Below are 71,205 nucleotides of genomic sequence, written 5' to 3' on the forward strand. Positions count from 1 at the left end.
TTTTAATTTTTGAGGCTTTAAATATTGTTAACTAACAGTAGTCAGTGAGTGTTGCCTTTTCTTTTTTTTTTCCAGAATTTTTCTGGCATTCTTTTTCTTTCTCTCTCTTTCTGTCCTTTTTTGTTTGTTTTTGGGAGTGGGGAACCTCAGGAGACCTCATGGGATTTATGCTCTTGTAGGGAAAAGAAAATCAATAATTATACATCATTTGGTAGTCGCTAAGAAAACAAATAAAGCAGGTAAAAGAGCAGAAGGCAACTAAGGGGTAATATTTAGATGGGCTGCCAGGGAAGCCCCTAGATGAGGGGGAGATATCCGAGTGAAGGAAGGGAGACCACGTGGCTACCTGGGGGAAGACATGCCTGGCAGGACCAAGGGCAAATGCAGAGGCCTGAGGCAGGCGCACGCCTGGCATGCTGAAAAACAGCAAGGCGGCCAGTGCAGCTGGAAGGGAGTGATCAGAGCGGAGAGTGGGAGGCAGTGAGGTAGATCATGCAGGGCCTCGTAGGTCACAGCAAGGACACTGGCTTTTCCTCTGACACCAGGAGCCATGGGGGGGCGGGGGTTGAGCAAAAGAGTGACATGTTCTGACCTCCGTTTTAACAGGATCACTCAGGCTACTGCGTGGAGCACAGACTGCTGGGGTGAGGGCAGTGGCAGGGAGGGCAATAGGATTTGGGATGGGTGAATAAATTGTAACTTGCTTTCCTTGTCCGTTTTTCCCCACCAAACTGTGAGCTTTGCAAGGACAGGCCCTGAGCTTATTCAGCTCCACGAGCCAAGTGCCAGGCTCAAAGTAGGCGCGGATAAACACTGTGTGAGGAAGAAGGGTGGGAGGACAGAGGAGGAGACAGAAGGAGGCAGGAGAGGCAGAACCCCCTGGGAAATGGCTCTGCAAAGGCCACAGAAAGAAGAGGAAGCAGACAAGATGACAGCCTGTTCCCCAGCAGGAACCAAGGCCAGAAGGGCTGAAGCTGGGGAGCTGGGCCCCCAACCCAATGCCTGCCCAACCCCGGATCTGTGGCCCCCATCAATAATCAGGTTATGTGCAGTTTATGCTGGAGTTCTGCCAACAAAGAGACCCTGGCCGGAGGGTGGGGTGGAGATCTGTTCCTCAAGGTGAAGGTGCAAAGGTGAGGTGGCCTGGCAGAGAGGAGAGCAGTTTTCCTGAATCCTTGCACACAGAGACCCTGAGAAAGGATAATTCGCCCCCTTTATAGACGGTAAGTTGAGGCTTCATGAAAGAAACAGACCTAAGGTGATACAGCAAATAGGTGGCCCGGCCTAGTTTCAGGGGCTTGGCCTCTCCAAAACCCCTCCTTAGCCACTGCCTAATTTGGTCTGGGTCCCCCTGCAGTTTTAGGGAGTGACCAAGTACAGATGGAAGGGGTGACTCCTGTTATTCAGCCAGCTCTTAGCTGCTGCCAAAGCACAGCTGGTGAGTCCTCACTGTGGGCGGGACCCAGCCTGGGGAACAAAAGCCATAGGACACTTCAGGACCTCATGAGGCTTAAGAAAGAATTGGCCTGGAAGTAGGGCAAGTAGACAAGAGGCACCAAACTGAGGGGCAGAGGAAAGAGGTCAGGCTTTGAAGTTAGACCTGGCTTTGCCACTATCTTGCTGTGTTATCTTAGGTAACTAGCACCTCAGTTTGTGCATCTGTAAAATGGGAAGAGCAACTCCTGTTTTATAGGGCTGGCATGGGGGTTGAATGGGGCAACAGAAGTCCAGTCTGAAAGTGCTTCGTTCTTAGCCTCCCCACTCCCAGACTGGGGACCTGCTATCCCTGTATTCAGCAGATGCTGGTTGGCTGCTCCTGGGCAAAAGGGAAATGGGCTGTGATGGTGTCTCAAGTCCCAGGCCTACAAATAGATCCAGGCTGTGGGGGATCTGGCCAGTGCTGACACCTAGGGGCTCTTTCAGGGCCAGGTGAGCCTGCACATGCCCTCAGGACAGTTGAGTAGGCCCTGGCTCTGCACCAAGTACCTCAGGCAAGGTAATCACTCTCTCTGGGCCTCAGCTCCCGGGAATCTCTTGGGCAATGGTTGGGGGTGGGCAGGAATCAGAGGTCTTCTAATTGCAAATGGAGTGGGCTGCTTCAAGAGTAGTGAGCTCCCTGCTTCTGGAGGTATGTAAGCAGGGACTGGACAAGCACTGGGTAGAGATTCACTCGCTCATTAATTCAATAAACTCCTATTGAGATTCTATTTTGGGCCAGGGCCTGTGGCCATCGTTGTCATTAGGAGATATAGTGACAAAGCATCTTTACCCTCCTGTAACTTACATTTTTTTTTTTTTTTTTTCAGACAGAGTTTCCCTCTTGTTGCCCAGGCTAAAGTGCAAAGGCACGATCTTGGCTCACTGCAACCTCTGCCTCCCGGGTTCAAGCGATTCTCCTGCCTCCGCCTCCCAAGTAGCTGGGATTACAGGGATACGCCACCACGCCCGGCTAATTTTGTAGTTTTAGTAGAGACGGAGTTTCTCCATGTTGATCAGGCTGGTCTTGAACTCCTGACCTCAGGTGATCCGCCCACCTCAGCTTCCCAAAGTGCTGGGATTACAGGTGTGAGCCACAGCACTCAGCCCTTTTTTTTTGAGATGGAGTATCACTCTGTCGCCCAGGCTGGGGTGCAGTGGTGCAATCTCAGCTCACTGCAACCTCCGCCTCCCATGTTCAAGAGATTCTCCCTCCCTCAGCCTCCCGAGTAGCTAGGATTACAGGCACCCACCACCATGCCTGGCTAAATTTTGTATTTTTTTAGTAGTGATGGGGTTTTGCCACATTGGCCAGGCTGGTCTTAAACACCTGACCTCAGGTGATCCACCCACCTTGGCCTCCCAAAGTGCTGGGATTACAGGCGTGAGCCACCACACTCAAGTTTTTTTCTTTTCTTTTTTTAAAGACAGGGTCTTGCTCTGTTGCCCAGGCTGGAGTGCAAATGGCTTGATCTTGGCTTAACTGCAGCCTCAACCTCTTATGCACAAGTGATTCTCCTGCCTCAGCCTCCCGATTAGCTGGGACTACAGGTGCATGCCAGTATGCCCAGCTAATTTAAAAAAATTTTTAGTAGAGGCCAGGCATGGTGGCTCATGCCTGTAGTCCCAGCACTTTGGGAGGCTGAGGTGGGTGGATCACCTGAGGTCAGGAGTTCAAGACCAGCCTGACTAACATGGAGAAACCCCGTCTCTACTAAAAAAAAAAAAAAAAATACAAAATTAGCCAGGCGTGATGGTGCATGCCTGTAATCCCAGCTACTTGGAGGCTGAGGCAGAAGAATTGCTTGAACCCGGGAGGCGGAGGTTGCAGTGAGACGAGACCGCGCCATTGCACTCCAGGCTGGGCAACAAGAGTGAAATTCCATCTCAAAAAAAAAAATTTTGGCCGGGCGCGGTGGCTCAAGCCTGTAATCCCAGCACTTTGGGAGGCCGAGACGGGCGGATCACGAGGTCAGGAGATCGAGACCATCCTGGCTAACACGGTGAAACCCCGTCTCTACTGAAAATTACAAAAAACTAGCCGGGCGAGGCGGCGGGCGCCTGTAGTCCCAGCTGCTCGGGAGGCTGAGGCAGGAGAATGGCGTGAACCCGGGAGGCGGAGCTTGCAGTGAGCCGAGATCCGGCCACTGCACTCCAGCCTGGGTGACAGAGCAAGACTCCGTCTCAAAAAAAAAAAAAAAAAAAAATTTTTTTTTTAGTAGAGATGAGGTCTTGCTATGTTGTCCATGGTGGTCTTGAACTCCTCGCCTCAGCAATCATCTCACCTTGGCCTCCCAAAATGCTGGGATTACAGGTGTGAGCCACCACTGCCAACCCATAACTTACATTCTAATGGGGAGACATTAAATACTGCCAAGAGGCCGGGCACGGTGGCTCAAGCCTGTAATCCCAGCACTTTGGGAGGCCGAGACGGGCGGATCACGAGGTCAGGAGATCGAGACCATCCTGGCTAACACAGTGAAACCCCGTCTCTACTAAAAAAAGTACAAAAAACTAGCCGGGCGAGGTGGCGGGCGCCTGTAGTCCCAGCTACTTGGGAGGCTGAGGCAGGAGAATGGCGTAAACCCAGGAGGCGGAGCTTGCAGTGAGCTGAGATCCGGCCACTGCACTCCAGCCTGGGCCACAGAGCGAGACTCCGTCTCAAAAAAAAAAAATAAAAATAAAAATAAATAAATAAATAGTGCCAAGTGTGTGCTCCATATTGCAAGGGCTGCTCATGAAACTCCAACCTCCAACCCCTAGAGAAACTGACTTCTAAACTGATTTTTTTTTTTTTTTTTTTTGATATGGAGTCTCGCTCTGTCACTCAGGCTAGAGTGCAGTAGTGCAATCTCGGCTCACTGCAACCTCTGCCTCCTGGGTTCCAGCGACTCTCCTGCCTCAGCCTCTTGAGTGGCTGGAACTACAGGTGCATGCCACCATGCCCGGCTAATTTTTGTATTTTTAGTACAGATGGGGTTTTGCCATGTTGGCCAGACTGGTCTTGAACTCCTGACCTCAGGTAATCCGCCCGATTTGGCTTCCCAAAGTGCTGGGATTACAGGCGTGAGCCACCACGCCTGGCCCTAAACTGAGATTTGAAGGACAAATACCAGTTAAGTAGGGAAGGGATGAGTGTTTAGGTCTGAGAGAACAACAGGTGCAAAGGCTCAGAGGCAAGAGAGACATGTATTTTCAAGGAGCTGAAAGTTCAACATGGTCAGAGGGAAGGAGGCAAGAAGGGGAGTGGCTGCGCTGAGTGAGGTCAGCAGTCACTCACCAGTCCTCAAGTGAACTGAGACCCACCTTAGGGGTCAGGATCCACCCTCTTCCATGATGGTCAGGGATGAGGAGTTAGCCAGGTAAAATTTGTGAGGGGATGACTCAGGGAAGAAGTGATCCCAGCAGAGGTCTGTGTCACTGGGAGAGAGGAAAGACAGCTGAAAGTTGAGTCTGGCTAGAGCCTGGCTGGGGGCTTGGCTGAGAAGAGAGACCTTGGTATTGCGGCCTGTGGGCCTTGCCAAGTGGCCTGAGGGCCATACAGAGCCACTGATGGTTTTGTGCAGGGGAGTGACTCAACCTTGGTAGGAACATGCAGGAAGGTTGTCCTGGGATGCCCTTTAAGGTCTCAGCAGACTGAAACTTCACAGAGCCTCTGGGGAGCCCAGCCATCTTAGGCACAACCTCATTCGAGCCATCAGGGAGGATAAGAACACTCACTTGTCAGAGGAACTTTAGAGAAGTGAAGAGACAGGTTAGAGGGCCCTGAGCTGGGAGGTGGGGAGCATGGGGAAAGAAGAGGGTGAGGGCTCAGAAAGGCAAGAGCCTGGACACCAGGAGGCGGTGCCTGCTCTTAGCTGGCCACTGACTCCATGATTCAAGAAGGCCCGTCCCCCAGGACCCTGGAGCTGGAAAGACAATGGATTCATCCTAGGATGGGGGAAGCCTCGCCCCCTAAGGTTAAGTGAAATTGCTGTAAGACACAGAGCACATCAGTGGCAGGATTAGGAAGAAACTAGTAACCCTGGAGCACCTAGCACTAGCACCCCTAGTGCAGGGTACTTCCTACCGCGCATCATCTAACGCAGGTGTCGCTTCATTTTACAGATAAGCGGACTAATGTCCAGGAGGCATGGACTCCTGTTCTGGGTTACACAGAGTTAGGGCCAAGAAACCAGGTCTGCAGGCGCCTAGTTTCCCGCAGTTCCTCTGGGTCTGAGTTTGGGGTGGTGGGGAAGAGGCGAGCGTGTCAAGGAGGGTGCGGGGGAGGGTGGGGCTGTGTTTCTGGGACTTTCCTCGCTGAGGTCAGAGGCCCCGAAATAGACGCGCTGCAGCGAGCGCCCGGAGGCCCGGTCACACCCTGTGCCCGGCCCGCCGCGGGGAGCGGTCCAGCCGCAGCTCACTAGCCCTTCGCCGTCCCACTGCCCCCCGGAACCGCGCGAGCCTCGCGAACCGCTCGGCGCCCGGTCTCCACCTCGCCGGTTTCATGAACGTGACCCGGACGACCCTGACGCGCTGAAGCCCGCGTGGCCGCCCCACCGCGCCACCGCCGTCTGCGCGGAGGCTGGGCCTCCCCCTGCGCCAGCCGCTGCCACCATCTCGACTCCGACGGCTGCGGCAGTGGGTGTAGCCACCGCGCTTGCCAATCAGGAAGTCAGGGCCGGCTCCGGACGCGCCCCTCTGTGACGTCACTCAGCCAGCCCCGGATGCCCCGCCCAGTGGCCTTGCCTGGGAAATGCGACGGGGTACCAGTGGGTGCTGGCCCTCAAAGGGTGAAAATAACTCCCATGTGAATTGCGCGCATTATAACTGCTCTAAGAAACGCAGCCAGGACATTTTGAAATGTATTTATTCAATCACTCCTCTTCCAGCCATTTATCCGTCTGTCTGTATGTATGTCTATCGACTCAGCCAAAGTAATTGGGCGCCTCCTGTGTGCCGGGCGCTGTACTGGGCTCTGGCTATAAAGAAAGATGAACCCTCTGCTTGTCCTCAGGGAGCTCATAATCTAGGGTGGAAGCCTGATGGTAACAAATGCTCATGACATCGTTTTTATTGCAGTCATGATTAATTCTGGGACGGCGAGATACAGGCTGCTACAATAACCAGGTGTCTAATTTGGATTGGGGCTCAGGTCCCTGGAGAAGTTACATCGAGCCGACTCCTGAAGCAACAAGTGTTCCAGGCAGAGGGAAGAGCTTGTGCAAAGGCAATGAGGCTAGCAGGCTGGAAAATAAGGGAAAGGAAACGGAGTGAGATGAAGCTCTGGAGGTTTAAGGGAGCGAATTATTTAAGACGTTGGAGGCCATAGTAAGGAAATAGAATTTTCTTCTAAGTGCTATGGGCAGTCACTGGATACTTAGTGTTTTAAAATCTCCCTACCTCTGTGTGGAGAATAGACAGGAGTGGACATGGGAGTAAGAGTGGACACAGGGACACCTAGGAGGTGCCCTCCAGCATGGAAGGTAGTAAGCTAGATGAGAGGGAGGCTACCATTGGTGGGACATGAACAGACTCAATAAATAATTAGGAGATACAATCCTCAGGCAGGTGGGTTGATGGATTGAAAATGGGGGTGGGTGAGGCAGAGGGTGTTAAGATTAAGTCATTTATTCATTGAACAATTATTTATTGAGCCCCTCTGGATGCCAGGCACTGTTCTACAGAGGCAGACTCTGGGTTCGAATCCTTGTCCTGTCACTTGCTAGCTGCTTGCCTTAGGGAACTTATTTAACCTCTCTGTACCTTGATCTCTTCATCTGTAAAATGCAGGTCCTAAGGACACCTGAGAGAATTATTGCAACGATGAAAAGAGTTAATATATGTAAACCTTTGGACTTGGGTGTTTGGAGTTGGGCTCTGAGCTGAGGACTTGGACTTGGGTACTTGGGGTTGGGTACTTGGGCCTACTAGTTCTTGGAGTCACCAAGTCTCTATGTCTTTACTGGCTTTATACAGAAAATTAAAAGGGTGACATGCTAGAGCAAGCTGTTCCCACACCGTGAGTGAGACACAGGTATCAGTACAATTTTAAGCTCTCAGGTGATTCCGAGGGGCAGACAAGTTGGCAATTACTGTGGTAGAGAGAAACAAGGAGGCAATTTTAAAGTAGGTGGTCAGGGAGGGCTTCTCTGAGGAAGTGACATTTGAGTGAAAACCAAAGAGTGCAGAAGGAGCCATCATTGAAAAGTTAGGGGGAAAGGCCTTTGGGAAGGTGTCTGGCCTAGGCACCTGCATGCCTGGAGGTGCCTTTGACCCAAGTGTGAAAGATTGAAGGAGAAATGGGCTTAGTTTGGTGGATTCCAAGGATGAGTGATCATGGCTGAGTGAAGACCCCCACCCCTTCTGCAGATCAGAACCTGGAGCAGCTAAACCACGCTGTGCCCTGGTAGCTGTGGGTGCTGGGAGGCAAGCTCTACTGGTTCCTCAAGAATTTGTGGTCAGGCTGAGGCAGGCGGATCACCTAAAGTCAGGAGTTCAAGACCAGCCTGGCCAACATGGCAAAACCCCGTCGCTACTAAACATACAAAAATTATCCAGGCATGGTGGCGCATACCCAGCTACTCAGGAGGCTGAGGCGGAAGACTCACTTCAACCCGGGAGGTGGAGGTTGCAGTGAGCCGAGATCACGCCATTGCACCATTGCACTCCAGCCTGGGTGACAGTGAGACTCCATCTAAAAAACAAACAAACAAAAAAACAAAATAAAAACAACAAAAAAAACTAGCTGGATGTGGTGGTCCATGCCTGTGGTCCCAATTGGGAGGCTAAGGTGGGAGGATCACTTGAGCCCAGGAGGTCAAGGCTGCAGTGAGCCATGATTGCACCACTGCACTCCAGCCTGGGTGACAGAGCAACACCCTGTCTCAAAAAAAAAAAAAAAAAAATTTCTCCCGTGGGGCCACGCCATTTGTTCACACAGATAATGAACCACTGGGCCCCTGCCAGCTTCTGACTTGGCACTGGATGTTTCTCTGGGAACTGGTGCTTGGAGTGGGGAAATGGGAGCTGGATATTTGAGGCCAAGTACTTGGGGCTGGACTTCTGGGGCTGGGTTCTGAGACCGGAGACTGGGACTTGGATACTGGGGGGTAGGTGCTTGGACTTGCTTTTTGGAATAACCAAGGCTCCATTTCTTTACTAGCCTCTACAAATGAGCCTGTCCCCTAACCTGACTATCCTTTCTGTGGCTTCACGGCACAGAACTTCACAGTTGTGACCTTACCTTGTCTCAGCTGTCTGTTCCATGGAGACCCAGAAGGAGGGAAAGAGAAGTCTGTTGTGGGCCTCTTCAAGGGGCCTTCCTGGGACCGCTTTTCCTCCCGCTAAGCCAGGAAGCTCATGCTCCCTCATCTTCCACCCCTCCCCCAGCCATCTGCTTAAAGGAAGTGGCTCCTCTGTTCTTCACAGGAAGCCACAGGCCTCCCCTGCCTCAGCAGCCTCCAGCTACTGTTGCCCCAGGCCCTCGGCTGGCCCAGACCCCCTTTCCAGGCAGAATCTAGTGATGCCTCATTCCCAGCAACCCCCTCTGCTGCCCAGCCAAGAAGTGCGTGTGGCGTGCTCCTCTAGTTAACTTTCATCCTTGTGACTTGGGTCTGGGAGCGCAGGCAGTGAGCCTGGAGGTGAGACCTGACTGCAGAGAATCCTGAGTGCTGTGCTCGGGAGTTTGGAGATGCCCAAATTGTAGGACTGAGGACTTGGAGAAGAGAGGAGGAGGTGGGCTCTGGAAGGATTCTCTGATGGACCACTCGTGAGCTTCAGGAGCTCCTGCTGCTGAGCAGGGACAAGGTCTACTCATTTCCGTCTCTAGCTAACCTTGGTGGGGCCTGCCCCAGGGAGGGCTGTTGGTAATTGTGGAGCTGCTCAAGGCTGATGAGGGCTGATGGATTCCAAGATAGGACTGTACTGCCACCTGGTGGTCAGATAAGCACATAGCACCATGAAATTTTGAGTGCCCCTACCGGGAGAATGGTGATTCAAGGGTATGGGGGTCCTGAAAGGCTCTTAAAGAACAAGGAAATCCCTAGATTAAAATATTTTATTTAAGAGCAAGACACTCCTAACTTGAGCACTTGAGCAAGACATTCTAGGTCTGGACGAGAGTCCAACTCCTTCCCTTCTCCATTTTACAAAGTGGGAAACAGGTCCATAGGAAAGTGATGCGATCAGAGGGCCTCTACATTGGCAGTCAGAGATGGGATCTATTTTTGGATTCTTTTTTTTTTTTTTTGAGACGGAGTCTCGCTCTGTTGCCCAGGCTGGAGTACAATGGGGTGATCTTGGCTCACTGCAACCTCCACCTCCTGAGTTCAAGTGATTCTCCTGCCTCAGCCTCCCAAGTAACTGGGACTACAGGCATGCACCACCACGCCCGGCTAATTTTTCTATTTTTAGTAGAGACGGGGTAGAGACAAACCCTGCTAGTTTCTAGTTACCCTCATTTGTGACCAAACATGGGCATCGCCCCACACTGTCACCCACTTTAGTCACCAAAGTTGGCACTACAGAGTGGCTTTTGGCTGCTTCCAAAAATAAAATTCATCCTCAGAAAGCCAGGATCTGACAGGGCTGAGGGGACTCAGAAGCATGTGCTTCAGGCTCAGCAGATGTTTTAGAGGAGGAAGCTCTGGAGACCATGATATCTAACACCCTCACCCTAGTTTCGAAATCAAGGAAGAAGGCCAGGCGCGGTGGCTCATGCCTGTAATCCCTGCACTTTGGAGGTCGAGGTGGGCAGATCACTTGAGGTCAGGAGTTCGAGACCAGCCTGGCTAACATGGTGAAACCTTGTCTCTACTAAAAATACAAAAATTAGCAGGGCATGGTGGCGCACACCTATAATCCTAGCTACTTGAGAGGCTGAGGCACAAGAATTGCTTGAACCCAGGAGGTGGAGGTTGTAGTGAGCCAAGATCGCACCACTGCACTCCAGCCTGGGCAACAGAGCAAGATTCTTTGTCTCAAACAACAAAAAAAAAACAAGGGGCCGGGCGCGGTGGCTCAAGCCTGTAATCCCAGCACTTTGGCCGAGACGGGCGAATCACAAGGTCAGGAGATCGAGACCATCCTGGCTAACCCGGTGAAACCCCGTCTCTACTAAAAAGTACAAAAAACCAGCCGGGCGAGGTGGCGGGCGCCTGTAGTCCCAGCTACTCGGGAGGCTGAGGCAGGAGAATGGCGTAAACCCGGGAGGCGGAGCTTGTAGTGAGCTGAGATCTGGCCACTGCACTCCAACCTGGGCAACAGAGCGAGACTCCGTCTCAAAAAAAAAAAAAAAAAAAAAAAAAAACAAGGAAACTGTACTTAACTTGTCTGAGGTGACTCAGTCCTGGAGCTGGGCTGGGACTCAGCCATGTATCTCTCTGAAGGTTGCTGCCAGGGAGGCATCTAAAAGTGTATTGAGGCCAGGCGCTGTGGCTCATGCCTCTATTCCCAGCACTTTGGGAGTGATCCTCAGGTGGATCACCTGAGGTCAGGAGTTCAAAACCAACCTGGCCAACGTGGCGAAACCCCTTCTCCACTAAAACTACAAAAATTAGCTGAAGGTGGTGGCAGGTGCCTGTAATCCCAGCTACTTGGGAGGCTGAGGCAGGAGAATCGCTTAAACCTGGGAGGCAGAGGCTGCAGTGAGCCAAGATCACGCCACTGCACTCCAGCCTGTGCAACAGAGTGAGACTCCGCCTCAAGAAAAATTTTAATTACTTAAAAGTGCATTGAGCATCTCTGGACTTGTGATAGTGAATTCTGGTGTGTGTCCACCCTTCTGCCACAGGCTTTGTAGATGGGATGATTGTGGTCCCTGAAAGCTGGCAAGGGTGAGGGTAGGTGAAAGGAGATAGGGGTGGGAGGTGGTGACAGGGAAGGAAAAGGTGGGGTCCTCAGTGCACCATAAGCCCCAAGTAGGTAGGAACTGGGTTCCATCCACGGTGGTGTCCTTAGCCCCCGCCATCACTTGCAGAATGAAGGCAAGGAGTTATCCCGCACAGGCCGGTCCCAAGGGATCCTGGGGAAGGTGGAATCTCCCTATAAAGAACTGGTCATTTCCAGTGTCATTCAGCCTGAGGCCTGCTGAGGCCTCAGATCTAAACTTTCGGGGCAGAGCTGTCCATCTCTCTGGCCTTGATGCTGTCCAAGGGAATAAGTGGAGGGGGCTTCTTCTAAGGGCAGAGACCCTAATTTGGTGCCAACTTTGGAAGAAACGAAGAATATGGTCTGTGAGCCCCAGAGAGTAAACCCTGACTCCAAAGTCATATGATCTAATTCCTGGTTGTCACTTGGCTGTTTCCTCTTTGTTTTAGGCAAGTCCTTAATCAATCATAACTGATATTTACGGAATGCTTCCTATGTGTTTGGGTTGTCCTTTCCTTCCTATTCAGAAGGGCTATGAACTCCATATGCAAACTGTTCTCCCTATCCCCAGAGTCCTATGAGGAAACGGGGGCCTTGCCGAGCCCTTGAAAAGCTGCTGTTACACCCTTTCCTCAGAGCAAGGGGCTGAGTTTATTCTCCATCTGAGGGTGATCACTAGCACTTCTTGAGAGAATAGAGACCTAGCTTCTCCATCTCTGCCTAATCAGAGAAGTACCTGGAAGCTTCTCTCAGTGAGAAGAAACTGAGTTCTGCCTCCCCAAGCACCCTGTGGAATCGAGTCTGTCCATTTAAACAGGAGGCCCTGCTAGGCAGGAGTCCAGAGAAGGGGATGTCTGAACTGAGTCTGGAAGGATAGAAAGGAGTTTTTCAGGCACATGAGCTCTGAAGACATTCTGGGTAGAGAGACCAACATTTGCTAAGGCCCAGAAACAAAATCAACTGGTTGTGTGCCAGGAGCTGTGGTTGACTCGAAGGGAAAATGGGAATGGGGGTGTGTGGATGGCACAGGCCAGAGCCAGATTGTTTGCAAACATGATTGACAGCAGGACAAAGTGTTTTCTGGAAGAAGTTTATTCTGTTTTCTTATCTAGGTTGTTGGGGACAGTGATAGAGAAAGTTCTGGATACTGGGCATGGTCGGCACATGCTTGTAATCCTGCTTGGGAGGTTGAGACAGGAGGATCACTTGAGGCTAGGAGCTGGAGGCTATAGGGCACTGTGATCGCATCTGTGAATAGCCACTGCACTCTAGCCTGGACAACATAGTGAGAACCCATCTCAAAAAAAAAAAAAAAAAAAAAAGGCAAAAGTTCTAGATCCTAACTGGAAGAGTTAGGCTAAGAAGGAAGAAGAGGTTCTGGATGCTGCGGGCTACTCTTCATCCTCCTCACTATCGAGATACTTGTGGGTGGCGTAGCCCAGCAGGGCACCTATTTTACCCATGGCGATGCTGCTGCCGCCAGCCCCTGTAAAGCAAACACAGATGAGTCAGTGGGGCCCAAGCGCCAGGCCCGGGAATCCAGATGTCTGGAAACCATTGGTTGAGTCCAGCTCCTCATTTCTAGATGGAGAAACAGAGGCCCTGAGAGGGGATGGCACTACCACAAAGTGAGTCCCATTTTTACCTTGCCTTGACATCCCACATCACAGATGTGTTTCTGTGATGAAAAAGGCAAAAATAATGGCTCCTTCACTGGATGTCTGCCATGGAAATGCCATGTTATTAATCATGCCAACAGCCACCTTCATGGAGCCCTGTGTGGGTGTGGGGGGTTCACAAGCTGGGGATCATTTCATCTTGTCACAGCTACGTGGCATGTGAGAGGACAACTATTTTATAGCCCAGAGATGTCCCTGGGCTCGCCCACACTCTTCCCCTCCCATTGCAGGGGTGTGGCCCCCTCTGAGCAGGACTCTCTTATTTTGGGCTGGTTCTTTGGGCTTTTGCCATTCAGAATTGAGAGAAGAGAAAATGCAAGGTTCAGAAAGGCAGAGAGGGAAGTTTGTCGGGGGCAGGTTTTCTCCAGGATTTTGGAGGCCTCAGAGCGAGAGAGAGTGGTGGGGGTAGGGTGGGGAGACAGGACAGAGAGGGAAGTGAGGCCATTTTTTATGAGTCACTCTGGGCCGGCACAGTGGCTCATGCTTGCAATCTCCCACTTTGGGAGGCTAAAGTGGGAGGATTGCTTGACCCCAGGAATTCAAGACCACCCTGGGTAACACAATGAGACCCTGTCTCTAAAAAAAAAAAAAATCTGGCGTGGTGGCGGTATGCGCCTGTAGTCCCAGCTACTTGGGAGTCTGAGGCAGGAGGATAGCTTGCACCCGGGAGTTCCAGGCTGCTGTGAACTGTGATCATGTACTGCATTCCAACCTGGCTGTGTGAGACCTTGTTTTGACCTTTATCTATGATAAGTAGATCAATAGACTGATCAATCGATAGATAGAAGAGTCACTGTGAGCTCTATCTGTTCCCTCCATGGTGTTCAAAAAGTGCAAGTCAAGACCACGTTTGGTGTGAGATTGATTTGAGTTACTCTACCACATTTCTTTGCTACTGTGGTCTCTGAGATTGAGCAGATTCAAAATAAAATTAAACTGAGGATGATCACCCCAACGCACCGCTGAGAGAACTGAGGCTTGTTGTGATTTGGCCAAAGCATCAGTGAGGCACCCAGCCTTTGAGACTGAGAATGGGGTTTCTGGCATCATACTGACTGGGTCAGAATCTAGGCTCTGGTCTAAACTAGCAGGGAGACTTGAGTAAATTACTTAATTCCTGGCCGGGCACAGTGACTCACACCTGTAATCCCAGCACTTTGGGACTCCGAGATGGGCGGATCAGCTGAGGTCAGGAGTTTGAGGCCAGCCTGGCCAACATGGTGAAAGTCCATCTCTACTAAAAATACAAAAATTAGCCTGGCGTGGTGGCGTGTGCCTGTTATTCCAGCTACTCAGGAGGCTGTGGTAGGAAAATCGCTTGAACTCGGGAGGCGGAGGTTGTAGTGAGCGAGATCACACCACTGCACTTCAGCCTGCCTTGGTGACACAGCCAGACTCCGTCTCAAAATAAATAAATAATCACTTAATTCCTGGTAAACTACTTAATTGCTTGAGTAAATTACTTAATTCCTGAGTGCTTCAGTTTCCCCATATGTATGATGAAAATAATAATATTAAAGAACGTTCTACCAGGGCCCAGGCCCCGCACTCACCAACGCTCTGCAGCGTGGCCACTAGCCCCCCGGCGGGGACGCCGCCCCCATTCATGATCGCAGACCAGCTCATCAGCGAGGCAGCCACCGAGTTGGCCGCGATGCCGGCGCCGGTGAAGCCCAGCGCAGGCAGCCCGGCGACCGCGAGTCCTGGAGGAACAGGAGCGGGTGAGGGAGCGCCCTCGGCAGAGGCCCGCCCCACCTGCCCGAGATTCTCCCCCTCCAGACCCACCTCCTCCGATGGCCATGAAGGTCAGGGCCTTCCAGAACCCGGAGCCGCTGTCCGAGCTCTCCGAGCACTCTTTCTTGCCTGCAGGAGAGCAGACAAAGCGTAGTGGGGGTGTTGGGGTGGAATGCAGGGGTCCCCTGCTCTGTGTCTGATGCTCAGGACCACTCCTGGAGGCGGGGGCCACCGCTCTCCTACTCAGAGAGCCTCACAGAGCGGAAGGGACTTTTCCCTGGGCGCCGAGCCTGGCACAGAACTAGCATTGAATAAATTTCGGTAGGATGGAGGAATGAACAGAGTAGTGGGATTTGAATCTGGGACTCTGGCGACACCAACCCTGCACTGTCCGTTGAAATGAACCCTGCCAGGGTCTCTACAGAAGCACGCCAGAATCTCTACACTCGGGATCCTGAAACTCTCTCCCTTATCCCACCCTCCTCCCATCCCCCAGCACCCTTATTTGCCTCCTTACTTGTCCCCTTACCTGCACCCTTTTCTGTTCCCTTACCTGCACCCTTACCAGCAACCTTACCCGCATCCTTACCGGCATCCTTACCTGCACCCTTACCGGCACCCTTACCGGCATCCTTACCTGCACCCTTACCGGCATCCTCAGCTGCATCCTTACCGGCATCCTCAGCTGCATCCTTACCGGCACCCTCACCTGCATCCTTACCGGCACCCTTACCTGCATCCTTACCTGCACCCTTACCTGCACCCTTACCCACATTCTCACCTGCCTCCACCCCGCTGCAAGTGAAGAGCAGCAGGTAGCACAAGAAAAGCGATACCGCCTTCTGCCGCATGGTGGCGCCGCGCGCAGGCTCCGTCACTAGACCTGCGAATAGGCGAGAGGGAGATGGTCACCGGAGCATTTTTGGAGCTCATCAGCTCCGTTGTTTTCCCTTCCAATTCCGACTGAATCAGTAAAAAGCAGCGAGGTGCGGTGAACGGAATCCAGGATCCCTCTCAGGAGCCTCGGGAATCCGTTTCCTCTCCGCATCAGTGGCAGAGATGTCCCTGCCCCAACCGGTGGGTGTGCGGATTCGCACGGTGTTTTCCGCAGATGTCAATATCATGACTGTGGTTGTTCTTGGCCTTGTACCCAAGTGACCTTGGGCAGGATACCAGGGTACTTTGCTTCTCTGGGCTTCAGTTTATTTATTTCTAAAATTAGGGTATTAATAGAGTCTATTTCAGAGGGTACTTGTGAATTTAGTAACTGTTCCACGCTGTATCCCCGGCACTTTGAACAGTGCCTGACGCATAGAATTTGCTTAAAAAAATTTTTTTTTAAGATAAACTCATTCTTACAATACATTGAATATCTACAGGCACCAAACATTGGCCTCACATCGATTTAATTTTTTTCAGAAAGAAAGTACGGAAGGGTGTGTGGAAAAAGAAACTCAGTTTCCCTCACTGTACAGGAGGCTTCTGACAGCAGATGTGTGGAGGTTTCTCCCCACCAGCAAGCAAGCAATCAGTCCTCTGGTGAACACCAGCTGAGGGTCCCCAAATTCAATTCTGACACCACTATGGGTAGATAGTGGCCGATCGCACATGTTGAGGGTTCAGTCCCCCAGACTGCCCATTGAAAGCCCTAGGTTGTTTTACCTGTGCTTCTGACTGACTATAGATTGGGGTTCCCACAATTCCCTTCTGCAGTTTTATTAATTTGCTAGAGCAGCTCACAGAACTCAGGGAAACACTTTGCTTACATTTACTGGTTTCTTTCTATAAAAAAAAATTGATCTTGTGTTGTTTTGAGACAGGGTCTCACTCTGTTGCTCAGGCGGGTGTGCCACGGCCCCATCTCAGCTCACTGCGACCTTCGCCTCCCAGGCTCAAGTGATCCTCCCACTTCAGCCTCCAGAGTAGCTGGGACTACAAGTATGCACCACCGCACCCAGCTTTTTTTTTTTTTTTTTTTTGAGACAGGGTTTCACCATGTTGCCTGGTCTTGAACTCCTGAGCTCAAGCAATCTGCCTGTCTCAGCCTCCTAAAGTGTTGGGATTACAGGCGTCAGCCACCACACCCAGCCACATTTACTGATTCCTTATGGATATTACAAATGCTCCAGATGAAGAGATGCACGGGGCAAGGTATGGGAGAAAGGGCATGGAGTTTCCATTCCTCTCCAGAAGCACCACCCACTGGGAGACTCTTTGTATTCCGCTATCTGGAAGCTCGTCAAACCCTGTCCTTTTGTGTTTTTGTGGAGGCTTCATTACATAGGCACGACTGATTAAATCATTGCCCATTGGTAATCAGCTTTACCTTCAGCCCCTCTCCCCTCCCCAGAGGAAATGCCAGCCATCACTCAACTTATTAGACAGTTAACACTCAAAAGATATTTATCACTTTGAAGATTCCAAGGATTTTAGGAGTTGTATGCCAGCAACTGGGGGATGAAAAAATATATTTTACAATATCACAAGGGATAAAGGTCACACAGCAAATTGTGTAACATGGGTATACATTCAAGACTGTCAAAATTCAGAACCTATGCTCTTTCCTTTATACCACAAAACTGGAAAATGTGTATGCCCTCAGACTCACCTCTAACGCGACCTTTGTCAGCTCAATGCCATTTCCTTAAATTAAAAAGAAAAACAAGAAACTCCTCTCAAGTATTGAGTACTTAGCACTTTATGGCATGCAGTCCACTTGTATCTATAATCATACCATGAAGTCGGTACCATTGTTATCAACCACATGTTATAGGTAAGGAACTGAAGCTCAGAGAGGTTAAGTAATATTCCCAAGGCTGCCTAGCCAGGTCATGGAAAAGTCAGGGTTTAAACCCACAATTGGCTAATACCCAAAGCCCACTTTTTTTTTTTTTTTTTTTTTTTTGAGACAGAGTCTCGTTCTGTCACCCAGGCTGGAGTGCAGTGGCGTGATCTCAGATCACTGCAACCTCTGCCTCACAGGTTCAAGGGATTCTCCTGCCTCAACCTCCCGAGTAGCTGGGATTACAGCCATGTGCCAGCATGCCCGGCAAATTTTTGTATTTTTAGTAGCGACGGGGTTTCACCATGTTGGCCAGGCTGGTCTCAAACTCCTGATCTCGTGATCTTCCCACCTTGGCCTCCCCAAAGTGCTGGGATTACAGGTGTGAGCCACCGTGCCCGCCCCGGCCCCAAAGCCCACATTATTAACAACCATTCCAGATGGCTTCATCTATCCTCAAAGATGAACTCACTGTCACATTGGATCCTATAATAAAGGGGCTTCTAAAATCATCCAGTCCTTTGAGCAGGTAAGGCAACTTAACCTTCCTTTTACAGAGGAAGCAATTAAGGTTCCAAGAGGTGACAGGGCTAAGGCCACAGATCGCTGATATTGCACCTGTAACCTGGGTCTCATGCCTCTTGGGGTTTTGTATCCAGTCTCCCTAAAATCTCCAACCCATCCTCTTAGACAAGTCCCATCCCAGGGCACTAAAAGGGACCCAGGGATGCTGCTCCCTGGAGAAGGGGCCTCCTGGCTCTCAGAACATGAGATTTACAGGCAGGCAGGCAGCCTGGCAGAGGGTGGCAGCTTGATGCCCACACTTCATAGCTCCTGAGTTTACCTTGGAGGACAGAAGAGAAGCAATCTTCAGCCCGGAGCCTGCTGATAGATGGGCACCGCGGCGAGTAAACGGTTCTCCGGCTGAAGGCTGGCTTTTTATCATCACTTGCGGATCCTCCCACGTCTCACCCCAGGCAGCCAATCCCTGCCGGAATTTCTATTTCTGCACTCTGCAGTTTCCTTTTCCCCTCTCTCCCAGCCCCTGCGCTCTGCAGTTTCATTTTCCCCTGTCTCCCAGCTCCGCCCAGCAGAAGCATTTGTGTGCTGCCTGCTGGCAGAAAAATACACTTCAAGCTGAGGACTTTTGGAGCCCCTAAGGGTATTCAAAGCATGTCACACTATGGTGACAGCTACGGCCATACTGGGCTTAGTGAAGCCTGATCACCAGCTCCCCCTGGGGCACACAGGTCTTTCACCCTTCAATCCAACTAATAAACAACACCTACCATTTATTGAGCACTTGCTGCATGCCAGGATCTGTGCAAAGTGCTCTATTTACATGATCTTTTTCCAATCCCACAGTAGTCATGTGACACACCATATGCTGTTTATAATCCCCCAGAACTTTAGAAATTAAGTCACTTTGTTCCATTGTCTCTCAGGCTGGCTGCTTCTGCGGCATGGGCATATGGTAAGACCAGTGAACCCTGTGTTCGTGTGGCCATCATGATACATCTTGAGTTTCAAGATGGGTCCTCTGGCCCTAGGTAATGAACTGAGCATTCTTTAAAGCCTTTGGCTGGTGATGCTTGAAGCACTATAGGTCAGAAATGCAACCTCCATTTGGAAAACATAGAAATTCCGGTAAGGATGAATCATTGCCTTCTCCCAAGTGGAAGGGGTCTGAAATAATTGACCTGCCACCAGATGGCTGGCTATTCTCATTGAGCAAGTTTGCCATATTGCTACCTGCTGCTGGAAGATTGGCTATATTTTGGCAATTGCCAGATCAGTTTTTGTGAGAGGGAGCCCAAGTTGTTGGACTCATTTCTAACCCCCATCCTTGTCTTGCAATAGACACTCATAGGTCCATTGCAAGGCAATAGTGGGGCTAAGTTGAGAGGCTGGCTGACGTCCACGGGATGGGACATCCTGCCCATCGGGCTGTAAAGCCTCCTCTGCAGCAGGTGATCTCTGGTCGGCATTAACATGAGACACAGAGATCCACGTGCTTTATGTCCATTCAGAGTTCATTCTTATGCCCCAACCCACACCTGCTTATTCCCAATCTTCCAATCTTGTTCCATCCATGCCTTTGACCGACCAGCCAAGACATTGGCCACTTATTAGGAATTGGTGTATGCCTGTACCTCAGTCCATCTCTCTCTCTCTCTCTCTGCATACAGAGGGAACAACACGGTATACTGCTCCTAGTTCTGCCCCCTGGGAGGATTCACTATTATTCAGGGCCACCCCCAACTGGAGCTGTAATAGAGTGGTCCATTTCCAGCTGGTACCAAAATATTATACTGACTTATCTGTGAATTGGGTTCGACTTCTTTCCTCCATTATCTGTTGGTTGCTGGGAACACTCCATGAGGCCATATATGTGGGTCAAGGAGAAAACCCAGAGAGACAGAGTTGGGTGCCACAGGACTCTGAGCTCCCCGTTTATTTAATTTACTCATGCCTTTTAGACCCCTTTTGCTCAGCCTTAAATATACCATTTCCATCATATATTTTTTGTTTTGTTTTGTTCTTTGTTTTTTGTTGTTATTGTTTTTGTTTTTGACACAGTCTTGCACTGTCCCCCAGGCTGGAGTGCAGTGGTGTGATCTCGTCTTACTGCAACCTCTGCCTTCCGGGTTCAAGCGATTCTCCTGCCTCAGCCTCCCGAGTAGCTGGGATTACAGGCACGCACCACCATGCCCAGCTAATTTTTTTTGTATTTTTAGTAGAGATGGGGTTTTGCCATGTTGTCCAGGCTGGTCTTGAACTCCTGACCTCAGGTGATCCGCCCACCTCTGCCTCCCAAAGTACTGGGATTACAGGTGTGAGCCGCTGTGCCCAGCCTCTTTGTTGTTTTGTTGGTTTGTTTGTTCGTTTGTTAGAGACAGGGTATGATTGTATCACTCTGTTGCCCGGGCTGGAGTGCAGTGGTACAATCATAGCTTACTGCAGCCTTGACTTCCTAGGCTTAAGAAATCATCCCACTTCACCCTCCCAAGTATCTGGGACCACAGGCATGTGCCACCACACTCAGCTAATTTTTATATTTCTTTTAGAGATGGAGGTCTCACTACATTGCCCATGCTGGTCTCCAACTCCTGGTTCCAAGTGGTCCTTCTGCCTCGGGGTCTTAAAGTGCTGGGATTACAGGCATGAGCCAATGTGCCCGGCTTCCATCACATGTGGAATTGCTGCTCTACCTTTCTGATAATACCCAACTTAAGATGTATAGCTACCTGGCATCCAGTGGTGAGATGCATAGTCACTACTGGGGCTCAGTGGCACATCAGGGCCTGTTTTCCCAAAGGGACCACAGTAACCATAGCCTTACTCCAGAATCCTAAGAATCCTAACTGCAATTCTCCTGTGTGGACTTTCAGAGACTCTCTACAGAATCCTATTTTTTTTTCCTCCCTACAGAATCATTATCCGTCTTTACACAGATACATCCAGCAACGCTGCATCTTTGGATCATATAATCAGAGGTGGCAGCATAGCTTGTTTTGTGGCCTGAACCTGCCACACAGTTAAAAGGAAAGAAAAAACCAAAACGACCTAATGTGCCTTTTTTTTTTTTTTTTTCTTTTTGAGACGGAGTCTCACTCTGTCACCCAGGCTGGAGTGAAGTGGTGCGATCTCGGCTCACTGCAAGCTCTGCCTCCTGGTTTCACGGCATTCTCCTGCCTCAGCCTCCTGAGTAGCTGGGACTGCAGGCACCCACCACCATGTCCAGCTAATTTTTTGTGTTTTTAGTAGAGATGGGGTTTCACTGTGTCAACCAGGATGGTCTTGATCTCCTGACCTCATGATCCACCCACCTCGGCCTCCCAAAATGTTGGGATTACAGGTGTGAGTCACCACGCCTGGCCCGCTTTTTCTATTCTCTTACTCAACGCAACAATCACCACAGACCAGATGTGTGGGTGGGGTTTTTTCCCCACACCCCAAGCAGCAGACACCAGCTGGGTGTCCTCTGATTCAATTATTATTATTATTATTATTATTATTATTATTTGAGATGGAATTTCACTCTTGTTGCCCAGGCTGGAGTGCAGTGGTACTATCTCGGCTCACCACAACCTCCACCTCCCCGGTTCAAGCGGTTCTCCTGACTCAGCCTCCTGAGTAGCTGGGATTACAGGCTTGCACCACCACACCTGGCTAATTTTGTATTTTTAGTAGAGACGGAGTTTCTCCATGTTTGTCAGGCTGGTCTCAAACTCCCAACTTCAAGTGATCCACCCAAAGTGCTGGGATTACAGGTGGAAGCCACCTCGCCCAGCCTCAATTCTTTTTTTTTTTAATTATTAAAATAAAAATATGGAATGCTTCATGAATTTGCACGTCATCCTTGCACAGGGGCCATGCTAATCTTCTCTGTATTGTTCCAATTTTAGTATATGACGAAGTGAGCACTTTTTTCTTTTCTTCAGACAGGGTCTCACTGTGTCACCAAGGTTGGCTCAATCACAGCTCACTGCAGTCTCGACCTCCTGGGTTCAAGCAATCCTCCTGCCTCAGCCTCCCGAGTAGCTGGGACTATAGGGGTGCACCGTCATGCCTGGCTAATTTTTGTATTTTTTGTAAAGATGGGGTTTTGCCATGTTGGCCAGGCTAGTCTCAAATTCCTAGGCTCAAGGAATCTGCCTGCCTCAGCCTCCCAAAGTGCTGGTATTACAGGCATGGGCCACTGTGCCCAGCCTCCAATTCAATTCCGACACTGTCTACTTGCAGAGAGCATCGATCCTACAGGTTGAGGGACTCCTCAACACTGACCCTCAAAGGCACAAATCAGGGCTCCTGGAACTTCCGACTGGTTGCAAGTTGGGATTCCCATAACCCCTTCTTTGGGTTCGATTAATTTGCTAGAGAAGCTCCTAAAGCACAGGGAAACACAGTTAGCAGTTTACCATACAGGAAATTACAAAGGCTACATGAAGAGATGTGTTGGGTGAGGTATGGGGGAATGGGCACAGCGTCCTCTAGGAACATCCATGTGTTCAGCAATTGGGAAGCTCTCAGAACCCTGTCTTTTTTTTTTTTTTTTATGGAGGCTTCATTACATAAGAATGATTGATTAAACCATTGGCCACTGGAGATCAACTTAACTTTCAGTCCTTCTCCCCTTCAGTGGGTGGAGCTGAAAGTTCCAACCCTTTAACCCTGCCTTGGTCTTCCCAGTGACCAGCCCTATCCTCAAGCTACCTAGGGACTGCTAGCCATCAGTCAATCATTAGTATACAAAGCATGGTGGCATACACCTATAGCCCAAGCTGTTCAAGAGGCTGAGGTGGGAAGATTACTTGAGCCTAGAAATTCAAGTCCAGCTTGGGCAACACAGTGAGATTCCATCTCTAAAAAATAAACAAATACGAAATCATTAGTATACAAAAGGCATCACTTTGGAGACACCAAGGATTTTAGGAATTGTATGCCAGGAAATGAGGTGTGGGGGAATGGGCACAGCGTCCTTCAGGAACATCCATGTGTTCAGCTATTGGGAAACTCTTGGAACCCTGTCTTTTTGGTTTTTTTTTTTTTTTGAGACGGAGTCTCGCTATGTCGCCCAGGCTGGAGTGCAGTGGCCGGATCTCAGCTCACTGCAAGCTCCGCCTCCCGGGTTCACGCCATTCTCCGGCCTCAGCCTCCCGAGTAGCTGGGACTACAGGCGCCCGCCACCTCGCCCGGCTAGTTTTTTGTATTTCTTAATAGAGACGGGGTTTCACCCTGTTAGCCAGGATGGTCTCGATCTCCTGACCTCGTGATCCGCCCGTCTCGGCCTCCCAAAGTGCTGGGATTACAGGCTTGAGCCACCGCGCCCGGCCATCTTTTTGGTTTTTTATGGAGGCTTCATTACTTATTTCAAATATCTATTTCACAATATCACGGTCCACCTCTGGTTTTCAAACACCACCCCCCCCCCTTTTTTTTTTTTTTGAGATGTGGTTCTGTCGCCCAGGCTGGAGTGCAGTGGCATGATCTTGGCTCACTGAAGCTCCACCTCCCAGGTTCAAGTGATCCTCCTGCCTCAGCCTCCCAAGTAGCTGGGATTACAAGCATGTGCCACCATGCCTGGCTAATTTTTGTATTTTTGGTAGAGACAGGGTTTCACCATGTTGGCCAGGCTGGTCTTGAACTCCTGACCTCAAGTGATCCACCTGTCTCAGCCTCCCAAAGTGCTGGGATTACAGGCATGAGCCACTGCACCAGGCCTTCAAACCTAAATTTCTTTGTTCTTTTCTTTTTAATTTTAATTTAGGTTCTGGGATACACGTGCAAAGTGTGCAGGTCTGTTACATAGGTATACGTGTACCATGGTGGTTTGCTGCACCTATTAACCCATCCTCTAAAAACCTGAATTTCTTACATCAAAAGTACATACAACTCCCCAGCTACTTGGGAGGCTAAGGCAGGAGGATTGCTTGAACTGGGAGGTGGAGGTTGCAGTGAGCCGAGATTGCACCATTGCATTCCATGCACTCCAAGACAGAGCAAGACCCTGTCTAAAAAAAAAAAAAGGACATACAATTCAGAAGATACTGCCATAATTAACCAAGCATGGTTGTGCCCACCTGCAGTCCCGGCTACTCAGGAGGCTGAAATGGGAGGATCGCTTGAGCCTGGGAGGTCGAGGCTACAGTGAGCTGTGATTGTACCTCTGCACTCCAACCTGGGTGACAGAGCAAGACCCTGTCTCAAAAAAAAAAAAAAAAAGGAATTAAAATGAAATAATAATAATGGGCAGAGAGATATCCTCCTCAAAGTAATAGTTTGATAGAGAAGTGGAGTGGGTAATTGAAACATTTCTTGTCTAACATAGGGGGAGATGAAAGCATGAAAGACTGGCTTGCATGTTGCGCACACAACACAAGTGGAGACTAAAGGAGTGCCCCCGCTAGATTTTCCTCATTGTTTCCAATAGACCAGGAAAAAAGGGAGTGAGGAGGATGCTGTTATGATTATTCAATTCTTGTCAAGGGAGGAATACACTGGTACAATGGCCATAACTGTTTTTCTTTCTTCCCCAAATCACGTCAAAAACTTTTTTTTTTCCCTCCTCTACCTGATGTAGTCCTAGGATCAGGGCTGCAGCTACGATATCACAGTCCCCACTTGTAGTATCCCTTATAATAAACTGGTAAATATAAGTGTTTCCCTGAGTTCTGGAAAGCGCTGGCAGCAGGGATGATTCCTAAGCAAAAAACTAGAACTACCTTTTTAAACTTTATGTCACAATTCCTAAAGGCCTGATGGAGGTGGGTTGTGCAAAATTGGAGTTAACAATGAATGCAGCCGTACTGCCTGGTGGTAAAAATCGCCCGCAAGTTCTACACTTTTGCTATCTTATCCTATTCGAATTGGAGTGAACTAAGGAAGAGTACTTACTAGACTAGTATTGCTGGCTGCAATGTAGACCAGCACAGTGGCAATCCTAATGTCCCTTCCAAAGGTAAACTCTTTGGATATTAATGGAGAGAAGGAGGAATAGTAGCTGAGGGTAAAGAAATTAATAAATGGACTATGAATTGAGGGAAACCCAATATTACATTATCACCTCAAAAGAGTCTCAGAGCAAGAGATGACTTTGTCTGTGGTCAGTTATCCCAGACGTCGGAAAGGGTGATATATATTTGCTGAGATCACTCCTGCTTTTGGAACCTGACAAGATTGAGTGGAAGCCTGAAAACCTGAATGATGTCACCGTGGGAGACATTCATATAATATGATGGATGGGACTAACTATTAATGATTGAATAGGATTTTAATAAAGTGGCAGTATCTTTTTTGCAGGGGCAGGGGACAGGGTCTTGCTCTGTCACCTAGGCTGGAGTTCAGTGGTGTGATCACAGCTCACTGTAGCCTCAACCTCTCAGGCTCAAGTGATCCTCCCACCTCAGCCTCCCAAGTAGCTGGGACTATAGGTGGGCACCACCATTCTCAGCTAACTATGGCAATATCTTTTGAGTTGTATGTCTTTTTTTTTTTTTTTTTAAGACAAGGTCTCACTTTGTTGCCCAGGCTGCAGTGCAGTGGCATAATCTCGGTTTAGTACAATCTCCACCTCCCAGTTCAAGTGATTCTCCTGCCTCAGCCTCCCGAGTAGCTGGGATTACAGACCCGTGCCACTGTGCCTGGCTCATTTTTGTATTTTTAGTAGAAATGGGGTTTCACCATGTTGGCCAGGCTGATCTCAAACTCCTGACCTCAGGTTATCTGCCTCCTAAAGTGCTGGGATTACAGGCGTGAGCCATCACGCTCAGCTGAAACTCCCATTTTTAAAGCCATCAGATCTCATAAGAGCCATTTACTGTCACAAGAACTGCAGGGGAAAGACCTGCCCCCATGATTCAGTCATCTCCCACTAGGTCCCTCCCGCAACATGTGGGAATTATGGGAGCTACAACTTGAGATTTGGGTGGGGACACAGAGCCAAACAATATCATTCAACTCCAGCCCCTCCCAAATCTCATATCTTTACATTTCAAAACCAATCATGCCTTCCCAACAGTCCCCCAAAGTCTCAACTCATTTCAGCATTAACTCAAAAGTCCACAGTCCAAAGTTTCATCCTAGACAAGGCAAGTCCCTTCCACCTATGAGCCTGTAAAATCAAAAGCAAATTAGTTAATTCCTAGATACAATGGGAGTACAGGCATTGGGTAAATACAGCCATTCCAAATGGCTGGTTATTTCCATTTTGTATTGGCCAAAACAAAGGGGCTACAGGCCCCATGCAACTCCAAAATCCAGTGGGGGCAGTCAAATCTTAAAGCTCCAAAATGATCTCCTGTGACTCCATGTCTCACATACAGGTCACACTGATGTAAGAGCTAGGTTCCCCATAGTCTTGTGCAGCTCCACTCATGTGGTTTTGCAGGGTACAGTCTGCCTCACGGCTGCTTTCATGGGCTGGTGTTGAGTGTATGTGGTTTTTCCAGGTGCGCGGTGCAAGCTGTCAGTGGATCTACAATTCTGGGGTCTGGAGGATGGTGGTCCTCTTCTCACAGCTCCATTAGGCGGTGCCCCAGTAGGGACTCTGTGTGGGGGCTCTGACCGCACATTTGCCTTCCGCACTGCCCTAGCAGAGATTCTCCATGAGGGCCCTGCTCCTGCAGCAAACTTCTGCCTGGGCATCTAGGCATTTCCATACATATTCTGAAATCTAAGCAGAGGTTCCCAAATCTCAATTCTTGACTTCTGCACGCTTGCAGGTTCAACACCACATGGAAGTTGCCAAGGCTTGAGGCTTGCACCCTCTGAAGCCACAGCTGGAGTGGCTGGGACACAGGACACCAAGTCCCTAGGCTGCACACAGCATGGGGACCCTGGGCCCAGCCCATGAAACCACTATTTCCTCATAGGCCTCCAGGCCTGTGATGGGAGGGGCTGCCACAAATGTCTCTGACATGACCTGGAGACATTTTTCCCATTGTCTTGGTGATTAGCATTTGGCTCCTTGTTACTTACACAAATTTCTGCAGTCAGCTTGAATTTCTCCTCAGAAAATGGGATTTTCTTTTCATTTATTTGTTTATTTATTTTGAGACGGAATTTACTTTTGCTGTCCAGGCTGGAGTGCAATGGCATGATCTCAGCTCCCCACAACCTCTGCCTCCTGAGTTCAAGCAATTCTCCTGACTCAGCCTCCCGAGTAGCTGGGATTACAGGCATGCACCACCATGCCTGGCTAATTTTGTATTTTTAGTAGAGTTGGGGTTTCTCTGTGTTGGTCAAGCTAGTCTTGGACTCCCTACCTCAGGTGATCTACTCACCTTGGCCTCCCAAAGTGCTGGGATTACAGGCATGAGTCACTGTGCCCAGCCTGGATTTTCTTTTCTATTGCATTGTCAGATTGCAAATTTTCCAAACTTTAATGCATTCCTCAAATTTGGTTTACAGCATTTCCCTTTTGAAACTGAATACCTTTAACAGAACCCAAGTCACCTCAAAAAATGGGATTTTTCTTTTCTATTGCGTTGTCAGGCTGCAAATATTTCAAACTTTAATGCACCCCTTAAATTTTTTTACAGTGTTTCCCTTTTGAAACTGAATGCCTTTAACAGCACCCAAGTCACCTGTTGAATGCTTTGCTGCTTAGAAATTTCTTCCACCAGATACCCTAAATCATCTCTCTCAAGTTTAAAGTTTCACAAATCTCTAAGGCAGGGGCAAAATGCCACCAGTCTCTTTAATATAACAAAAGTCACCTTTACTCCAGTTCCCAACAAGTTCCTTATCTCCATTTGAGACCACGTCAGCCTGGACCTTATTGTTCATATCACTATCAGCATTTTAGTCAAAGCCATTCAACAAGTCTCTAGGAAGTTCCAAACTTTCCCACATTTTCTTGTCTTCTTCTGAACCCTCCATACTGTTCCAACCTCTGCCTGTTACCCAGTTCCAAAGTAGCTTCCACATTTTTGGGTATCTTTTCAGCAATACCCCACTCCTGGTACCAATTTACTGTATTAGTCCATTTTCATGCTGCTGATAAAGACATACTGAAGACCAGGCAATTTACAAAAGAAAGAGGTTTAATGGACTTACAGTTCTGCATGGCTGGGGAGGCCTCACAATCATGGTGGAAGGCAAGGAGAACCAAGTCACATCTTACATGGATGGTGCAGGCAAAGAGAGAGCTTGTGTAGAGAAACTCCCATTTTTGAAACCATCAGATCTCGTGAGACCCATTCACTATCATGAGGCCAGCACAGGAAAGACCTGTCCCCATGATTCAATCATCTCACACTAGGTCCCTACCGCAACATGTGGGAATTATGGGAGCTACAAGATGAGATTTGAGTGGGGACACAGAGCCAAACCATATCACCTAGCTAATTAATTTTTTTATTTTTTGTAGAGACAGGGTCTCGCTTTGTTTCCCAGGCTAATCTCAAACTCCTGGCCTCAAGCAGTCCTCCCACCTTAGCCTTCCAAAGTGCTGGGATTACATGTGTGAGCCACCATGCCTGGCCTTACATTTTTCATACAAGATTGGTGCATAGGTACAGCAATTTGATTGGTTTATGCATTGTTTCTTTTTGGGAAGGGTGCATTGAAAATTTTTTACAGAGGGTGTAATAGTCATGGGTTTTCTGTTATCTGGTCTAAGCAAAGCAGGACAACAACGGGGAAGTTAATCTACAAAAAGGGTCATTCATTAAGAAGGGGTGTGGTTTTTATCCCTGACATCATGTAATTTTCTCTAGTCATTGTACAGAATATGACAAATAACAAAGCTAGTTAATCTATAATCTGAGAAACAGAAGTAGTAACCATATGTGACTCAGATTAAGGGAGGAGACTACCCCTCATACTGTCTTATGCTCAATTTCTGCCTCCAAAGAAAGAAGAAGTTAAAACTAAAAGGCAGAAATGAAATCCAGAGGCAGACAGCCCAGTGCTGTGCCCTGGGCCTGGTTAAAGATCGACCCCTGACCTAAACGGTTATGTTATCTACAGATTCCAGACATTGTATGGAAAAGCACTGTGAAAATCCCTGTCCTGTTCTGTTCCATTCTGATTACCGGTGCATGCAGCCCCCAGTCACGTACCCTGTGCTTGCTCAATCCATCACAGCCCTCTCATATGGACCCCCTTAGAGTTGTAAGCCTTTAAAAGGGACTGGAATTGCTCACTTGGGGAGCTCGGTTTTTGGAGATGTGAGTCTTACTGAAGCTCCCGGCAAATAAAGCCCTTCCTTCTTTAACTTGGTGTCTGAGGGATTTTGTCTGCAGCTTGTCCTGCTACTAGATCACAGTCACATCTCTCTCAAAGCTTAAGGTGTCTGTGGGGTTCCAACAAGGTTTACATTTTATTTATTTTCACACTTCTTTGATCAACAGAGCAGCCTTCCAAACAGGATGTTGTCCATTCACCTTGGAACTGCCATCCACAAACCAAGCTGTTTGCTGGCCAGTTGAGAGCCGTTATGGCACACTGTAGAAGCCAGCAGCTCCTCACGCAAACCAGTCCTAGCAGAAAAGGGGCTCCTTTCTTGTATCTCCTCCTGGCAATCCCCAGGTAGCATGCTCCTGTATAAGCCATTTCCATTTTATTATGGAACTCTTCTGGACACTGTTGTCCCTATTTGAGTGTTTCTGTGGCATCACCTGAGATGGCATTTCAGGTGTCAAGGTCAGTCACACGGGTAGCTTCAGTTGATGTCCCATAACAAGTTAGTAAGTGCCCCTTAGGTGGAAATTGTCTAGTCCAAAATCTCAGTAGTCTTTGCTTGCAGGTGCTCACAGGCTTTTCTCTTCTTCTTCTTCTTTTTTTTTTTTTTTGAGACAGAGCCTTGCTGTGTTGCCCAGGCTAGAGTGCAGTGGCACCATCTCTGCTCACTGCAACCTCTGCCTCGGGCTCAAGCAATTCTCCTGCCTCAGCCTCCCGAGTAGCTGGAATTACAAGCACCCACCACCACACCTGGCTAATTTTTGAATTTTTAGTAGAGATGGGGTTTTCCCCATGTTGGCCAGGCTGGTTTTGAACTCCTGACCTCAAATGATCCTCCTACCTTGTCCTCCCAAATTGCTGGGATTACAGGCGTGAGCCACCATGCCCAGCAACTCACAGGCTTTTGTCATAGCCCCAGCTAGTGCTCCGCAAAGAGCTATCAAATGGAGAATTTGTCCCTCTCAGCACTCCAGCTTCTACTCTACAATGTGGGCTTGGGTTTCCATTTAGCATGTCCAACTAAAATTGCCAGAAGGGCGGATTTATGTGCCTTCTGTTTTACAGTTCTAGGTAGTGGGAACAACCCTGTCATATACAATGCCTCTTTCCATAAAACATTTAGGTAAAGGAGACACAAGCACTTTATGTAAAGGCTTTAGGGAAAGCGTGTTTAGACATTCACACTTTCAGAATCCTATTGACCAGGTACGTTTTTTATGTCCCGGGAGCTTCTCTTCTCCACCCATCCCCAGACCATTTTATTCTCTCTTGGGCAGTAAGTGTTTAGGTCCCTAGCCAGAGGCCAGGCCAGGAGACTCTGGCCTATCTGTCAATCTTACCTTGATTAACCAGTCTGACCATCACCCCAGGCAATTCCAGGTGGGGTTTCTCATTGTAAATCTTTACCTTCCTGCTTTTAAAATTCCTCCAAACTGGAGGAAGTAGAGCAAACTGGTTTTGGGCCTTTAATGTTGAGGACTATCGGAGACTCTCTTTGGTCCACCCAACCTTCAACATGTATTATGACATTTATTTTGGCCAGGTGCAGTGGCTCATGACTGTAATCTCAGCTCTTTGGGAGGCCGAGGCTGGCGGATCACCTGAAGTCAGGAGCTCAAGACCAGCCTGGCCAACATGCCAAAACCCCATCTCTACTAAAAATACAAAATTTAGCCGGGCGTGGTGGCAGGTACTTGTAATCCCAGCTGCTCGGGAGGCTGAGGCAGGAGAATTGCTTGAACCCAGGAGGCAGAGGTTACAGTGAGCCAAGATCGTGCCACTGCACTCCAGCCTGGGTGACGGAGCGAGACTAAAAAAAAAAAAAAAAAAAAAAAAAAGACATTTGTTTTCACTGCATTAATTTCCTTTTTTAAAACCTCATTAATTTTTATTTTACTTATACCATTTCTTAATAACCATCTAAGGATTTCCATCCTACTTGGATGAGTCTCATGACTCTCCCCTTTCTTTTTCCTCTTAGTTTCACCCTTATCAGTGTTCTCTTCTTTCCCTCCCTCTCCTTTTTCATTCCTTCTCCCTCCTTTCTTCTCCTTCCTTCCTTCCTTCCTTCCTTCCTTCCTTCCTTCCTTCCTTCCTTCCTTCCTTCCTTCCTTCCTTCCTTCCTTCCTTCCTTCCTTTGCTTCCTTGCTTGCTGGGGGACCTGTTTGTTTATTTACAACAGCATTTTAGGAAAGGGGCAAACATGGCTCTCTCCTTCAACAAACCCCTGCTTTGGTGCCCAAGGAGACAGGGCTGAGGTAGCCCCTGCCTCCCTGCCTGGCCCATGGCTCTGTGGAGCCCTGCACCCTCGGGAGGATAAGGTAGCTCCCCAATGCTGTTAATTCCAAAGCTGTTATTTGCAAGGGATAGAAGGACCTTCTTTCAACACCCAGCATGTGGGTCAATTTTGGGGGAAGCTGGAGAGGACCATGGCCAGATGGTGCCTTGACCTCCACATGTCTAGTACCCACCAATGGGATCTCCTCCCCAGGGGCTCTGAAATCCTGAAAAGAAAACCAAATGCACTGAATGAGGGTCTTACACTTCCCTTCACAAGAGCCACGACACCCCGGCAGCCCTGGTGTGGGCCGCATAGGTGCAGCGCTGGTGCTGAGGAGGGGCTGGGACTCACCCTCCCCGCCTGCCATCTGCCCTTTCTATTTTGGCAAACAACAACAAAACCCTGGAAGCTTCAATAAAATGAAGTAAACTTTAGGGAACAGAAAAAGCAAAACAGCAGGCTGTGCCCAAAGCCCTCTCTCTGTCGTCCCCCTCTCCGAGTCCTCCTGATGAGCTGCTGCTGGTGGCACCCGCATGGCCACAGCACAGGTTTTCCTCACAGAGCCACTGGCCCAGCTGACGGTGACTCTCCCAAGCTCCCTTCATCAGCCACTCTGGCTTCCACGCTGGGAAGGTAGGATGGGTGCAGTTGGGGGAGGCACCCAGGTATTTACAGAGACAGGAGAGAGTGGCACACAGGCAGCATCACCGAGGAGGCCCCACGCACATGCTCAATTCCGGCCAGCGCATGGACAGACGCCCCGCCTAGGGGACACAACAGCACAGCCCATGTAGCCCAAGGCACCCCCAGAGGTGGCAGCTGAGCAAGGATGAGGACCCCAGGGTGGAAATTCCTGGATTTGGAGCTGGGCAAGTTTCTGTCCCCATGGACCGGGCAGCTTTAAGAACCAGGGGAGCTGAGGGCAGGAGGCCCAGGGAGGCTTGGTCAGCTGTCAGGAGCAGCCCAGACCCCATCCCTAGAATGACAGAGGAGGAGGAGGAGGGTCGTCATCTGTAAATGCCACCAAGGCAGTGTTGGTTGGCACCCGACATTCTCCAGCACACACGAGCCACTGGTGCCTCTTTAGGCTGTGTCCGTTCACATGGTGGGACCTCCTGCCCATTGGTGGTGGGGGCAGGGTGCGTGGCGAGGCCTTCTCCAGGAGCTGCCTGGAAAACAGGGCAGCTCTGACCCCTACTGGCTGACAGTGAGCAGCATGTCTGCTATCACGGAGTCTGAAGGTCCCCGCAGTGTTGGGCAAAAGTTTACATGGAACCCACTGGCCAGAATCCATCGACTCCACAGAGGGCAGAAGAGAACCTGTTAACCTCCCAGCTGCAGCCCCAGAGTCACAGAAGTCACCCCTACTCAACACCAGGACACAGACCCACCGCCCAACCTAAGAAAACAGGAACAACTCCAAGGCCGCCGAGGCCAGGCAGGTGAGAGGAGCTGGGTGGCAGTGGCTGCCAGCTACAGCTCTGCAGGGTCAACAGAAAGGCAAGACGCAGTGGGGAGGAGGCCAGGAGCCTTGTGGCACATCACAGAGCAGAGGCGGCGGTGCCCACGGCAGGGTGCGGCTAATTCCTCAGGGCGGCCAGCGCCCTTGACAGCTGTTCCTCCAGGCTTCACACGGAGCTCTCAGAGGCAGAGGCAGCCTTGGGCAACTGGCTGAGCTGGTCTAGGACCTCCAGGCCATTCTCCTTGGCGTTTTGCACAATGGGGCTGTCCACCTGCTCCTGAGGCATGGTCAGTGTGGTGGCCGAGCTCATGAAATCCTCCATCACTAACATGTGCATGGCCAGGTTTCTCACTTACTGCTCGAAACTGTCCATCGCTGCAGAGGCCTTCTGCAGGTCCGTGCTGTTCAGGGCCTTGTCTGGGGCTTTGGTTATTTATACCATGTTCTTGGTCACCGCCTTCATGGTCACAGCTGTCTGCACCTCGGGGGCCACTGTGTCCAGGCGGATGCCACGCGGAGCCAGTTCATGCTGCTGTTCTCCTTGCAGATGGTGTTATTGGCGTACACACGGTGTACTCTACGTTTTTCTGCTGAAGGGACTTCTTCACTTTGGCCTGGTTGGCCTAGGAGTGCTTTTCTGCCTTCTTGTCTGGTTTCTCCAGCTGCTTCACCATAAATTTCAACTGGAACAGGGTATCGTCCGTGGCCAGTGTGACAGAAGCACCCCTTGGAAAGGCAGAAGGGACATGAACTCCGGGAGGCATCAGGTGCCAGTGGCACTTGCCTTATTTTTTAATAACCATTTAAAAATGTTTGCCTTCCTGGGAGAAATCCTTTGATTCTCCCCTCTCCCATGACCTATTCTCTTGGTTTATTGCCTCAATGTTTTTATTACCATCCGTAAGACCCAGGAGGGGAAATTGAGGCAGCAAATTTGATAAGGCTTCTCTAACTATAGCTCAGTTTTGCAGTAGTAAGGTTACATGAGGTGCCCATGCAAAAAAGGCTGCCTGAACTACAGCATTTTATCATGACCTGGGAAATAGGCATTGTCATGCAGGACTCCTGTTGACTCCAATAGGGATGGCACTGTGTCCTAGAGGCCAAAGAGACCTGGAACCAGTGAATGAGACTTAGAGTTTACTGAGGGGAACTTACACACAGGGACGGTCCAGTGGTGGCGGACTGGATAGGAGAACCGCTACCTTTTATAAAAGGCATACAGTTGGCCGGGCGCGGTGGCTCATGCCTGTAATCTCAGCACTTTGAGAGGCCAAGGCGGGCGGATCACGAGGTCAGGAGATCGAGACCATCCTGGCCAACATGGGGAAACCCCGTCTCTACTAAAAATACAAAAAATTAGCCGGGCGTGGTGGCGAGCGCCTGTAGTCCCAGCTGCTCGGGAGGCTGAGGCAGGAGAATGGCGTGAATCTGGGAGGTGGAGCTTGCAATGAGACGAGATCACGCCACTGCACTCCAACCTGGGTGACAGAGCGAGACTCCGTCCCCCCCCCCAAAAAAAAGAAAGGCATACAGTTGATACAGCATTTTCACTCAGCACCTTCCACCTAGCAACCTCTACCCAGCAACCTCCATTTAATCCACACAAAGGGACTCCATCCCCTGTATGGCCTGTGTTCCAAGGAATGAGCCAGGGGCTCAGATGTCCCTGAAACTCTGGCCACTCCCAGATTCCTTAGCTCAGGACTCTGAACACACATTCTTCTTAGACCCTAGGATCATTCTCAGGGTATGCTTCAGTTAAGTTATTGCTGTCAGGTGCATCTGCCGTACAGGCATCTTCAGTGGTTGAATGCCTGGTCATTGTAAAGCCAGCTCCACATGGCTTGCATATGAAACCGATCAACTGCTTCATCTGGGGTGTTCCATTTGACATTTATAGGGAGTATAGGGACCAAGTGAAAAGCTTCTCCTTTGCCCTCTCAAGGATCACTGTAAATTCAACCCACAAAATGCAGATTAACAAAGAAATGTCATACAAATGTATTAATGTGTACATGAGGGAAAATCACAGAGTGATTACCCGACATCCCACTGAGGCCCAAATACTTCTATAGCCTTATTTCAGAGGGGTTGGGGGAGATGGGGAATATAGACAATTCTGCTGAGGGACAATTAATGATTATTAGGAAGAATGAATGGGTGGCGGTGAAGGAATAGAGATTAACTTATAAACGGGCTGGGCATAGTGGCTCACACCTGTAATTTTGATACTTTGGGTGATCAAAGCAGGAGGATTGTTTGAGGCTAGGAGTTCAAGACCAGCCTGGGCAACACAGTGAGACCCTATCTGTACAAAAACTTTTAAAATTCGCTGGGCTTGGTGGTGCATACCTGTAGTCAGGAGGCTGAGGCAGGAAGATCTCTTGAATCCAGGAGTTTGAGGTTGCAGTGAGCTATGAATGCACCACTGCACTCCAACCTGGGCAACAGAGAGACACCCTGTCTCAAAAACAACAACCACCACCACAACAACAAACTTGTAAATGGTTCTCTTGGAAAGTGAATGAGCCTGAAAGAGATATTATCTTGTGAATGGGTCTGTTCAAGAATGTGCTTACATTCTTGGTCTTCTTTTCTGTAATAGATAATGAAATAACAGGGAGGAGAAGGAAAAACAATTGTTCTTGGAGAGTCCATCCAGTCTTTATGTAGATAGGGGGAAGTGTCTTCTAGTGTCTGTGGATCTCGAAAGACCTTTAATTAAAAATACTCATTATATCAGAGGGAGCTATATTTGGGGGTGAAGTTCCCTGAGCTCCCTCAGGAGAGTCTCCCTTCTCAGGGTAAACAAATTTTACAGTGGCTTTTATCCAATCTACCGGGCTGGCTGTTCCCTTAGGAATAACCTCCTGTGTGTATGGATCACATGTAGCCACCTGCAATTGTTCTGTAGTGAGCTGTGGATCCTGCATCAACCTCAACATGCTCTTCCATTCTGCAGCATTTAAAATCTAGTTACTCTTGCAATCCATCTTAGTAATGATTCCTCAGGAAGCTGAAGATAGTAATCTACAAAATAGAACAATTCCTTCACATCGTACCCTCTAGTCTCATAGTGACTTGGTTTTGCCCTTCCTCTACATTGACTGTCTTCTTGGTAACCCAGTTCTGAGTTATTTTCTGTTTCCCTGCGTAAGTTATCCCTTGTGGATCAGTTTGCAGGCTAGTGGCTGAAGCTCAGACTCACTGAAATCTGAACTTGGTTTAGCACCAAGGTCTGACCCAGTACTCTCTTTCAATTTCATTTTAGCTATTATAGTTAACAGTAAACAAGAATATTTTTCTTTTTTGCGTATTAGTTTGCATTTCCTTATGCATCCAGTGAATCAACTCTCCAGGAGTTGGTTTTGTCTCTAAATTCCATTCGTAACTTTTATCTTTAGTAACTGAGCACAGCACAGCTGTGGCTGTAAACCATGGGTGACCACATGGCTACTCAGGAATCAAAGGTTCCTCGCCCCCCACTCTTTCATCCTTTCTCTTCCCAAACCACAACTTTCCATGAGCCCAGGCCATTCTAGCAAATCCCACTTACGTGACACCAACTTTGCCAGGGTGGGGGGGAAATGACACTCAATGTGCCTGTTCTATTATCTCACTTAACAACAACAATCAATACAGAAGACTTTTGTGACCAAATTTGTATGTGGAGATTTCCCCATACACCAAGCAGCAGTCACCAGCCGGGTGTCCTCTGATTCAATTTGGACACTATCTATCTAGAGATAGTGTTATCAGAAAGGGGTCCTGATCCAGACCCTGAGGGGTTCTTGTTGGATCTTATGCAAGAAAGAATTTGGGGCAAGTCCACAGAGTAAAGTGAAAGCAAGTTTGTTGAGAAGAAACAAAAGAATGGCAACTCCCTGAGGGCCACTGGGTGGCTATTTTTATAGTTATTTCTTGATCATATGCTAAACAAGGTGTGAGTTATTCATTAGGTTTTTGGGAAAGGGGTGGGGATTTCCCAGAACTGAGGGTTCCTCTTCCTTTTAGACCATATAGGGTAACTTCCAGACATTCCTATGGCATTTGTAAACTGTTATGGCACTGGTAGGGGTGTCTTTTAGCATACTAATGCATTATAATTAACATATAATGAACAGTGAGGACAACCAGAGGTCACTTTCGTTGCCATCTTGGTTTTGGCAGGTTTTGGCCAGCTTCTTTACTGCATCCTGTTTTATCAGTGGGATCAGTGAGGTCTTTGTGACCTGTATCTTGTGTTGACCTCCTCTCTCATCCTGTGACTAAGAATGCCAAACCTCATGGGAAAGTAGCCCAGAAGGTCCCACCCTTATTTTACCTAACCCCTATTCAAGATGGAATTGCTCTTGTTCGAACACTTATGACATATTTTCCCCCTCCCTTTTACAAGGGAACTGTTAAGCCTAAGGGTTGTAGAGGGTTGTAGATCTATCCTCTGTAACTTCTTCAGGCTGAATAGGGGTGATGATATTTTTGCTTAATTATTAGGGTCTCTTGTATTCGGGGGAGAGAAGAGCTCAGTCAGTTATGGTGAAGGCCATTCATAACTCTTCTAGGTATCACCTTCTGTTCTGACAAAAGGTGCTATGTGAAAGATAATTAATGTTCAATTTAAGAAAATGTTGAGTAGCCTTATTTTGCGTTTCTACACAGAGTACAACAACAATATATTCCACAGCAGTAAAGGAGGTAAGTAAAATTATCCCAGTAAACCGAATAAGAAGACTTTTCATGAACTTGACTATTGTTGGAACCAAGTTGTTAGGGGATCACTAGCTGATTCTAATACATGACCAGAATCAGAATACGGATCTAGATTTTTACATTACCTATTTCCCTCTTTTCTTTTGAGCAGCAGCCAGAGATCAATGGTTGATTTACAGGAATAAGCAGGGTCAGTCTAAATAAAAAAAAAAAAAAAAAAAAAAAAAACCCTCAAAAACAAGGATGTGATTAGAATCTAGTAAGATGTACAATAGTTTTTGAAACGTAATTTTTTTCTCTCCAGTCCCCATTTTCATTAAAAACAAGTCAAGGTAGGACTGATTTGTTTGCAAAATAAGCTTTAGTCTCATTATGCATGTCCTGATTATTTATATAAAGTGCAGTAAGAATAATTATTTGCCATATAGGCTCCTTTTAAAATTGGCTTTGATGGAACTTTATTCCATAAGTAATCTTAGATTAGACTTTTTTTTTTTTTTTTTTTGAGACGGAGTCTCACTCTTTCGCCCAGGCTGGAGTGCAGTGGCCAGATCTCAGCTCACTGCAAGCTCCACCTCCCGGGTTTACACCATTCTCCTGCCTCAGCCTCCCAAGTAGCTGGGACTACAGGCGCCTGCCACCTTGCCCGGCTAGTTTTTTGTATTTTTTTAGTAGAGACAGGGTTTCACTGTGTTAGCCAGGATGGTCTCGATCTCCTGACCTCCTGATCCGCCCATCTTGGCCTCCCAAAGTGCTGGGATTACAGGCTTCAGTCACCGCACCCGGCCAGATTAGACTTTTTAAAGCCCCAGCCATGAATTTGACTGTTTATTCCTGAAAATACCTGTATGAGTTGAGTGAATTTCTCTCCAAGTCTCAAGATAATTTGGGGTTCCTGGGCTTGTCAAAAAGTGACATTCTTTAATTACTACAGATCAGGAACCCTGTACAGGGATTGCATAAACAAGGTATAAGGCTAGTTTTCTCAAGGGGCTTTTCTTTCTTTCTTTTTTTTTTTTTTTTTTAACTCTGTAAGTCAGCTTTGATTCTTTAAAGCTGTCTGTATCTGAAAGCACACCATCTCAGTCAAAGCCTTGGTAAAATAATCAGTGTCTCCAACTGTGTCCTGTTATAAAAGAGAACAGATTCTTATTGCACTTATGCAAATAACTTAACTATAGTGCCATAAGTTAAGAGTACTCACAAATAGTTTCCAAATTCTGGTAAAATCAAGTAGAGAGAAAGAAATATGCTCAAAATTTTGCTCCTAGGAGTATATTTTATTCAATTGTTAAAAACTATAGATCACTCAAAAGAACAGTTTTCTTGACTCTGAAAAATAAAACAGAAAGGATAAGCAATATTTTAAGCAAAACATCATAAAAAGATTATTTTGGTCTTCTATTAGTTTAGTCTATGCAATTAATTCCTGTTTTGCTTGATATTTATAATCATATTAGTTTTCCAAGAAAGTCTTGTAAGTTCCTTCTCTCTATTTTAATGGTACACTTTCCAAAGCTGTCAGAGAGCTGCACTTAAGAGTACTTGTCAGTCCTATAACTGATTATAAACCACCCTTTAAAGAGGATCAAAACAAGACAATTGTCTGTGGATGACAAAGTCTTAGGGCAGCCACAATTAAAGACACAATTAATTAGGAATTTGGGTTACTTCTGTGGCATACGACAATTTTATATAACAATTATAATTATTACTGATAATGTGAAATGTGTCTTATTAGAATTAAAGGGGTTTCCCATAATTTTGGAACACGTACCAATAACATATTTATACAAATACAGCCCAAAGAAAGCCAAACAACATTTCACATTTGACAATGCTGTATAATTTTAGTATACCACATAAGGCAAATATGTCATTTTTGAACTTTAGGAGGACATATATCTAAAGGATTAATCTGATCATAAAAATATATAATTTAGAATTTGATTTTGGAGTTTGTCAAAATATCAAAAGTTTAAAATACTGATAATATAGAATTTCAGGTCACCATAGGCCGTTCATTTAGCCAAAATAATAACTCAAAGATTTTAAAAAATTGAAAACTTTTACTCATTGATAGAGGAAAGATTTTAGCTTTCTAAATAATCTGTTTTCTCTCCTTTCTTTTTCTTGTAGTTTGCTTAAAAGGCAAACAAAAATCTTTCATTTTTTCAATATTCCATAAAGATCCTGTTCAAGAGAGAAAGCCAAATTTCACCTTTGCATTAGTATACAATGAATAGCAAACCCAATTTTTTTCTTTTCTTTTCTTTTCTTTTCTTTTCTTTTTTTTTTTTTTTTGAGATGGAGTCTCGCTCTGTCACCCAGGCTGGAGTGCAGTGGCCAGATCTCAGCTCACTGCAAGCTCCGCCTCCCGGGTTTATGCCATTCTCCTGCCTCAGCCTCCCAAGTAGCTGGGACTACAGGCACCCGCCACCGCGCCCGGCTAGTTTTTTGTATTTTTTTTTTTAGTAGAGATGGGGTTTCACCATGTTAGCCAGGATGGTCTCGATCTCCTGACCTCGTGATCTGCCCATCTCGGCCTCCCAAAGTGCCGGGATTACAAGCTTGAGCCACCACCCCCGGCCAAGCAAACCCAATTTTAAACAAAACCTTATAGACAAATCTATCCAATCTTAATCAGTTTGACCATAAGGTAAGTTTCTCATAAACCTTTTATAATCTTTTATAATTTTCTGTTAAAAAGCAGATCAACAGTGTAAGAAAACCCTGTTGTGCTTTTATTTCAATGTTTGATTTATAGAAAAGCTGAATAATTAAATAATTGTTAATTTAATTTTGACCAACAGGTTCACACACAGAATTTTTACAAGATTAATCTTTCACAAACCTTCCATAACTTGGCCAAACCTTCAGCTTTATCCTACCCAACATAAAACAATCCTTTAATCCTCTAAACCAGACCAGACCAAAAATCCCACATTCCCATACCTTCTTATAATTTTTTTCAGAAACATATTCTACTTTCCTTACATACCTTGCATGTAAAACTGTTTCTTCAGTAGTCTTGATTACATGTGTTAGAATGTTAACTCTTAGCAACTTTTATTTTTGGTGAAAAACCTGGTACGTAGGTGATTTTAATTATGTACCAGGTATGGAACCTAGGATACCAGACAAGTGCAGATAAGGTCCAACTCTTTCCAGCATAGCGAGGGGGCATGGCTAACTCCATACATCCCCAGGTCTTACCTAAAATCTAATGGCTCCAAAGTAGGTAAGTTGAACAATTTTCAAAGTCAAAGAAGCAATTTATGACCTTAAAGCATTTAGCAGTACTTGCTTTGGCAGCACAATACTAAAACTGGAATGATACAGAGAAGATTAGCAGGCCCCTGTGCAAGGATGACACACAAATTCATGAAGTATTTTATATTAAAAAAATAAAGCATTTAGCAAACCTAATGTCTCACTTACCTTTTTTAGACCAAACGTCTTAAACTTGAAGACATTTTAATTTACCAATAACCTTTAAAACTCATTTTTCCAAAATTACTAAGGTCATGTGAGCTAAAAGACATTAAAATTGTTATTTTTCTGACAAAATCTTTAAGCATTTATTATTTTTAAGCCAATTAATCAGAGCTCTTTAATATATTTTGGTAGTGAAACATCACACACGACACATAAATACAGATGAACAGACAGAAGATCCAGTAGTTGTAAGAGTTCTTCTTTTTTTTTTTTTTTTGAGACGGAGTCTCACTCTGTTGCCCAGGCTGGAGTGCAATGGCACAGTCTAGGCTCACTGCAACCTCCGCCTCCCGGGTTCAAGTGATTCTCCTGCCTCAGCCTCCCAAGTAGCTGGGACTACAGGCACGTGCCACCACACCTGGCTATGTTTTGTATTTTTAGTAGAGATGGGGTTTCACCATGTTGGCCCAGCTGGTCTCGAACCCCTAACCTCGTGATCCACCTGCCTCAGCCTCCCAAAGTGCTGGGATTACAGGTATGAGCCACTACACCTGGCCTATGTTATTTTACTCTACTTTATTTTATTTTGTTTTTTGGGACTGAGTCTCACTCTGTCACCCAGGCTGGAGTGCAGTGGCACAGTCTCTACTCACTGCAACCTCTGCCTCCCGGGTTCAATTGACTCTCCTGTCTCAGCCTCCTTTGTAGCTGGGATTACAGGCACACACCACCACAGCCAGCTAATTTTGTATTTTTAGTAGAGATGGGGTTTCACTATGTTGGCCAGGCTAGTCTCGAACACCTAACCTCAGGTGATCCACCTGCCTTGGCCTCCCAAAGTACTGAGATTATAGGCATGAGCCACCATGCCCCTCTTCCTTTTAGATCACGTAGGATAACTTCTAGACATTGCCATGGCATTTGTAAACTGTCATGGTGCTAGTGGGAGTGTCTTTTAGCATGCTAATGCATTATAATTAACATACAATGAGCAGGCCGGTGCGGTGGCTCAAGCCTGTAATCCCAGCACTTTGGGAGGCCGAGACGGGTGGATCACGAGGTCAGGAGATCGAGACCATCCTGGCTAACACAGTGAAACCTCGTCTCTACTAAAAAATACAAAAAACTAGCTGGGCGAGGTGGCGGGCACCTGTAGTCCCAGCTACTCCGGAGGCTGAGGCAGGAGAATGGCGTGAACCCGGGAGGCGGAGCTTGCAGTGAGCTGAGATCCGGCCACTGCACTCCAGCCTGGGCGACAGAGGGAGACTCTGTCTCAAAAAAAAAACAAAACAAAAACAAAAAACACATATAACGAGCAGTGAGGATGACCAGAGGTTACTTTCGTCGCCATCTTGGTTTGGTAGATTTTGGCTGGCTTCTTTACCGCATGCTGTTTTATCAGTGGGGTCTTTGTGATGAAAGAAGCTGGGCACATTCCTCAGCCCGGGGCTCAAAACTCCCTGAGCCTAGTACAAACACATCCCATCCTCCCATCCCACCACATATCGCCATATATCTCTCAAACTCCCTGAGCCCAGTACAAACACCACCTGGAAAGTCTCCGATAAGGAGACAGCCGTTCAAGGTTTTACTGAAAGCACAGGAACCAGAAGAATTTCTTTGTTCCCCTGCAACTTTCGGGCTATAAAAAGCAAACGCTTGCATCGTTCGGGGCCCTCTTGTGTGCTGTGGAATGGAGGGACCAGGTTCGAACTTGTAGTAAAGATCCTTGCCACTTGGCTTTGACACTGGACTCTGGTGGTCTTCTTTGGGGAACAAACGATCTGGGCATAACATCTGGGGGCTCGTCCGGGATGACCCAAGCCCACCAGACCCCTGGTCAACGGATCTGCTAGGATCGATCTACTGATAGGTGAGCTGGCTTGTCTCCGTTTGTCTGTCTGTGTCTGTGTGTCTGTTCTGAATCTGAATCTGTGACTCGCGAGGTCTGAAACTGGAGCTGGCACAGTCCTGGCGGACGCGCTATAGGACGGCCAGTAGAGACCGGTGGGAGATGTCCCCTGGCTCTCCTCTGATCTAAATTGCGATCTGAACTGCCCCGGTTCCCGGGGCAGCAGCTGTCTTTGATCTGGGTCGCCCGAGCGCGATCACGACCCAGTCAGCTAACTCTGACCCGGGCTTCCGGTGCGCGCGTGCGATCTGAACTGCCCCGGTTCCCAGGGCAGCAGCTGTCTTTGATTGGGGTCGCCCAAGCACGATCGCGACCCAGGCAGCTAACTCTGACCCAGGCTTCCGGTGCGCGTGTGCGATCTGAACTGCCCCGGTTCCCGGGGCAGCAGCTGTCTTTGATCGGGGTCGCCCGAGCGCGATCGCGACCCAGGCAGCTAACTCTGACCCGGGCTTCCGGTGCACGCTTGCGGCCCCGGTTCCCGGGCTTCCGGCTTCCGGTGCGCGCTTGCGGCCCCGGTTCCTGGGCTTCCGGCTTCCGGTGTGCGCTTGTGGCCCCGGTTCCTGGGCTTCCGGCTTCCGGTGCATGCTTGTGACCCCGGTTCCCGGGCTTCCGGTTTCCGGTGCACGCTTGCGATCTGAACGGCCCTGGTTCCCGGGCTTCCGGCTTCCGGTGTGCGCTTGCGGCCCTGGTTCCCGGGCTTCTGGTGCGCGCTTGCGGCCCCGGTTCCCGGGCTTCCGAAGCGCGCCTGCGACTAGATATCATTAATAAGTCAGATCAGATTTCCTTTACAGGGATTCTAACCCACATTCCTTTACAGAAAGAGACTACAAATCATTACAGGATGGGTAATACCCAGAGCACTCCTCTATCTCTCCTTACAAGTAATTTCAAAGAAGTTAGAGCAAGGGGCCATGATCTTGATATGAAAATCAGGAAAGGAAAGCTAATTACTCTGTATTGCTCCAAATGGCCTGCCTTTGATGTGGGGTGGCCACCCGAAGGGACCTTCCAACTTGCTGTCATCACTAGGGTAAAATCCAAGATTTTCCTACCTGGGCGTGCGGGCCACTTAGATCAAATCCCATATATCCTCATATGGCAGGACCTTGTTGAAAACCCGCCTCCTTGGCTGTCGCCTTTCCAATTAGCCTCTGAACCCTGTAAGGCACTGGTTGCCCGACCACTAAAATCCAAGCAACCAACTGCCCCCCCCAATCCTGTTCTACCTGACAGCGGGGACCCACTGTTCGCAGAAACCCCTCTGTACCCCTCCGGGGCCCAGGCTCCAACCCCCCGGGCTGAGCCGCGGGAGGGAGCAGGCGGACGGGAGGCGGCTGACACACACGGGCCCGTTAAAAGAAAAAGTAACTTTGAAGGGCCGGCGGGGCGGACGCGAGGTCGCACTTCGCGGACTAGCCCCCCCCCAGCCGCCTGACTCCATGGTGGCTTTACCCCTTCGGGAAATAGGACCCCCAGATGACACAGGAATCCCCAGGCTCCAGTACTGGCCATTCTCCACCAGTGATCTGTATAACTAGAAGACTCAGAGTGCTCGGTTTTCAGACAACCCCAAAGATTTACTGGCTTTACTGGATAGTGTCATGTTCACCCACCAGCCCACTTGGGATGATTGTCAGCAGCTCCTCCGAATCTTGTTTACCACGGAAGAGCGAGAGAGAATACAGGTAGAAGCTAGAAAGCTGGTCCCGGGGGATGACGGTCAACCGACTGCCAACCCTGACCTCATAAACACGACCTTTCCTCTGACCAGGCCGGCGTGGGACTACAACACAGCAGAAGGTAGGGGACGGCTACACCTTTATCGCCAGACTCTAATGGCAGGTCTCCGGGCAGCTGCTCGCAAGCCCACTAATTTGGCTAAAGTATATTCTATTCTGCAGGGAAAGACAGAGAGCCCAGCCACCTACTTAGAAAGATTAATGGAAGCTTTTAGACAGTACACCCCCATAGATCCAGAGGCTCCAGGAAGTCAGGCAGCTGTTGTAATGTCTTTCGTAAATCAGGCAGCCCCAGATATTAAAAAAAAAAAACTCCAAAAATTAGAAGACTTGGAAGGAAAGCGGATTCAAGACCTCCTTCAGATAGCCCAGCGGGTTTACAATAACAGAAATACTCCAGAGGAAAGGCAATTTAAGGCCACTGAAAAAATGACCAAGGTCCTGGCAGCAGTGGTACAGAAAGAGCATCTACAGCCAGAGTACACCCAACCTAGGCGGCCCCCCAGACATAATAATCTGAGAAAAGACCAATGTGCCTACTGCAAGGAGGCTGGCCACTGGGTAAGAGACTGCCCCAAAAAGAAGCAACGAGGACAGGGACCCCCTAGGTCTACACCCATACTAGTCACTCAAGATAAAAACTAGGGAAGACGGGGTTTGGATCCCCTCCCTGAACCTAGGGTAACTTTGCAAGTGGAGGGGTCCCCAGTCCAGTTCTTGGTCGATACGGGAGCACAGCACTCAGTCTTAGTTAAAACTAATGGGAAATTATCCTCCAAGTCCTCGTGGGTACAAGGGGCCACAGGAGTTAAGAAATACCCATGGACAACACAAAGAACAGTAAACCTTGGAGCCAAGAATGTAACCCATTCTTTCCTGGTCATCCCTGAGAGCCCCTGTCCCCTATTGGGGAGAGACCTGCTAACTAAAATGGGAGCACAGATCCATTTCCTCCCTGAGGGGCCCGTCGTGACCAACTCCCACAATCGACCCATGTCCGTCCTGACTATAACCCTAGAAGATGAGTACCAGCTCCACCAAGAGCAAGCGGCCCCTGACCAGGACATAGCAACCTGGCTCCAGCAATATCCAGAAGCTTGGGCGGAAACAGGGGGCTTAGGTCTAGCAAAACACCGTCCTGCCTTATTTGTTGAACTTAAGCCTGGGGCAGACCCCGTGCAGGTACGCCAATACCCAATGCCCCTAGAGGCCAAGAAAGGAATTGCCCCGCATATCCGCCGGCTCCTTGACCAAGGGGTCCTTCGCTCATGTCACTCTCCCTGGAATACTCCATGTTGCCAGTACGAAAACCTAATAGTGGAGAATACAGACCTGTACAAGACTTAAAAAAAATCAATAAGAGGGTTGTGGACATACATCCAACTGTGCCTAACCCGTATACCCTCCTGAGTACCCTAAACCCTAGACATCAATGGTACACTGTTTTAGATTTGAAAGATGCTTTCTTCAGTTTGCCTTTAGCCCCTCAGAGCCAAAAGCTCTTCGCCTTCGAGTGGAATGACCCTGATAGGGGCATAAGTGGCCAACTGACATGGACCAGACTGCCGCAGGGACTCAAAAACTCTCCTACCCTGTTCGATGAGGCCCTCCATGAAGATCTGGGTGAGTACCGACACAAACACCCTGAAATAACCTTACTACAGTATGTTGATGACCTCCTAATTGCTGCTGAGACCCAAGAAGCTTGCATCCAAGGGACCAAGAGTCTCTTACAAGCTCTGGGAAATCTAGGCTACTGAGCCTCGGCAAAGAAAGCTCAAATCTGTAAGCCAGAGGTAACATATCTAGGATACCTGCTTAAAGAAGGGCAGCGCTGGTTAACAGACGCCCGGAAACAAACTGTTCTGCAGATCCCCAGGCCGCAATCCACCCAACAAGTAAGGGAATTCCTGGGGTCGGCGGGGTTTTGCAGACTATGGATACTTGGGTTCGCAGAACTGGCTAAACCCTTATATCAGGCAACACGGGGGCAGCAGCCATTTAAGTAGACAGACGAAGCCGAGTCAGCTTTCCAACAAATTAAAACTGCCCTACTCTCCGCGCCTGCACTGGGACTACCTGATGTTACCAAGCCCTTCCACTTATACATAGATGAAAATAAAGGTGTCGCCAAGGTGGTAATAACTCAGAACTTAGGCCCCTGGCGGAGGCCAGTTGCCTACCTGTCAAAGAAGTTAGACCCAGTGGCTGCCGGGTGGCCCCCTTGTCTCTGAATGATTGCAGCCACGGCTCTGATGGTGCAGGATGCTAATAAACTTGTCATGGGGCAAGAATTGCGGGTCGTTACTCCACATGCCATTGAAGGTGTACTCAAACAGCCACCTAATCGATGGATGAGTAACGGCCGGCTCACCCACTACCAAGGACTACTACTAAATCCTCTCAGAATAACTTTCCTGCCCCCAACAACATTAAACCCTGCCTCGCTGCTGCCCAACCCGGACCTGGACGCCCCACTCCACGACTGCACCGAGATACTAGCTCAGGTGCACAGAGTTCGAGAAGACCTGCAGGACCGCCCACTTCCTGATGCCGACCTCGTCTGGTTCACTGATGGGAGCAGCTTCATGCATCAGGGCCAGAGGTACGCTGGAGCGGCAGTGACTTCAGAGACTGAGGTAATCTGGGCGGAACCCCTGCCCCCGGGGACATCGGCCCAGAAGGCCGAACTGATAGCGCTCACCCAAGCTCTTACCTTAGGGGCGGGGAAAAAGCTGACGGTATATACAGACAGCCGATATGCTTTTGCAACGGCGCATATACATGGGGCCATTTACAGGGAGAGAGGGTTACTGACGGCTAAAAAAAAAGAGATAAAAAACAAGCAAGAGATCCTAGCCCTGCTAACAGCCCTATGGAGGCCAGAAAAGTTAGCCATTGTGCATTGCCCAGGGCATCAGAAACTAACTACTCCAACTGCTCAAGACAACTTTCTGGCAGACCAAACTGCAAGGAAGGTGGCGAAGGCTCCCAGCCAACTCCTTGCACTCCAGCTCCCTGACCCGGGCCCCCGGGACTTGCCATATCTCCCTGATTATTCAGAACAAGATCTCCAGTGGATTGACAAGCTTCCCCTAAAACAGATTCAGAATGGGTGGTGGACTGATACTAATGACCAAACCATCCTACCAGAAAAATTAGGACAACAAGTGTTAGAACACATCCACCGAACCACCCACCTGGGTGCTCGGCGGATGATAGACCTGATCAGACGCTCTAAGCTCAAATTCAGACATACAGCCGAGACGGCCAGCAACATCGTGACAAGTTGCAAAGTCTGCCAGCTTAACAATGCCTACCCCCAATCCCAGGCTGCAATGGGAACAAGGCTCAGGGGAACCAGGCCCGGTATCTACTGGGAAGTAGATTTTACTGAGATAAAGCCAGGAAAATACGGGTATCGGTACTTACTTGTCTTTGTAGATACTTTTTCAGGGTGGACTGAAACATTCCCCACCAAGAAGGAAACTGCTCAGGTTGTAGCAAAGAAAATCCTGGAAGATATCCTCCCCAGGTATGGCTTCCCCGTCCAGATAGGGTCAGATAATGGGCCGGCTTTCGTCGCTAAGGTAAGTCAGGATTTGGCTTCCATCCTTGGGGCAAATTAGAAACTACATTGCGCTTACAGGCCCCAGAGTTCAGGACAGGTAGAGAGGATGAATCGGACCTTAAAGGACACCTTAACTAAATTAACTATAGAGACTGGCGCTAATTGGGTGGTCCTTCTCCCCTACGCTCTGTTCCAGGCCCGTAATACCCCTTACAGACTGGGCTTTACCCCTTATAAAATTATGTATGGCAGACCCCCACCCTTAGTTCCCAGCCTAAAAGATGATCTGCTCAAGTCTGAAACAGAAAATGTCTCTGAACTCTTATTTTCCCTACAAGCCTTGCAGAAAATTCATCAAGAAATCTGGCCCAAGCTAAAGAAACTATATGAGACCGGTCCCCCGCTGACACCCCATCCGTACCAGCCGAGAGACTGGGTCCTGGTCAGGCGACACTGACAAGAGACCCTAAAACCCAGGTGGAAAGGATCACTCCAGGTACTCCTAACCACACCCACCGCCCTGAAGGTAGAAGGCATTGCGTCGTGGATCCACTACACCCACGTCAAGCCAGTGGACCCAACCTCCGACCTTCTGGGACCAATCATGGTGGCGGCTAAAGCACCGGACACGTGGACTGTGGACAGAGCTAGGAACAACCCCTTAAAACTCACCCTGCGCTGGCAACATAGCTCACTGCAAACATGCAGTTAGGTAGTCTAACCCTAACGTTAGTCGCCCTAGTGGCCGCTGGAGAAATTACAAAACCAGCTCTTAATCCCTTTGTCTGGAGATTCTGGCTTTATGAAAACCGAACCCACCCTGGACAACCTCATAAGCCCGGGAAATTATTGGCCAGTGCTGATTGCCCCTCCTCAAGGTGCAACAGCCCAATTCTACTAAATTTTACTGGTTTTCAAATAGCCAAACCTATGACACCAATAATATGCTTTGAGTTTGATCAGACTAAATACAACTGTAAACACTATTGGTGGCACCAAAATGCCGGCTGTCCTTATAACCATAGACCCCGTTATTGGGGAGAGAGAAAACAGTTAGACCCTAAGTGGCCCTTCCATTGTAGACGGGACTCTTTTCATATACATAGATAGTTAGAGACCCCTGGAACTCCCGCTGGACCACACCTCAACATGGGGCTGTATACTACTCCCCCTCCTCCACATGGCCTAGCAGTCGCCTCTATCTGTGGCGAGGCCTAGTACAAGTACTGCCCCTGGTCCACGGGAATATCCAACAACAGGAAAACAGACTAACACAAGACTTACGTCCTTTCTCCTGGTTAAAGTTATTACAAGAAGGACTAGAACTTGCTAACCTTACAGGACTTCACAGCCTGTCTGGCTGCTTTCTGTGTGCCACTCTAGGGTGTCCACCGCTAACCGCTGTCCCTCTGCCATGGGGATCCTCTACCTTTGCCCAAGCTAACAACCTCCGAAACCTCTCATATGCTCCTATCCTAAACGTGCCCCTATACCTAAACCCCAGTCAGGAGAAGTTTCCCTACTGTTTCTCAGGAACCAATTCCAGCCTCTGCAGCATCACTGCAATGCCCCCTAATATCACCCTGAAGGCTCTGCCAGGCATATTCTTCTGGTGCAATGGAACATTATCTAAGAACCTACCTAGTCCCTCTGTTGCCAACCTACTGTGTCTTCCTGTCACATTAGTTTCCCGGTTGACTCTACTAACTGCTGGTGAGTTCCTAGGGTATACCGGTAACTGGACTAGTACTGCTATTCACCCAGTCCCTAGACCAAGACCTGCACGAGCCATATTTCTCCCCCTCATTGCGGGAATCTCCCTCACTGCATCCCTCATGGCGGCCGGACTGGCCGGGGGAGCCCTAGGTCACACCCTCATAGAAAGCAACAAGTTGTACCAACAATTTGCCATTGCTATGGAGGAGTCGGCTGAGTCCCTTGCCTCCCTTCAGCGGCAGCTCACGTCCCTAGCTCAGGTAACCTTGCAGAACCGGAGGGCCCTAGACCTACTCACTGCAAAAAAAGGTGGTACATGTATGTTTCTGAAAGAAGACTGTTGTTTCTACATAAATGAATCAGGGCTTGTAGAGGACCGGGTCCAACAGTTACGCAAGTTAAGCGCAGAAGTAAAAACACGGCAGTTTGCTTCAGCTGCAGACCAATGGTGGAATTCCTCTATGTTTTCTCTGTTAGCCCCCTTCCTTAAACCCCTGCTAAGTCTACTATTTCTACTTACCGTAGGACCTTGTGTTGTTAACAGAATTTTACAATTTGTTAGAGAGAGATTTGACACCGTACAACTCATGGTCCTCAGAGCCCAATACCAACCCGTAAACGCTGAAACAGAATCAGACTTATAAGACCCAAGATTGGCTCTAGAGATACCTGAAAAAGAAGGGGGGAATGAAAGGAGCTGGGCACATTCCTCAGCCCGGGGCTCAAAACTCCCTGAGCCTAGTACAAACACATCCCATCCTCCCATCCCACCACATATCGCCATATATCTCTCAAACTCCCTGAGCCCAGTACAAACACCACCTGGAAAGTCTCCGATAAGGAGACAGCCATTCAAGGTTTTACTGCAAGCGCAGGAACCAAAAGAATTTCTTTGTTCCCCTGCAACTTTTGGGCTATAAAAAGCAAACGCTCACATTGTTCGGGGCCCTCTTGTATGCTGTGGAATGGAGGGACCAGGTTCGAACTTGTAGTAAAGATCCTTGCCACTTGGCTTTGACACTGGACTCTGGTGGTCTTCTATTGGGGAACAAACGGTCTGGGCATAACAGTGATCTGTATCTTGTGCTGGCCTCTTATCTCATCCTGTGACTAAGAATGCCTTACCTTCTGGGAGTGTACCCCAGCAGGTCTCGGCCTCATTTTACCCAGCTCCTATTCAAGAGGGAGTCATTCTGGTTCAAATACCTCTGAATATAGCATCAAATCTCACAGGTTTAGGGCTCATTCCTCAGACTCCCCCAGCCAGTCACAAGTACAGCCTACAGAACTTCTAATGGACTGGCTTCAAGTTGGGGTCTCCATGATCCCCTCTTTTTGGGTTTGATTACCCCTCTTTGGGTTCAATTAACTTGCTGGAGCAGCTCACAGAACTCAGGGAAACACTTACTTATGTTTATCAATTTTTTATAAAGGATATTACAAAAGACACAGATGAAATGAGGGTAAGAAATGAGGGAAGGGATACAGAGCTTCTAGGCCCTTCCTGGGCACACACCTTCCATGAACCTCCACGTGTTCAGCTATCCAGAAGCTCTCCAAACCCTGTTTTTTTAGGTTTATTTGTTTGTTTGTTTTGCTTTTGAGACTGGGTCTTGCTCCATCACCCAGGATGGAGTACAGTGGCATGATCTTGGCTCACTATCGCCTTTACCTCCCTCCGAGGCTCAAGTGATTCTCCCATCTCAGCCTTTCAAGTAGCTGGGACTATAGATACATCACACTCAGCTAATTCATTTTATTTTAGTTTAGTTTAGTTTATAGAAAGGAATTCTCCCTACTTGCCCAGGCTGGTCTTGAACTCCTGGGCTCAAGTGATCCTCCCACCTCAGCATCCCAAAGTGCTGAATTACAGGCATGAAGCACAACACCTGGTCTCCTTTTTTTTTTTTTTAAAATGAAGATTTCATGATGTAGGCATGATTGATTAAGCCATTGGTCACTGGTGATCAACTTAACCTTCAGCCCCTCTGGCCTCCCCATAGGGTAGGGGGGTTATGCTGAAAGTCTGAACTCTGTAATCCTGCCTAGGTATTTATGGTCACCAGCCTCCATCCTGAAGCTCCCTAGCAGCTGCTAGCCACCAGTCAATTATTAGCATATAAAAAGACATCACTTTGGAAATTCCAGGGATTTGGGGACTTGTATGCCAGGAAACAAGAATGAAGACCAAAAACATATTTCACAGTATCACAACAGCCCTCTCTTGCTCTGGACACAACTCACCATTGACAGCCATTGAGAGCTGGAGAAGTATTTGTATGTGTAAATATTCTGCTTGCACAATCTAAAGAGACCTGAACTACTGAACTCCAGAAAATATTACCAATGTGGCAGGACCATGAATCTTCATGTACAGTAGCCCCCACCTTGTCTGAGGTTTTACCTTCCCAGACTTCAGTTACCTTCAGTCAACTGTGGTCTGAAAATATTAATAGAAAATTCCAGAAATAAGGCCAGGTGCGGTGGCTCACGCCTGTAATCCCAGCACTTTGGGAGGCGGAGGCGGGTGGATCACGAGGTCAGGGGATCAAGACCATCCTGGCCAACGTGGTGAAACCCCGCCTCTACTAAAAATACAAAAAAAAATTAGCCAGGTGTGGTGGCAGGCACCTGTAGTCCCAGCTACTTGGGAGGCCTGTAGTCCCAGCTACTTGGGAGGCTGAGGTGGGACAATGGCGTGAACCCGGGAGGCCGAGCTTGCAGTGAGCCGTGATCGCGCCACTGCACTTCAGCCTGGGAGACAGAGCGAGATTCTGTCGCAAAAAAAAAAAAAAGAAAAAAAGAAAATTCCAGAAATAAATAATTCGTAAGTTTTAAGTTGTGTACCATTGTTACTTAGTAGCATGGTATAATCTCTTGCCACCCCTCTCTGTCTGCCCAAGATGCGAATCATCTGTTTGTCCAGAGCATCCACGCTGTATAAATAACCTGCCCGTTAGTCATCCACATCATCTGCTCCTGACATCCAACCATCAACATCATTAGGCTCATGATCCAAGATCACCCGAAGCAGATGGTCCTCCTTCTGATGTATCGTCGGAAGGTCAATGGTAGCCTAATGCTATGTTACAATGCCTGCACCAGTCACTTCCTTCATCTCATCACATAGACATTTTGTCTCCCCAAGAAGGGTGAGTACAGTATAATCAGGTATTTTAAGACAGAGAACACATTCACATAATTATTATTACAGTATAACATTATAATTATTCTATATGATTATTAGTTATTGTTAACTCTATATTATTATGTTATTGTTAATCTCTTACTCTGCCTAATTTATAAATTAAACTTTATCATAGATGTATGTATGTATAGGAGAAACATATGTAGGGTTCAGTACTAACTGTGGTTTCAGGAATCCATTGGGGGTCTTGGAACATATTCCCCATGGATAAGGGGAGACTCCTGTAATTTATCTCAGGCAAATATGGCGCTTACCATTTCTTGTTTGTGTCTAATTAGCATGATGTTATCAATATAGTTGGACAAGCATGAGGTTCTGTGGAATGTCAAGGCGATTGAGGTTCCTTAAGACTGTATTATAACAGAGAGCTGGAAAGTTAATAAAGCCCTGAGGGGAGAGAGTGAAGGGGCTATCACTGTAACATTGTGATGTAAAAGAAAACTGCCTTTGGTCTACTCTTCTCATGGGTATTAAAAAAACATTCATCAGATCAAAAATCATACACATCTGCTTGAGGTTGTGCTGATACCCTCCAGTAAAGATGCCACATCCAGTAGAGAGGAGCTCTGACTGGGGCTATCACCTGATTAAGTTTACAGTAGTCCATCCATCATCCACCATAATCCATCTGTTGTTCCAGAGGCCAGACAAGTGAATTGAAAGGTATATGATGGGGAGCATAACCACAGCCAAAATATTAGATCAGAAATAACACTGTTAAAATAAACTGTAGTGTAGTGTGATGGTTAATTTTGGGTGTTAGCTTGGCTAGGCCATGGTACCCAGATATTTGGTTAAACACTAGTCTAGATCTTGCTGGGAAGTCAGTTTTTAGATAAGATTAACAGTTAAATAAGTAGACTTTGAATAAAGCAGATTACCTTCCATGATGTGGGTAGGCCTCATCCAATCATCTGAAGGCTTTAAGAGAAACAGGACTGACTCCCCCAGGGAAGAGGGAATTCTGCCTGCAATCTGCCTTCAGACCCAAGCTGCAACATCAACTCTTCCCTGGGTCTCCAGCCTGCCTGCCTATGTTGCATATTTGGAACTTACCAGCCTCCAGAATCGCATGAGCCAATTCCTTAAAATAAATCTATGTATTATTTGTGTTTACATAGGTGAGGAATCAAACCCTGAAATCATACCCTGAAGATCTCTTTCGGTGCTGAATGTCAGCCTATGTTCTCTAGAAAGCAGATAATGAATCAAAGGTCGTATGCTAATGCTTTCCTCAGGGTTGCAATCCTAAAGAAGTAAAAGTCTGACTTTGGGATTGTGTTAACTGCTTCCACTGGGCAGTTGCTGGGGAAATCAGAGCCTTCATATCCTTAGTTGGGTCAGACACAGGTGTTTAAGTTGCTGTGGTCTCATTATAGCAGGCTTAATCAAGTTCATGCCAAACACTAGCACTTGTTTCCCCATGAGGCTGAGGCAGCCAATAATAGCTGGAGATGAGACAACTATGTTGGCTGCTGGGACCTTCCATTGGGAGGCATCTAAGCTGAGTCTGGCACAGTCAGAGTAAGTAAGGACTTTGGCATTTACTTAGAAGCTATTGGAGGTATTTGAGCAGAGAAGTAACACATCTATCTGCCCAGTGGAGCAAGGATAGAAGTAGGGAGATCAGTTAGGAGTCAATTGCAATAACCCAGTGTATTTGGGTTCTATTGGAGAAGCAGAACCATTAGAAGTTATATAGAATAAGGGATTTATTATAAGGATTTGATCTGATGCAGTTGTGGATGTTGGTTAAACAGTTTATGCACAGCTGCTTCTTGTGGATCTGGTATTGGACTAGAAGTCATCAGGGCAGGTAACTGGAAAGGAAAAATGGACATGAAAAGGGGGAGGACAAGGTCAAAATGGAACCCATGAAAACAAACTAGATCTCCTATTGGTCTCTTCCTACCCATAAGCCTCCAAGTTTGATGATGACCTACAGGAGAAGCTGATGACCTTCATCAACATATACCTAGCCCAGGAGTTTGGGAAGCTGAAGGTAGAAGTCCAGGGGGAGATGGAGTGGCTTTGGGCCCAGCTGCTGCCTCACACCAACAAGGGGAGCCAGCAGATTAATGAAACCATGCATAAACTGCAGTAGCATCTGACTCTATGTTGGCCTTCCAATTGTAAACATGGCTACATCCGAACATCTTCTTTCTAAATTGTGTCCACATCTTCTTCTGGTGGCAAATTCTCACCCAAAACTACACAGGAAAGGAATTTCTAAGAACCATAATTCCATCTTAGCTAAATTGACTACCAAGCCCGCTATATCAGTTGAGAAATTAAGATGGCTTGGACCGGAGTATCAGCAACAGGGGTGTGAGAAGTGTTTTGTGAAAGTTGTCAGAATCCAAAAAGAATCACCCATTTTGATTTAAAAACCCTGACAAATGGAGATGGGGAAGGCCAAAAAGGGAGTTTTCTTATGCACAAATGCCTGATAATAAGAAATATCACAGAAGACTCTGAAAAAACCACATGCTTGCACAAAGGCCACCACAAACTTATATACACACAAAGATATGTCCATGAGAACATCTGTCAACTGCTGTCCAACCTCAGACTAGCACCACCCTTGTTATGAATATTTGATCATTGTAACCAAGGATAATTATCTCAAAACAATTATGCAATTCAAATTTTTCCTTTAAAAACCTTTGTCTTCCTTTACCTCTCTGAATATAGACACAGTTTAATATGGCATATGTATTCCCATTGCAAATCTCATTTTCAAATAAAAATCATTTTCTTTTAGAGAGCCTCTCTCTGTTGTTTAGGTTGACAAACATGGTGTCAGAAGTGGGATCTGAAGCATAATCACTTTCAGAATAAATTGGTGATTCTTGGAACCAGGGTGCAGTACTCCCTTGAGGCCTTTCAGCTCTCCACTTCCACAGCTCTCCTTTTTCTGCCCTGGTGAGTCTTCTCTCAAGCCAAGCCTCTCTCTTTTTGGTAGAAGCTCTTTAACTTTATTTGGGATGTGATTTGAGTAACGTCACCTTAACGAAGAGTGTTGCATCCCTTCTGGGATGATGAAAGACTCTTTGTCTTTTCTGATGAGCTCTTTCTAATGTAAAGACATTTTGTCTTTCTGGTGAGTATACTCTCCTACAGAGCTTATGTTCTGTCTGTGAGGACCTCATATCTTTTCTGGTGAATTCACCTGTAGTTCTGGAAGCCTGGTTTGATATTTTGTTTGGTCCGCATACCTGGCTTAAACCTTTTGTGAACACTCTTATTTTGGTTTGGCTATGCACATCTGTAAACAATTTGGCTCTTTTACTGCCCTCCCCTTAACCTCTGCTTATTTCTAAACATCTTTCAAGAGCAAAAATAAACATTCTAAATATGGGCATAGGATGGCCAATTAAAACCACTAGAGCAGTCACCATCATCTAAAACACCAGCCCAAACCCCTGACATTTCTCTGAAAGGGCTTATGGAATTGTCTTTGCTCTTAAGAAATTAATAAGTAATTTAGCTGTCATTAAAAAAATAAATTAATTAAAGTAAATGTAAATAGGATAAATGTTTAGAAATAAACTTTTCATGTAATTTGACATCTTAAGGTTATTATATATTAAATTAAGCAGTAGATATTCATAAAGTATCTGGATCATTTCCAAATAAGATAAAATGCTACACATTAATTGCTAAACATAGATTCAAGTGTATTTACCTTTGGCTTCCTAAATTTTACAAAAACTGAAAAGATATTTGTAGTTGTTAATAAATATGTCCTGCTCCACCTTAAAAATTATGTTATAAAAAATTTCTAAAAATTATAAAATATGTATTCATAAAATGTTAAGATAAAATTCAGAATTTGCTTACTTTCTAGCTTTTCACTAAAAATTAAGGTTGCCAAGAGTTTAAAATTCGAATTAATGTGTATAAATCTGTACACACAGTGTAGCAAACAAGTAAAATGTGTTCTTGGAAGTCAGGTGCGGTGCTGTAATCCCAGCACTTTGGGAGGCTGAGGCAGGTGAGTCAGGAGTTTGAGACCAGCCTGGCCAACATGACGAAACCCCGTCTCTACTAAAAATACAAAAATTAGGCACTCATGGTGGCGGGAGCCTGTAATCTCAGCTACTTGGGAGGCTGAGGCAAGAGAACCACTTGAACCTGGGAGGCGGAGGTTGCAGTGAGCTGAGATCGTGCCATTGCACTCCAGCCTGGGCAACAAGAGTGAAGCTCTGTCTCAAAAAAAAAAAAAGAAAGAAAGAAAGAAAAAAAAGTGTTCTTCATAAAAAAATTATTTAAAATACATAAAAATGTGTTCTTTATTCAAAAAATAATTTTGATCACTTGAGGTCAGGAGTTCAAAACCAGCCTGGCCAATATGGTGAAACCCTGTCTCTACTAAAAATACAAAAAAATTAGTTGCACATGGTGGCAGCTGCCTGTAATCCCAGCTACTCGGGAGGCTGAGGCAGGAGAATTGCTCAGGAGGTGGAGGTTACGGCGAGCCGAAGTCACGCCACTGCACTCCAGCCTGGGCAGCAGAACGAGACTCCATCTCAAAAGTAAATACATACATACATACATACAAAATTTTGTATAAATACGAGATTATTTAAGGTTGTTTCAAAAAGTAAATAAATTAAAAAAACAGCAGCCAGGCATGGTGGCTCACGCTTATAATCCCAGCACTTTGGGAGGCCGAGGTGGGCAGATCACCTTAGGTCAGGAGTTCAAGACCAACTCGAGGAATTCAAAACCAGCCTAGCCAACATGGTGAAACCCAGTCTTTACTAAAAATACAAAAAAATTAGCCGGGCATAGTGGCGGGCACCTGTAGTCCCAGCAACTCAGGAGGCTGAAGCAGGAGGACCACTGAACCCAGGAGGTTGAGGCTGCAGTAAGCTGAGATCACACCATTGCACTCCAGCTTGCTGGGTGACAGAGCGAGACTTTGTCTCAAAAAATAAATAAATAAATAAACAAACAAATAAGAGAGAGATTTAATTGGCTCCTGGTTCTACAGGTTATGTAGGAAGCATAGCAGCATCTGCTTCTGGGAAGGCCTCAGAGAGCTTTTACTCATAGCAGAAAGCAAAGTGGGAGCAGGCACATCACACGTTCAAAGCAGGAGCAAGAGAGAGAGCCAAGGGGAGGTACACACACTTTTAAATGACCAAATCTTGTGAGAACTCACTATCATGAAGACAGCACACAAGCCATGAGAGATCCACCCCCATGATCCAAATAACTTCCACTAGGCCCCACCTCCAGCACTGGGGATTATAATTCAACATGTGATTTGGGCAAGGACAAGAATCTGAACTCTATCAACAGCAAAAGGTGAAATTCCAAGAGATGTACCTGAGAAGCTTCAAGAAGAAAACTCTACCTTGAGAAATGAAATAATCATTCTAAATGAAGAAGACACTATTTCTAACTGGAAACTAGGAAAATTAAATGGAATCTGGGAAAAAAAAAAAAAGCTGTAGTTTGGAAGATGGCTGAAAATTTACAGAAACAGGTTTTAGAATTAAAAGTCAAAATATTTTGCAATTTTACTGAAAGCAGATGAATACTTCAAGAAAACCTTATTGTTCTATCATATGGGACCAAAATTTTAGTTTTGTATCATTATATTTTTAATATTAAAGCTTATTCATTTTTTAATGTTTTAATTTTTAATTTTAATTTTTTTGGAAACAGGGTCTCACACTGTTGCCCTGGCTAGAGTGCAGTGGCATGATTACAGCTCACAGCATCCTTAAATTCTGGACTCAAGTGATCCTCCCTCCTCACCCTCCCAAGTAACTGGGACTACAGGCGCATGCCATCATGCCTACTTAATTTTTAAAATTTTTTGTAGAGACCTGATCTCACTGTGTTGCCCAGGTTAGGCTCAAACTCCCAGGCTCAAGCAGTTCTCCTGCCTCAGCCTCCTAAAGTGTTAGGATTACAGGGGTGAGCCACTGGACCTGGCTTAAAGCACAATCGTTAGAAAGACCTACAAATAATTCTCTTTTAAGTATATTCAACTTGATCACACATAAAATTTCTTTTATAAATTTATCCTTTATAAACCTTTTATGACTTACTCTGACCTTCCTCAACCTGCTCAGACCTTTTGTTTGTTTTATGTTTTTTCTTTCTTAAATAACCAGTCATTTGACTTTAGGACAAAATTCACTGTTTTAAAAAATTGTTTTGAATACTTTTTTTCTCTCTCTTTTTCTTTCCTTTTGTTCTACTGGAGTCTTCTCAGAAACTTTTCTCTTTTTTTAACCTTTCATAAGATAACTACATCTTTAATCTTCTTTTTTTTTTTTTTTTCCCTGAGACAGGATCCCACTCTGTCACCTAAGCTGGAGTGCAGTAGTCCATTTGTAGCTCACAGCAAACTCAAACTCCTGGGCTCAAACAGTCCTCCCGCCTCAGCCTCCCAAGTAGCTAGGACTACAGATGTGTGACACAGTGCCTGGCTAATTTTTTAAAAAATATTTTTTGTAGATATCGGGTCTTACCATATTGCCCAGGCTATTCTCAAACTCCTGGCCTCAAGTGATCCTCCTGCCTCAGCCTCCCACAGCGTTGGGGTCAGACATGAGCCACCATGCCCAGTGATATCTTTTACATCTTTCTCTCCTACTTCCTGGTTTTTAAAAATCTTACTTTTTGCTTTTGTTGTTGTTTGAGAAAAGGTCTCACTCTGTCACCCAGGCTGGAGTCACTGCACAATCATAGGTCACTGCAACCTTGAATTCCTAGGTTCAAAGGATCCTTCCATCTCAGCCTCCCAAGTAGCTAGGAATACAGGCACACACCACCACACCTGGCTAATTTTTAACTTTTTATAGAGATAGAGTCTCACTTGGTCACCCGGGCTGGTCTCAACCTCCTGGCCTCAAGCAATCCTCCCACCTCAGCCTCCCAAAATTCTGGAATTACAGGCTTGAGCCACCATGCTCAGGCTTGTTTTTTTTTTTTTTTCCCACTTATTTTATTTTATTTTATTTTATTTTATTTTATTATCTTGAGATGGAGTCTCACTCTGTCACCCAGTCTGGAGTGCAGTGGCTCGATCTCAGCTCACTGCAACCTCTGCCTCCCCAGTCCTGCCTCAGTCTTCCGGGTAGCTGCATTTACAGGCACAAACCACCATGAAGATGAACTGGAATCTATGAAAACAAACCAGATCTCCTATTGGTCTATGCCACCACACATGGCTGATTTTTGTATTGTTTGTAGAGATGGCATTCTGCCATGTTGCCCAGGCTGGTCTCAAACTCCTGAGCTCAAGTGATCCACCTGCCTCAGCCTCATAAAGTGCTGGGATTAGAGGCAACAGCCACCATGCCCAGCTAAACCTCTTTTCTTAAAAATTACTCAACCTCAGGTACTCTCACTCTGTCACCAGGCTGGAGTGTAGTGGTACGATCTTGGCTCACTGCAACCTTCGCTTCCTGGGTTCAAGCAATTCTCCTGCCTCAGTCTCCTGAGTAGCTGGGACTACAGGTGCGTGCCACCATGCCCAGCTAATTTTTGTATTTTTAGTAGACACGGGGTTTCACCATGTTGGCCAGGATGGTTTCAATCTCCTGACCTCATGATCCACCCGCCTCGGCCTCCCAAAGTGCTGGGATTATAGGCGTGAGCCACTGCGCCTGGCCCTGGCCAGGTATTTCTTTATAGCAAGGCAATAATGGCCTAATTCAGAAAATTGGTACCAAGGAGTAGGGTATTTCCATAAAGGTACCTGAAAATGTGGAAACAGCTTTGAAACTGAGTAATGCACAGAGGTTGGAAGACTTTGGAGAGGTCAGAAGAAGATAGGAAGGTGAGGGAAACTTTGGATCTTCTCAGAGGCTGGTTAAATGGTTGTGACCAAAATGCTGATAGTGATATGGACAGTGAAGTCCAAGCTGCTGAGGTCTCAGATGGAAATGAGAAATGTATTGGGAACTGGACCAAAGGTCACTCATGTTATGCCTTAGCAAAGTCGTTGGCTGGATTTAATTCACGCCATAGAAGTTTGAACTTCACAGTGATGACTTAGGGTATCTGGCGGAAGAAATTCCTAAGCAGCAAAATGTTCAAGAAGTTGCCTGACTGCTTCTAATAGCCTATGTTCAGATGCAGGAGCAAAGGAATGACTTAAAGTTGGAACTTACGTTTAAAGGGAAACAGAGCGTAAGTATTTGGAAAATTTGCAGCCTAGAAATGTGGAAGAGAAAGGAAAAGCTTTTTCTTTTTTTATTTCAATCATTTTTGGGAAATAGGTGGTTTTTGGTTACATGGATAAGTTCTTTTGTGGTGATTTCTGAGATTTTGATACACATATCACCTGAGTAGTGTACACTGTACCCAATGTATAGTCTTTTATCCTCGCCTCTTTCCTACTCTTCCCCCTAAGTCCCTAAAGTCCATTATATCATTCTTATGCCTTTGTGTCCTCATAGTTTAGCTCCCACTTATAAATGAGATGTTCAATATTTGATTTTCCATTCCTGAGTTACTTCACTTAGAATAATGGTCTCCAACTCCATCCAGGTTGCTGTAAATGCCATTATTTCATTCCTTTTTATGGCTGAGTAGTATTCCATGGTGTATACATACCACATTTTCTTTCTTTTTTTCTTTCTTTCTTTCTTTTTTTTTTTTTTAAGAAGGAGACTCGCTCTGTTGCCCAGGCTGGAGTGCAAAGGTGCAATCTTGGTTCACTGCAACCTCCACCTCTGGGGTTCAAGCAATTCTCTGCCTCAGCCTCCCGAGTAGCTAGGATGACAGGCACCCACCACCATCCCTGACTAATTTTTGTATTTTTGGTAGAGACGGGGTTTCACCATCTTGGCATGGCTGGTCTTGAACTCCTGACCTCGTGATCCACTTGCCTCAGCCTCCCAAACTGCTAGGATTATAGGGGTGAGCCACCATGGCTGGCCCATACCACATTTTCTTTATCCACTAACTGGTTGCTGGGCATTTAGGCTGGTTCTATATTTTTGCGATTATGAATTGTGGTGCTATAAACATGTGTGCAAGTATCTTTTTCTTTCTTTTTTTTTTTTTTGAGATGGAGTCTTGCTCTGTTGCTCAGGCTGGAGTACAGTGGTGTGATCTCAGCTCACCACAACTCCTGCCTCCTGGGTTCAAGTGGTTCTCCTGCCTCAGCCTCCCAAGTAGCTGGGACTACAGGCATGTGCCACCACACCCAGTTAACTTTTTGTATTTTTAGTAGAGATGGGGTTTCACCATGTTAGCCAGCGTAGTCTTGATCTCTTGACTTCACGATCCACCCACCTCAGCCTCCCAAAGTGCTGGGATTACAGAAGTGAGCTACCATGCCCAACCTATTTATTTATTTTTGAAATGGAGTCTTGCTCTGTCACTCAGGCTGGAGTGCAGTGGTGCGATCTCGGCTCACTGCAACCTCTGCCTCCCGGGTTCAAGCGATTCTCTGGTCTCAGCCTCCCGAGTAGCTGGGACTACAGGCGCATGCCACCACGCCTGGCTAATTTTTGTACTTTTAATGGAGATGGAGTTTTGCCATTTTGGCCAGGCTGCTCTCAAACTCCTGACCTCAGGTGATCCACCTGCCTCGCCTCCCAAAGTGCTGGGATTACAGGCGTGAGCCACCACGCCCAGCCTTGACAGTAACAATCTAGTCATTAACAAACTAGAGCCTGTGGGTCAAATCAGGCTTCGCTGCCTGTTTTTGTAAATAAAGTTTTATTTGAACACAGCCACATTTATTCATTTATATATTGTCCATGGTTACCTTTGTCCTACAATGGCTGAGTAGTTGTGACAAAGACCATAATGGCCCTCAAAGTCTAAAATATTTGCTATCTGGCCCTTTACAGAAAAGTTTACTAGCCCCTGATCTAACGAATTTAAACTAAAGCCTGGGCACGGTGGCTCACACCTGTAATCCCAGCACTTTGGGAGGCCGAGGCAGGTGGATCATCTGAAGTCAGGAGTTTGAGACCAGCCTGGCCAACATGGGGAAACCCCGTCTCTACTAAAAATACAAAAATTGGCCGGGCGCGGTGGCTCAAGCCTGTAATCCCAGCACTTTGGGAGGCCGAGATGGGCGGATCACGAGGTCAGGAGATCGAGACCATCCTGGCTAACATGGTGAAACCCCGTCTCTACTAAGAAATACAAAAAATAGCCGGGCGAGGTGGGGGGCGCCTGTAGTCCCAGCTACTCGGGAGGCTGAGGCTGGAGAATGGCGTGAACCCGGGAGGCGGAGCTTGCAGTGAGCTGAGATCCGGCCACTGCACTCCAGCCTGGGCGACAGAGCGAGACTCCGTCTCAAAAAAAAAAAAAAAAAAAAAAAAAATACAAAAATTAGCCAGGCGTGGTGGTGTGTGCCTGTAATCCTAGCTACTTGGGAGGCAGAGGCAGGAGAATCTCTTGAACCTGGGAGGCAGAGGTTGCAGTGAGCTGAGATCATGCCACTGTACTCCAGCCTGGGCAAAAGGGTGAAACTCTGTCTCAAAAAAAAAAAAAAATTTAAGCTAAAATGTAACTGTTTTAAAGTATATAAAATTTGAATATATTTTGATCAAAAAATAAAAATAAATGTGAAAATTAACACTTAAAATGTTTCATATATTTTAAAATTTTTTAAATTTTTTATAGAAACAGGATCTTGCTATGTTGCCCAGGCTGGTTTCCAACTCCTGGCCTCAAGCAATCCTCCCACCTCAGCCTCCGAAAGTTCTGGGATTACAGGAGAGAGCCACTTTGCCTGGCCTATATTTTAAAAATAACTCAAAAATATCTTAAATAATTTATTAAACATTAAAAAGCAGATAGATGTGGTGTCTTGCACCTGCGGTTCCAGTTATTCTGGAGGGTGAAGCAAGAGGATAATTTGAGCCCAGGAGTTCCAGGCTGCAGTGAGCTATAATTGTGCCACTGTACTCCAGTCTGGGTGACAGAATGAGACACTGGCTCTAAAATAAATACATAAATAGGCCAGGCACAGTGGCTCACACCTGTAATCCAGCACTTTGGGAGGCCGAGGCAGGTGGATCACGAGGTCAGGAGATCAAGACCATCCTGGCTAACACGGTAAAACCCTGTCTCTACTAAAAATACAAAAAATTAGCCGGGCGTGGTGGTGGGCGCCTGTAGTCCCAGCTACGCGGGAAGCTGAGGCAGGAGAATGGCATGAATCTGGGAGGTGGAGCTTGCAGTGAGCCGAGATTGCACCAGGGCACTCCAGTCTGGGCGACAGAGCGAGACTCTGTCTCAAAAAAATAATAATTAAAAAAATAAATTAAAAAAGCATAAATAGGCCAGGTGCAGTGACTCATGCCTATAATCTCAGCACTTTGGGAAGCTGAGGCGGGTGAATTGTTTGAGTCTAGGGATTTGAGACCAGCAGGGCAACATGGCAAAACCCAGTATTTACCAAAAAATTCAAAAATTAGCCGGACTTAGTAGTACACGCCTGTAGTCCCATCTACTTGAGAAGCTGAGGTGGGAGGATCAATTGAGTCCAGGAGGTCGAGGCTGCAGTGAGCTGTGATCGTGCCACTGCACTCCAGCCTGGAGACAGAGCGAGACTCTGTCTCAAAAATAAAATAAAATACAAACACAAATTATCGGCATTAAAAGGTTTTCAATCAATATTATTTAAAGCTGTTATTATTTTTGAAAATTTAATCAAATCTTATTTATTTAAAAAAATCTTGCCATTTTAGTGTTCAAGATCCATCTAAATGTCAATAGGAAGAATTTGTACCATGCTCCGCCCATATTACATGTATATCTATCCATACACAGATGAGAAAAGATTTGTTCCATTGGAAAACATTCCATGCTGCCATGTCTAACTGTTGCTGTGAATACCAAGGTAATCTGCAAACACCTCCCATTTGGAAAAGTAATTGAAACTGAAAGAGAAGCAAGAAAATTGACACTGGGCACTTCTGGGAAATGATACTCCGTTATGCCATAATTAATTGCATTCATGCTATTGGAAAGGATTTGGTGAATCAATTAATTTGTCTTTTCTCTTAACCTAAGCGTTTCTACCTCTCTGCCCTTCCCAGACTCCAAAGCGGTGTCTGTCTCTGATGTTGGCAGTGATAACAATCTGTAAACCTTTAGAGCAATCAACACAGTCCATTTTTGTTTCTAGAACATAGGGCAAGACATTTTAGAAGCATTCCCTGGGGACTGAATGGTGCAAGTCCTGGAGCAGATGCTTATGATAACGGGTTGTGCTAAATCAGCCCTGAGCTTCAGATGCCGGTGATAGAGGCACTCATGTGATCCTTATTTTTTGTGTGTTTGTGATATGTAGAGTCCTCTAAAACACAGGGCCTAGGTCTAAGGATAATAGCAGTAGTAAGGGCTCGGATACTGAGGGATAGTTGAAACATTTTGTCTGCATCTCTTTGGTTTCTGAGTTTGCATAACAGGAGTTCAACTAGAGAAAGGTATCAGTATTTTGATAATGGAGCCAAAAGCTTTTACTGACAGACCAGATCTAGGATATGAGAGAAAAAGAGGAATCAAAAATAACACCAAGCTTTCCTGCCTGAACAACTGGAAAAATGGAACTGTCATTCATTGAAAGAGGGAGGACAACAGAAGGAACTGGCCATTTTTAGACATATCAAGTTTGAGATGGCTACGGACCTCCAAATGGGGATGCCAAGTTCAGAGGAGAGACCAGACTAAAGACAAATTTCAAAATCATCAGTGATAGAAAAGCCAAGAACTAGATGAGATCACCTAGCATGAGTCGAAAGACAGAAGAGGTCCAAGGACTTTTACTGTTCCTCCTAGCTGAACCCCACATGACCTAGCCTCAACCACGCCGAGAGTGGAAGGAATGTGGGTATTGACAGAGCAGGAGCACTGTCATCTTGGACAAATGCCGCCGCTTTAAGTTCCAACTCCCTTTCTAGCCTCATGCGTTTCAAGGAAATCACTTCTCTTCTAACTACAAGCAGCAGAAAGAGCAGACAGTAAACAACAGATAAAACAGCTCGGGCACAGAGGCAGGTGGGGGAAAATCTCTTGGGTAACAGCCAAACTTCACCCTCATACAATGGGCCCCAGTAAAACAGTGGGCCTTAATAAGCACATTCCTTTCCCTTCAGGCGCACTAAGGGAAGCTAAAAGCAGACTCCGGGGATATGCCTGCAGCTGCAGAAAGATGTATGGGAACAGACACACAACTCTCCCTCCCAGATAAGAACAAAGAGATACAGAAGCAGTTCAAGCCTCCGATAAACTCTCCCACCCTGAATCCTTAAAAACTCGTAGTCTGTAAAAGAGTGTGTCTCTGACTTAACTCGGCCAGAAGGCGCCTCTCAGGTTTGTTTTCTCTAAAATAAATCTGTCTTGACTGGAGAGCCACCTTTTCGTGTTTCTTTCCTCTTTCTTTTTTTCTTTTTCGAGATGGAGTTTTTCTCTTGTTTTCCAGGCTGGAGTGCAATGGCGCGATCTCAGCTTACCGCAATCTCTGCCTGCCGGGTTCAAGCGATTCTCCTGCCTCAGCCTCCCGACCAGCTGGGATTACATGTATGCACCACCAAGTCTGGCTAATTTTTTATTTTTAACACAGACAGGGTTTCTCCATGTTGGTCAGGCTAGTCTCAAACTGCCGACCTCAGGTGATCCTCTCGCCTCAGCTTCCCAAAGTGCTGGGATTACAGGCGTGAGCCACCGCACCTGGCTTCTTTCCTCTTTCTTTAATTCTTACAGGTACCTGGATGACAACATGGACCACAGCCACCAGCAGACGTGGAACATTAGCCCTTAGACAACGATAGAAGGCAAAAGTCAACTTCTAACTTGTTCCAACCACTGAATGACTGTTCATTTTCTTTGTTACAGCAGCCCAACCTTACCTTGGGTGACAAACCTTATGGAGGTTCCCACACCCAAGATAGTTCAGGAGAAAAAGAGAAGGAACAGTTGAAGAGTATGACTCCTTCTGCTTAAGGGTGGCAAAGGGAGCAGCAAAACATTTTCCCCAATAGCCTTGAGCAGAGCAGGTGTGGCATATATTGCTGACAGATATGAAGAGGCCTTGAGGTCCAGATGAGACAGACACAACAGCAAACCACATGGACAGATGACCTTACACAAGATGGGAAGGAGGATGTCAGTGTGGTCATGTGATAAAAACTAGATACTCCTGGGCGAGGCATAGTGGCTCATGCTGTAGTTCCAGCACTTTGGTACGCCGAGGTGGGAGGATCGATCGCTTGAGGCAAGTAGTTCAAGACCATCCTGGACAATCTAGTAAGACCCTATTACCACAAAAAAATTTTTAAATTAGCCTTGCATGGTAGCATGTGCCTGTAGTCCCAGCTACTCAGGAAGCTGAGGTGGGACAATCACCTGAGTCCAGGAATTGGAGGCTACTGTGAGCCATGATTGCACCATTGCACTCCAACCTGGGCAACAGAGCAAGACCCTGTCTCAAAATAAAATAAGCTGGGCACAGTGGCTTACACCTGTAATCCCCGCACTTTGGGAGTCTGAAGTGGACAGATCACTTGAGCTCAGGTGTTTGAGACCAGCCTAGGCAACATGGCAAAACCCCATCTCTACCAAAAATACAGAAATTAGCTGGACATAGTGGTGTGCACTTATGGTCCCAGCTACTCAGGAGGCTGAGGTGGGAGGATCACTGGAGCCCAGGAAGTTGAGGCTGCAGTGAGCCGTGATTGTGCCACTGCACTCCAGCCTGGATGACAGAACAAGACTCAGTCTCAAAAAAAAAAAAAAATAATAAAAAGGACTTACATACTCCTAACCCACTCCATTTCACCTCCTACACACATTCCCTGGGACTGTGGGACAACCTAAATTATCCCTATTTAAGACCAAATTTTCCCTTATATACTAGATTCTATCCCCATTCACCTATCAAAGATTTCGCTCCCACAAGTTTTTCCTCTTTCTCTTGCACAATTTCCCCCTTTACTGTAATAGCCCCCACTTAACAAAAACAAAAAAACAGGCCAGGTGTGGTGGCTCAAGCCTTTAATCTCAGCACTTCGGAAAGCTGAGGCAGGCAGATCACTTGAGGTCAGGAATTCGAGACCAGCCTGGCCAACATGGTGAAACCCTGTCTCTACTAAAAACACAAAAAAAGGCCTGCCGCAGTGGCTCACGCCTGTAATCCCAGCACTTTGGGAAGCCGAGGCGGGCGGATCACCTGAAGTCGGAAGTTCGAGACCGGCCTGACCAACACAAAGAAACCCCATCTCTGCTAAAAATACAAAATTAGCTGGGCGTGGTAGCACATGCTGTAATCCCAGCTAACTCGGGAGGCTGAGGTAGGAGAATTGCTTGAACCCGGGAGGTGGAGGTTGCGGTGAGCCAAGATTGCACCATTGTACTCCAGCCTGGGCAACAAGAATGAAACTCTGTCTCAAAAACAAAACAAACAAACAACAACAAAAACACACACACAAAAAATCAGTCAGGCATGGTAGCTCACACCTGTAATCCCAGCTACTCATGAGGCTGAGGCAGGAGAATTGATTGAACCCAGGGTGCAGAGGTTGCAGTGAGCCGAGATCATGCCACTGCACTCCAACCTGGGCGACAGAGTGAAACTGTCTCAAAACAAACCAACCAACCTTCCCCTGACCCTCACAGCCCAGCTCAACTACTGCCCCATTTTTCTGTTTTCCTTTGTAGCAAAATTCCTCTAAAACTTTCTCTATACTTAATGGCTCCACTTCCACACTTCTCATTCTCTCTTTCTCCTCCCCACAACACCCATTCTATCTAAAGACAAAAATTAAAACCCATTCCAATCCTGCTTTTCTTTCTGCCAGGTCAGTGAAACCACTCTTATTAAGGTCAGCAAACACATCTATTCTACCAAAGCTCTAAGCAACCTTTAACACAGCCAATTATTTACTTTCTTCACCTGGCTTCTCAGACTCAAAGCTCTCCTAGTTTTCTTCCTACCTTACTGATTATACCTTCTATCTCATTTGTCAGATTACCAGTCCTCCTTCTGCCACCCCATCCTTGGTTCCCAATCTCCTAATGTTTGGAGTTTCAAGTTTAGGAGCTTACTCAAACTTATTCTGGTTTGAATGTCCCCTCCAAAACTCAGCTTGAAATTTAATAGCAATCGTGATGATATTAAGGGGTGGGTCATTTAAGAGGTGATTAGGTCATCATGATTTCACCCTCATCAATGGCTTATTGCCATTGTCACAGCAGTTTGGCCCCCTTTTTCTCTCTTTCTTGTCCTCTCTCACTATATGACATCTTCTGCCGTGGATGACCCTCATGAGGCTGGTGTCATGCTCTTGGACTTCCCAGCCTCCATAACCATGAGTCAAATAAGCCTCTATTGTTCATAAATTACTCAATCTGTGTTATTCTGTAATAGCAGCAGAAAACAGACTAAGAAAAACTCTTCTCTCTCTTCACTCACTCTCCAGGTGATCTCATGGCTTGTAAAACAATCTAAAATGTTCATGATTTCCAAATTACACCTCCAGCCCTGACTGCTGCTCTGCACCCCAGGCATGTATCTCTGTCTACTCATCTCACAGTCATTTCAAAAGTTTCATGGCCAAAACAGAAGCCTTGCTTTTCCCTTCCAAATCTGTCCCTCTATTGCTCTTCCCATCTCAGTAATTTCTATCACTGTTTACCCAGTTGCTTATGCCAACAACCTAGGATGCATCCCTGATTCCTCTTCACTGCTCCTACCAGATCCAATCCCTCACCAGCCATGTAAGTTCTAGTCTTAAAATGTATCCCATCTTCATAATCTTGGATTTGGCAATGGGTTTTTTGTTTTGTTTTGTTTTTTCTTTTTTTTTCTTTTTTAATGGAGTCTCACTCTGTCACCCAGGCTGGAGTGCAGTGGCATGATTTCTGCTCACTGCAACCTCCACCTCTTGGGTTCAAGCGATTCTCCTGTCTCAGCCTCCTGAGTACCTGGGATTACAGGCTCCTGTCACTACGATCAGCTAATTTTTGTAATTTTAGTAAAGACAGGATTTTGCCATGTTGGCCAGGCTGGTCTCGAACTCCTGACCTCAGGTGATCTGCCCGCCTTGGCCTCCCAAAGTACTGGAATTACAGGCATGAGCCACTGCACCCAGACATGGTTTCTTAATTATAACACCAAAAGTACAAGGAAAAAACAAAATTAAATTAGACTAAATTAAAATAAAAAATGTTTATGCATCAAAGGACACTATCAAGAGCATGAAAAGACAACTCACGAAATGGGGGAAAATATTTGCAAATAATTTATCTGACAAAGGATTAATATTCAGAATATATAAAGAACTCCTATAACTCAACAACAAAAAACAAACAATTTAATTCAAGAATCAACCAGGCACACACTTGTAGTCCTAGCTACTCAGGAGGCTGAGGCAGGAAGATAGATTGTTTGAGCCCAAGAGTTTGAGGCTTCAGTGAGCTATGATTGTGCCACTGCACTCCAGCCCAGGTGACAGAACGAGACCCAGTCTCAAAAAAAAAAAAAAAATTAAAGTTGCCCTGACCCCTGATTGCTAATATTTTCTAGCCCCTTCCCTGCTTTGCAGCCCTCACCAGATTACCCAACCTGCTGGCACCATGATCTTGGACTTCTCAGCCTCCAGAACTTTGAGAAATAAATGTCTATTCTTTATAAATTAGCCAGTCTCAAGTATTTAACCAGTCTCAAGTATTTTGTTAGAGCAACGCAAAACAGACTAAGACAGGTGGGACCAATCCAAATGTCCATCAACAGATTAAAAGATAAATAAACTGTTTATACATACAATGGAATATTATTCAGTCATAAAAAGAATGAAGTTCTGATATATGCTTCGACAGGGATGAAACTTGAAAACATGCCAAGTACCCCAGACATAAAGAGACAAACATCATGATTTCAGTCACCTAGGAAGGCAAATTCACAGAGAAAGTAAAACAGAGCTTACCAGGGACTGGAGGCTGGATGTAGAGGGGAAAGG

General features: G+C 46.9%; 1 protein-coding gene, 1 long non-coding RNA gene and 3 pseudogenes across 5 annotated transcripts; 1 reads left to right on the forward strand and 4 right to left on the reverse strand.

The window, feature by feature from the left end:
• Nucleotides 1-6,309: 6,309 nt before the first annotated feature.
• Nucleotides 6,310-8,747, reverse strand: LOC112612351. The gene is made up of 2 exons (XR_003116847.1): nt 8,702-8,747; nt 6,310-6,702 (listed from the first exon to the last, which is right to left on the reverse strand). It is a non-coding gene; the product is annotated as an uncharacterized LOC112612351 (long non-coding RNA).
• A 3,652-nt stretch (nt 8,748-12,399) lies between these two features.
• On the reverse strand, nt 12,400-18,458 carry IFI6 (interferon alpha inducible protein 6). 4 transcript variants are annotated; one of them, XM_025357310.1, is made up of 5 exons: nt 18,365-18,458; nt 15,520-15,621; nt 14,790-14,867; nt 14,558-14,707; nt 12,400-12,811 (listed from the first exon to the last, which is right to left on the reverse strand). In XM_025357310.1, exons 2-5 carry the CDS (start codon nt 15,587-15,589, stop codon nt 12,717-12,719), a joined length of 393 nt encoding a protein of 130 aa, XP_025213095.1. In that variant the 5' UTR covers nt 15,590-15,621; nt 18,365-18,458; the 3' UTR covers nt 12,400-12,716. The 4 variants fall into 4 exon arrangements, with proteins under 4 accessions (XP_025213095.1, XP_025213077.1, XP_025213087.1 ...); XM_025357292.1 differs by having other exon boundaries at nt 15,496-15,621; XM_025357302.1 differs by having other exon boundaries at nt 15,508-15,621; nt 18,365-18,449.
• Nucleotides 18,459-21,846: 3,388 nt separating this feature from the next.
• LOC112615271 lies at nt 21,847-21,946 on the reverse strand (annotated as a pseudogene).
• An 11,123-nt stretch (nt 21,947-33,069) lies between these two features.
• LOC112624785 lies at nt 33,070-52,297 on the reverse strand (annotated as a pseudogene).
• On the forward strand, nt 40,969-41,068 carry LOC112615429 (annotated as a pseudogene).
• Nucleotides 52,298-71,205: the final 18,908 nt, after the last annotated feature.

This window comes from Theropithecus gelada, chromosome 1, assembly GCF_003255815.1.
Source record: "Theropithecus gelada isolate Dixy chromosome 1, Tgel_1.0, whole genome shotgun sequence".
NCBI classification, from domain to species: domain Eukaryota; kingdom Metazoa; phylum Chordata; class Mammalia; order Primates; family Cercopithecidae; genus Theropithecus; species Theropithecus gelada.

What these genes read in the sequence shown, in the direction of transcription:
- IFI6 (XM_025357283.1), bottom strand. Translation starts at nt 15,671, where the DNA reads ATGAGCTCCAAAAATGCTCCGGTGACCATCTCCCTCTCGCCTATTCGC. An exon ending in TTGCAGCGGGGTGGAGGCAG is followed by an intron (nt 14,868 to 15,519) that starts GTGAGAATGTGG and finishes GCTCTCCTGCAG; the next exon opens with GCAAGAAAGAGTGCTCGGAG. An exon ending in TAGTGGCCACGCTGCAGAGC is followed by an intron (nt 12,812 to 14,561) that starts GTTGGTGAGTGC and finishes TTTGCTTTACAG; the next exon opens with GGGCTGGCGGCAGCAGCATC.